Source organism: Manis pentadactyla, chromosome 10 (assembly GCF_030020395.1).
Source record: "Manis pentadactyla isolate mManPen7 chromosome 10, mManPen7.hap1, whole genome shotgun sequence".
Lineage (NCBI taxonomy): Eukaryota > Metazoa > Chordata > Mammalia > Pholidota > Manidae > Manis > Manis pentadactyla.
Window position 1 is genome coordinate 31030164 of NC_080028.1, and position 72089 is coordinate 31102252.

General features: G+C 40.0%; 2 protein-coding genes and 1 pseudogene across 2 annotated transcripts; 1 reads left to right on the top strand and 2 right to left on the bottom strand.

Annotated features, from left to right (window-relative positions):
• The first annotated feature begins 1408 nt into the window (after positions 1-1408).
• On the top strand, positions 1409-2347 carry LOC118934901 (olfactory receptor 8S1-like). Its single transcript, XM_036930840.2, has one exon. It carries the CDS (start codon positions 1409-1411, stop codon positions 2345-2347), a length of 939 nt encoding a protein of 312 aa, XP_036786735.2.
• A 5280-nt stretch (positions 2348-7627) lies between these two features.
• LOC118907730 (olfactory receptor 8S1-like) lies at positions 7628-8565 on the bottom strand (annotated as a pseudogene).
• A 22083-nt stretch (positions 8566-30648) lies between these two features.
• LOC130678968 (olfactory receptor 8S1-like) lies at positions 30649-31431 on the bottom strand. Its single transcript, XM_057486527.1, has one exon. The coding sequence runs from the start codon at positions 31429-31431 to the stop codon at positions 30649-30651; it is 783 nt and encodes a 260-aa protein (XP_057342510.1).
• Positions 31432-72089: the final 40658 nt, after the last annotated feature.

The following is a 72089-nucleotide window of genomic DNA, read 5'->3' on the forward strand; positions in this document are numbered from 1 at the left end:
CGACCTCAACCATGGACTCTGCTGAGGGAGGTTGTGGGGGTACCAGGAAAGTGGGTAAGAGCCACTGTAGGTTTGCGGGGTGGGAAATCGACTGCGAAAATTTGTCTTCCCTACTCTATTAGCATCAGCTTCCTCCTATTTCTCCTCTTTATGGATCCCTGCCCCCATGAACATAGGAATGAACACCGCCCCCATGGAATCCCCCATTCTGGTCAATCTGTCCAATCCTTCCTGGGAGAAGAGATGTTCTCACTTTCCTTAGTCTCCAGACCTCAGTCTGCTATTAATTCACTCACTCAATCACTAATTAACACTTTCTGGGTCACTAGCACTTTTTGAGTTAAGTGGATGAAGTTGCAAACACTTGTTATATTTCCTTTTTCCAAAAAGGAAACCTCACTGCCTGGTGCATTGGGAAACATACACATCTTCTGCACATGGAGGAGTTAGATGTGAACCCAGATTCATGTGCTGTGTCTCCAAGTGTTGTTCCAATTTTTCTGTAGGGCCACACTTATTTTAATAAAACAAACCTCTAGTGACTGAATTTTAGCCATTGCCAATGGCAATTATTCTGGGTGAGCCTCATTTGGGATGGCGGAGAGGCCATTGGGGGAGTGGCGGGAGTTCTGACAGGAGAAAGAAGTTAATCTTAGATGATGGAGGCTCTTAAAAATCAAGCAACAAGTTCAAAATTATTCCATGGGCAGGGACTGTGAGGCATTTTGACATCCATGGGCAGGGACTGAGGGCATAGAGACATCACATAAATGCAAAACCAACTAAGGTGTGAAGTTAGATATCTTTCAGGCACCTCCAATATTCTCACCTGTAAAATAGACAATCTCTTCCATTGCAGTCGAATTCCTGTCCACTTATCCACACATACTATTGCACACACGGGCATCTCAATCTGATTCTGAGAATTAAAACTGGCAATATATATAACTGCCATAATAATTTCAAAAATGATGAACTCTAAGCAAACACAATTTGCTCTTAGCACTAATTAGATATGGAGAGACACTGAATAAATAATTGTATGAGGGATAACAGCAGAGAAGGGGTGAGGGCAGCCACTCTCAGAAGTACACTAGAGTGTGTGAGAGATGATGGAGCTGAGGGCTCCAGGCCCAGTTGAAGAAGGTGGAGAAGATGGGCATAGCTTTTAGAACAGATAATGAGAAGAGCTCAAATACAGGAGGACTGACAATAGGGCTTCATGACCTGTGAGGTGTATGGAGGGATGGTTGGGGGAGAAAAAATACCTGAGGGAGCCAGTGAGGAGTTTAAAATCTTAAAACAAATCATTGTATAGGGAGAGGATGGGCACGTCTTGGGACTTTGGTAGGGGCACTGAAGGCTCTGCACACTTCCTGTTCTTATTCCAATGGAACAAAGGAACTGAATGGCTTTGGGGAACCACAGTGCCATCAGCGCGTTCATCCTCTTGGGGCTGTCTGCAGACCCCCACATCCAGGCCCTGCTCTTTGCGCTGTTCCTAATGATTTACCTCCAGATCCTGCTGGGGATCCTGACGTTGCTGCTGGTGATCAGGGCTGATTCCTGCCTCCACAACCCCATGTACTTCTTCCTGAGTCACCTCTCTTTCCTGGACCTTTGTTTCAATTTGGCTACAGTGCACAAGCTGCTGGAGAACCTCCTGTCTCAGAGGAAAACCATCTCTGTCCAGGGTTGCCTGGCCCAGGTCTTCTTTGTGTTTGACTCAGGGGGCACGGAAGCCTGCCTGCTCTCAGTGATGGCCTATGACCACTATGTTGCCATCTGCCACCCTCTGCTCTATGGCCAGAAGGTAACCAACAAACTCTGTAATGGACAAGTGTGGGGCTCCTGGGGCCTGGCGTTTCTGGATGCATGTATTAACATCCTACCAGCTATGAGTTTGGACTTCTGTAAGGATCAGTCCATCCCCCAATACAGCTGTGAGCTGCCCTCTCTCTTCCCTCTGTCCTGCTCTGATGTCTCCAAAAACTTTACTATTCAGCTCTGCTACAGCCTCCTGCATGGGCTTGTAACCTGTGTCCTAATTGTCTGTTCCTATACTCTTATTGTTTCCACCATGCTGAGTATCAGCTCCTCCTCAGGTAGAAGCAAAGCCTTCTCCACCTGCTCCTCCCACCTCACTGCTGTCCTCCTGTTTTATGGCTCAGCTTTCCTTCGCTATTTCACACCAACCTCAGGTTCACCCCTGGAGTTAGTGTTCTCTGTTCTGTATGGTGTGGTCACTCCCTTAGTGAATCCCCTTATCTACAGCTTGAAGAACAATGAGGTGAAAGCAGCTGTGAGAAGGACCTTTAGAAAATATCACCAATATTTCAGGAGCTGACCATAGTCAGAGGATGGCAGAGAATTAGTTCACTACAGCAAGATGTTCTGGTAACTTGACAGTAAGTGTTCTTCCTAGTTGCTTTAGACATTGGATGCAGAACTGAATCTTAGAAATTCATAGAGCTACTCAGGTATTGATGAGACCAATATGAAGAATGAGAGAGAGGAATGCTTCTTTTCCTTACTGTGTTGTGTTCCATCTTAAGGCTTTTCTATGTTTTGTATATGTACTATCAGGTTGGGAACAGTATCAGGTGATTTACAGTTACCGACTATTACAATTAAAACTGTTACAAACATACATGTGCAGGTTTTTGTGTGAACGTAAGTTTTCACTTCATGAGAGCATACACACAGGAGAGGATTTGCTGTGGCATGTTGTAAATGTTAGTTTAACTTAATAAAAATGTTTTTTCCATTCTGTTTTCCAGAATGTCTGTACCATTTTATATTCCTACCTGAAACGTATGAGGGATTCATTTACTCTGCAACACTGACCATACTGTTATTGTACTTTTCATTAATTTTAGCCATTCCTAGTATTATAGTGGTTGTAGTTAAAAATAAACTAACCTCAAGAGAAGACTACATGTAAAAAGTAGTAAAATCAGAATAAGCTTAATGGTTTTGTGTCACTGTCACTCTCCTAGCTTTAATAACTGTGCTCTGACTGTGTAGAATAGTATAATTTAGGAGAAGTAGGTGACTAGTACACAGGCATTTCTGTACTATTTTGGCAAAATTTTTTGATTTAAAAGTAGTTTTCAGAACATTTTTCCAAAATGTCTAAAAATACGTTAAAAGCTATGGACCCTGGGTGAGTATGAAATGTCATTATAGGTTCATCCTGTAACAAATGTACCATCTGTTGGGGCTGTAGGTAACGCGAGAGGCCATGTCTGTGTGGATGCAGGTATATGTGGGAAATATCTGTCCCTCTTCTCAATGTTGCTGTGAACCTAATATTTTTTTTCTAAAAATGTCTTTACAAAAAAATATGTTATCACATAGAGTAAATAAAGGATGAAAAGAATTAACAATGCAACTCAGTAAAACAAAGTTGTAATGAGTATAAGAGCATTAGAGAAATGTGGTTTTAGAAGAATATATATTATTAGTGATCATCAGGGAGATAGTGTAAGTATAAAGGACTCACTACATCATAAAGACATAAGAATCCTAAACATAGAAAAATCACAAATGAATAGTGCTAATTTTATAAAACCTGCTAAAACATGCCAATAAAAGGAATAGATAAATTGGGTAAAATCTTCTCAAAGAATCAAAACTGGAAAATAGATTTAAAATAAACAAAATGTTGAAGTAAGACTGTACATGTTTATCTTATGTGAAATTCTAAAGTTTGGCAATTATACATATTAAAGTGTTTTGAAAGAAGAATTGATATTGACAAAAGATAACCATGATTATGATTGATAAAAATTGTCCATAATGATGATGACTTTCAGACAAATATCTTGTAGGAGAAAAGTCCGAGTTTTGCAGAAGGTAGCTTGAAGGTAATGGGTAGGCACAGGAAGAGGAACAGAGTGGGGTGGGGATAGGCGCCCAGGGACTCTGCACACCTGGCCCTTGAGATCTGCTCCAGCACCCGGAGTCCACATTACACTGAGTTCTGGTGATGAGCGGGGCTGGACACCAGGGGCAGCCGGAGCCGTCTGGGAGGCTGAGACTCCAGCTGCCTGTGGCAGACAGGCATACTCTGCGGGTCCTGATGACACCCAAAACCCAGGCAGCAGTTTGAAAGACTTGCCAGCAGTGGGAAGGGTGCCAGAAGGGCGAGCGTTGGATGGAGCTCCCTCCTCAGGAGAAAGGGCAGGTGGATGATACCTCCCACGCCCTCCCGTGGCCAAAAGGTCGGGCACCCTCTTGAGGACCCAGGTGCTCCCTCCCACTCACTGGTGGCTCAGCCCCGAGTTGCTTCCCTGGCACTGCTGTCACGGCAGCTTACCCCGCCCAGCAGCGTCAGACTTTGCTTTCTGGTCGGCAGAGGAAGGTTCTCCCAGCCTTCTTAGCCCTGTCTCAACACAACACCGGACACACCTGCAGGAGGCAGCTTGGAGAGCTCCTTCCTCCAGGGGGGTGGCCAAGCCCTGTGCTGCGCACCTTGCTGCCTCTAGTGGGCGCCCATGTGACTTACTGCAGCAGCCTCAGACCACTTTGTGACTTGTGTGTACCTGCTTGTTCTGCAACTGTGCCAAATTCCTTTGCTATTCCTGAATAAACTCGTCTTACTAGTAAAAAAACTGGCCATTTTACTTTGAAGGTGGAGAGTATACTCATTTCTCTTCATATATGCATAGGAATGAAATTCAGAACAAATACGCTATGGCAAAACACAGGCAGGCACGAAGATTTTTTAAAAAAGGAAAATCAGCTCTTTTTAAGTTTTAGAAAGAAATTTAAGGAGGGTTGTCTTGAACAGAAAGTTCTCTTGGAGAAGAGCAAGAGTTTGAGGCCGTGGAGATTTCTCATCATACATTTAGACGTGATTTGGTAGACAGTGCCAAAAATTTTTCAGAAGTGGTTGAACCAATTTACCATCCGAACGCCAATGTGTGTGAGTCCAATTATACTAGTTCCCTATCAAGACTTGAAGACTTTGACTATTTAAACTTTTAAGCATTTAGGATGGTTTCATTTATATAAAATTCAAGAACAACAAAAGAGGTAGTTTCCCATCTTTCGGTTCTGTTTGTGTTGTATAAGACTATGATACCTAGAACTGAGTAAAGCCAGGTTAGAAATGCCTGGGGGTTCTTGGCGGTTGTGGGGAGGCAGGGGCGGGTGGAGTCATGAGCCTCCCCTGACGTCTCTCCTTCCCAAACCAAGGTTAAAGCCGGACCGACCCTTCTGGGGAGCAAGATGCCCTTTAGCAGCAACCATCAGAAAACATTGAAAAAAATAAACTTTTTTATTACTTCCAAGACTAGAAATTACACAGCACCCTGGGGCCACACATCGAGGTTGGGTTAGGGTGTGGTCTGTTTAATTGGGATGGAGGGTGGGGAGCCTATTGTTTCCATGGTTTAATCTTTATTGGTGAATTTAAAACAGAACAGCAGGATTTTAAAGGAGGGAAGAGCTAAAAAATAAGTAAGTCCTAAAAGGTCGGTTACTGAAATCAACCAAGATTTCTAAAACTTGGGAGCCTCAGTGCTGGGCTGAGACCTGGCTCTTTCTGTAGTTGAGTGGCTGGCAAGGTGGGTCTTGGAGATTTTAGTCTTTAAAGTGGATGCCTCTTCATAATGGGCCCCTTGGCAATCAAAGCTTAAGTCAGGCCCTTCATTACAAAATGAAAAAAGAATGCCCCAACTGTCAGGCTTACACTGCAACCAGGCTGAGGAGGAAATCAGTGAATGAGGACTGCAGAGCACACAGACTGAAGGAAGCTGACTCACTGGGGTTTCTCCTGAGCTGCTCAGCCGACTCTGCAAACATCTACCTCCAGCCTATGCTGATTTTTCTTATGTTTTCTGTTAAAGTTTACCACATTTTTTATCACTTGAACATGAATGCACGCTTAATAAGTATATCCTATATTAATTTTTAAGTATCTTTTATGTCATCTACTTCATTTTTGCTGTTTTGTTTATATGGGCTCTAGGTATTCATTATTCATTGTTAGGTTGAATCCTGAGGATTTGACATTGCTCTTGCAAAAGCAGGAAAATACATATTTTTCATTTGTTCAATTAGTGTTTATTCAATTTTTGTTATATAGAAACTACTTATTTTATGAATATTATAAGATTGGATATCATAAAAGTCTCTTGGAATACTAATCATTTTTCAATTCAGATAGAATATTCAGACTTTGCTGTTAGATAATTATATCATTGCCAATATTTGTAGTGTTAAAAAGAAAGACACAGGCCCACCATGATGTCACTCCTGCTAGGCCAGGTCACCAAATTGGGGCTTAATACTGTCGAGAAGGCAGAAAAGAGAAAACTAATTGGATATTTTCAGTTTAATTCTTAGAGAAATGGCAGACCTTGAGAGGAGCTGGAAACCACCTGGACCAGACACTGAGAACATCCGTGGGGCTTGAGTTCTGCTAACCAAGAGATGGAAATTCTTGCACGTGCATCCTGCCCACATCCCTGGAGAAATGCGCTTGGCTAAAGACTGATTACTATAAAACCGCAAAACTTTCTTTTTGTGGCTGTAGTCTCTCTGAATCAACCCTTCACTATTGAAGTCTTCTATTAAATCTTGCTGTCATCAATCTGGACTCCTGAATATCTTTGGCTTTCTTGACCTAACAAATAACCTAATGGCAGTTTCAACCTCCTCCCAGAAATGTAGTCAGTCAGGAATTTTCTGATCAGCACTGATAAAATAATCTGTCATATGTGTCCTCTCCATCCCCAAAGGAAGATGAGCACATCCACCTAATGGGACCTTTATCATTGCATCCTCACACAGATAGCTTTGGAATGGGTGTGGCATGATCTTTTAGGACACTAACTAGGTGTGTCCAAGCCACACTGCTTTATGTATTGATAAATGTAACCTCTTCTCAGCATGTATCCTCCGGTCTAGGAAAGTATTTAAGATTTTCCAAATGAAGGGGCTTTGGAGCATTTCGCCAAAACTCCTCCCAGGTAAGTTCACTGGCCGTAATCCTCAGTAAGACTACGAATAAACTCTATGTTTCTTAAGTATAAGAGTGGTGCAGATTTCAGTCGACAGTAGATTTTTATTTCCACAACAAAAATTTAAATTTCATATCTTACCCTCATCTTACTGTATTGGGGAGAAATTACATAGTTCTGTTAAGTAACTTGGGTTACGGCATTTGTCTGTGGCTATTTACTTTAACTGCAATTCCTCCAATAGGATTTTATCATGAAGCATGTGGGTGAATATTGATTAATGTTAGATATTTTTTATGAAATACAGGGGGACTTTCTGAAGATTTTATTATTAAAGTGGTCAGGTAGACATTTTACTGAATTTTATTCTCTGTTTTTGAGAAATCAGATCATCTGTGTATCTCACCTTTTCACCATAATTTTTTTGTTGTCTCATCAATGTACTTACAGAGGAATGTCTCCACATTCATTTCCAATCAACAGAATGGAGGTCTAAAATAAATACCTTGACATTTATTGAAGCAAGAACAAAGACTGGGGTGCTCATGGAAGCCCGGGATCTTTCATGCACCCTACTTGACACTGTGGAGTAGGAGGGTGAGTGAACATAAGAGGAAATTCAGTCTTTCAATTTTATTGAATAAATGCGTCTTAGTTCACCACCTAAGGTATTGCAAATATTTCTCCAATGATCTTCTCAGAGCTGTCATTACCTCCTTGTTCTTGAGGCTGTAGATGAGGGGATTCAGCATGGGTGTGACCACACTGTACTGCAGAGAAGAGAGCAAATCCAGGGAGGAACCAGAGGGAGGCAGGAGATAGCAGATCAAACCCAAGCTAAAGAACAGGATCACTGCAATGAGGTGGGAGGAGCAGGTGGATAAGGCCTTACTCCTGCCTGTGGTGGAGCTCATGCTCAGGATGTTGCGTATTATACGGGCATAGGAAAAGAAAATTGGGAGGAAGTTTCCAAGACCAAGTAGTACAGTAGAGAAGGACAAGATGCTGACATTCATAGATACAGCAGAGCAAGACAGAGGGAAGAGGGAGGGCAGCTCACAGATGTAGTGGTGGATGGTGAGGGCATCACAGAAGTCGAGGTCAACACCCAAGAGCACTATGACAAGTGCATTGAGAGAGGCCAGGCTCCAGGAGCCCCACACTACCCTCACACAGAGCTGGTTGCTCATCACCTGGCCATAGAGCAGAGGGTGCAGATGGTGGCACAGCGGTCATAGGCCATCACTGAGAGCAGGCAGGCTTCATTTCCTGCACTGAGAAACACAAAGAAGACCAGAGCCAGGCAGCCATCCACTGAGATGGTTTTCTTCTCTGACAGCAGGTCCTTCAGCAGCTTTGGCACAGTGACAGAGGAGAAGCATAGGTCCAGGAATGACAGATTGCTCAGGAAGAAGTTCATTGGTGTGTGGAAGCGGGAATCGGCCCTGATCAGCAGCAGCAGCGTCAGGTTCCCGGTCAGGGTCAGGAGGTAAATCCCCAGGAAGAGCACAAAGAGCAGGGACTGGACGTGGGGGTCATGAGACAGCCCCGTGAGAACAAGCTCGGAGTTGGTGCTGTGGTTCCTCAAGGCCATTCGTGAGGATGCTTCCCTGGAATAAGATAAAAACAGGATGAGATCACCTGTCTCCTTCAGAGCCTCACCCCTCTTCTCACACATCCCCCGCCCTGTCTGGAGGCTGTGCTGAGACACTCAAAGTCACTCTCACTGAATCTGAGGAAGATGTTTTATTATGGTTTGTCAGTTGCTATCTTGGATTACAGTCTTCACACTCTTATGGATTCCCATTCCTTTTCTACAGGAATGTCACAGGGGAAATAAATTCATCTGGCTGATCTATACATTCATGCTAGTTCATTTACATCTGGATTTTACTATAGTTTATTCTTATAGTCATTTGGTTTTAGGAAACATTATAACACATATTTGCAGCACATTCTCTTTCCTTTCCCTGTTTCCCAAGAATTACTCTTTTTGTTTATAATCATCCAATGGCTTCTAACTTTCTAAACAGCACAGCAAATTTTAATAGCACTTGTTTTGTGTTCAGAGTAGTTTTCTATCAGTGTCTATATCTTCTCTCACACTGCTTTTATATACAATTTTGTATGTGATTTCATGGCAGGCAATCTTATATGTGCTTTACTCTTGGGAAATCCAGTATTCAGGGAGATTTTGCAATGCCAGGTAGACAACCAGTAGAAACCCAGGAAATAAATTGTACGGCTTTTTCTAAATCAGTGCCCAGATCCATTGGTGCATAGACCACTTTTCCTACCTGACATCCAGAGTTCTTCCTTGTCTGCACACGACCTACCTTTCAACCAAACTGGCCACTTTCGGTACCAGAAAGGTCTGTTTGTTTCTTTACCTATGCTTACAGGATTCTCCACTCAGAAGTTCTCCACTTTAATCTATGGATCTGAACTTGCACGAGCCCCCTGACCCACCTCAGCTCTGACGTTCTTTGTCCTGACTTCCCCTCCTCTAACCCACAGCCTCTATTCAATCCCTGGGCTTCTGTTCTCAGGTGCCATATGTCATAGTCTGAATTATGGTTTTTTTCCTCATCAATATTAAGTGTGTATTTCTGTTTGCCCCTCCAGACTGTAAGCTCATTGGGAACAGAGACCACATCTTAACAGTAGCAACATCTTAAAAGTAGTTAAAATCACATGTAGTCAGCCACTGTTGTATATGAAGTTTCCTGAGGGGCATGGTTATTTAAGATGACTTAGCAGTGTTCTGTTTTTGTTTCGCAGTTCACAATCTGACCCTATGTGACTTCTGAACTCACAAAAGTTTTAATACTCCTTTATCACAGAATACCTCCTTGTGGCCCTTCAGTCCTGGCCAGCAAAACATGACCCCAGGCTAACTCATCAAGAGAAACTTAAGTTCTGATCCCATTAATAAACTCATCAGCCAAAGCTTAGGCCCATCTTAGACCCCAGTGTAGGTTACCTGTGCGCTGGGGCAAGAAGACAAATGCTCACCTTTGTGGACCTGCAGGGTGTTGGCTAACTTCCAATGACAATGGAGCAGAAACAGCTGGAGAAATTAAGTATGAGGTTCCTGAATAAACAAATTTGTAAATACTTTTGAAAAAAAACATTACATATGGAGTGTACACAAGCAAAGTGACACAATAAATTGGACTTATTCTTACAAAATTCAGATATTTTCATGTATTTAAATTACTTGGATATTTTTTTATATATGTTGCTTCCTCTCTCCAAGTTTACTCGCAAGGAGACCTGGCCACCATTTTCAGGGCAGCGGTGGGTGTCGGGTTAAGTGAGACTATTTCTGGAATCTCATATTTCTGAGTGTAGTTTTTCTAGAGGATCTTTTTTTCTGTGTGGTCCTACATTCACATTTTGGGTGCCCGAGGGAGCAACTTACTGTAATTTACAGAGAAAGGACCCTCCTACCCCACCCTAAACATCACTTTAAACTGAGGGGATAGACTTTTTAGAATGAAAAATGGTAAAGCCTTGTAATTCATTAAGTCACCTTCCCAGGAAAATGAATCTCAGCTCTCATCCCTACTTGCAACGGAAGCCATTGGCTTCATTTCTTCCTGACGTGTGAGAGTCTGATGTCAGATTTTCACATGAGTGAGACCAGGGAATACAAATGAATGAAGTGGTAGTTGATGTAAGCAAAGGACAAAAGATGTGATAAGAGGATTCAGAAGTGCCCTAGAAAAGTCTTGCCCACACTCTTTGTTAAAAGCTATATTTGGAATGAATAAATGAATAAACAAATAAACTGTATCATAGGTCAGCCTTCAAGGTGGCTTGAGGGATCCTGGAACAACATTCAGACCCTGGACTCATTGGGGCAGGATCTGAACTGGTGAGAAGGATACCAGTGCTGGCAAAGGAGCGAACCAGCACAAACCTGATCCAACTGAATTATTATCAAAGCTGTTCCTTCCTGTGCACCCTCCTATAATATTCACTTAGTAGTGGCTATCTGCAGGTGGTTTAAAAAGCATGAAATATTTACTTCAGTTTCCTATTGGAGTTGTGGGCAGGTAGAGGAGTAAGTTGCTTCAACGGCTCAATATTTATCTCTAAAGTCTTCTTTTCATTCCAGCTGTCAGTTTTCTTATATGTTTTGGGATCTTAAAGAATGAGATGATTTAAGATCAGGCGATACGATGTGCTTGTCCTTAGGGTTATACAGGCAGGAAGAGGGGCCATTCTGAGAAAACATCCCAGGCAGCTGGGGTTAACGGAACATTTGGAGGAGCCAATTTCTGGGCCCCATCCAGGCAGGAGATGACATGCAGGGAGTAGGAAGATTTCATCTCCAGATCAGGGGATAGGGAGGATAGAGTCGGAGCCTGAGGCTTGAGAATAAATAGAATGAATGATGAAGTGGCAAAGGTTGGGGAATGGAGAAGATTGTCAGCTGATTAGAACATAAATGCAGATCTTTCTATGAAGAAAAAGAGGGGATAGAAAGGAATCAGGGAAGACATTACCATGTTGTCAATTTTTCTGGAGGGGTCACTTTTGAGTTCTCTTTCCCATCATGGGTTGAAACGTCATGGTAGAGTCTCCCGGTTAAGCGAGCATGTGTCACAGGAGTCTGAAGCTCAGTGTATCAGGAGGCATTTTCTCTTTGTTAGTAGATGTTAGAGTGGTGTCATTGTGCACTGCACATCATTATACGGAAAGACAAGACAATTTCTCTAAAGAAGCTGAAATACAGACAAATACATTAAAATCCTCTCATGTGTTCTCAGGTGCAGCAACGTGCCTTCTCTGCATTTATTTCATCTGTGATTCTGAAGACTCTTCTAAGAGTGTTGCTTAAAGAAAGAATGCTGTACCAGAACCATTCAGGAGGCCGTCTGCTCTTAGATATCAATTAGCTGGGTTGGGTGTCCAGGGAGAGCTGAGCCACTGCCCTGTATCCCTAAAGTCCCAGCCCGAAGTCAAGTTCTGGATTCACTAACCACACAATTTCCAGGTAACCAGAAAGTTAAACTTCCTGGCACAGGGGTTTCTCTCCAGAGTAGCATTTCAAGTTTCTGAATTAAAGAAATGATCTAAAACCTAGCAGAACTCCTATTAAGCTTGTATAGGATAAAAAAAGAATAAGAAAGGGCATTAAGAAATATAATCTGCTGGAAAAGGTACATTTTCCTGATGGCTCCTCGGGGCTAAAAATATCCTTTAGAGGTTCTCAGGGGAGCTGAGGTGTGCCCAATTATTAACTCAAGGTCACTTAAAAAAATTAAAATTAATGATTTTAGTTGAAATATATTTGACATATGACATTGTATAAATTTAAGGTGTTTAATATGTTGTCTTGATACATTATATATATTAGAATATGATTGCAATTAGAGCTATAGTTAGCACTTCTATCATACATAATGATATCTTTTTTTTATAAGAATGGTTAAGATCTGGTCTCTTAGCAAGTTTGATGATTATAATACAATATTGTTATCTATATTCACTATACTGTGCATTAGATCTCCTGGAATTATTTTTCAATTAAGTGCACATTTGTACCTTTTAACAACATCTCTCCTTTTCTCACAAACCCCAGTCCCTGGTTACCACTATTTCACTCTCTGCATTTCTCTGCACTAATAATGAAACATCAGAAAAAGAAATTTTAAAAAACTACCCCTTTCATAACAGCAACAAAAACAACAAAATACCTAGGAACAAATTCAACCAAGGAAACAAAAGATCTGTACAATGAAAACTATAAGATGTTGAAAAAAATCAAAGAAGAGCCAAACAAATTGGAACACTCCTACATTCATGTCTTAGAGGAATTAATATATTAACATGTTCATACTACTCAAAGCCATCTACAGATTCAATGGAACCTCTATGAAATTTCCAAAGTCATTCTTCACAGCAATAGAAAAAATATGCTAAAATTTGTATGGAATCACAGAACACCCCAAATAGCCTAAGCAATCCTGAGGAAGAACAAAGCCAGAGGCATCATCCTTCCTGATTTCAAACCATACTACAAATCTATAATAATTAAACCAGTGTGGAACTGGCATAAAAATAGATAACACAGACCAATGTAACAAAATATAGAGCCCATATTTAATCCCTGCACGTATGGTCAACTGACCTTGGTCCTGGGAGCCAAGAGCCCCCAATGGAGAAAGGATGGTCTCTGCAACAAAACTGGACGAATACATGCAGAACAAAGTGACTGCACCCCCATCTTATACCACTCACAAAAATTAATTTGAAATGGATAAAATACTTAAACTTAAGAAATGATACCACAAAACTCCTAGAAGAAAATGGAGGGAAGAAACTCCTTGACATTGGTTTTGGTAATGATGTTAGGATCTGACAACTCAAGCGCAAACAACAAAAGCAAAAATCAATAAATGGGGCTACATCAAATTTAAAAGCATCTGCATAGCAAAAGAAACAGATGACAAAATGAAAAGGCAATCAACAGAATGGGAGATCGAAACGGGCATATGGGTGAGGAGATTTTTGCCTTGCTCTGAACAAGCAAACAAGATGTCAGGACTCACAGGGGATGTTGGCAGTACAGATTCAGTGGGGATAGGCTCACGTACAGTTGGGGCAAGAGAAAGCTCACCATTGGTAGTCAGGTTACCACAGCCTTTCCACTGTTTCCTTCATTCTGGGGGTTTGATTGATACTTTCTGGGTGTAAGGAGAAGATATCAAGTTTGTAAATTTGGAATATTGATTATTCCAACCACTTGAGGTCTGGGTCTAATCCAATACATCAGAGTTATAGTGGAAAAGCCTGGTTTGTAAAAGCCACTGAACACCGTGCCCACAATCACTGGTATTGTACATAGAAATACACGGACAGAGGTGGGACCGTGATCTCCTGCTCCATTTCCATCCCTTCCCACACTCAGCATTGCCATAAAACTTGGCACCTTTCTCCAAATGCACTCCATTTCCTGTCTGGTCACTCCTGAGGGAGTCAGAGGGTGGCTTGAAGGCTGTAGCCTGCGCATCTCTCATTACCTTCATTCTTTAACACAAAATTTGTTGTTTTCTCATGAAATACCGCAAACTCACCACTTAGCAACCAGTTTGTCACCCCAAAATACCTTCCTTATGGAAATTTTACATTCTCCACCATCAGACAGGATTTTTGGGAGGCCAGGAAAGGAAGCACTTCTAAGGTAATCAGGCCCCAGGACATTGTTGCCTGCGGGCTGGACTTGGGCTTTTATTTTTGCAAAAGGAGAACTAGTGAACAGTGTTTTAACTTGTTGTAAAGGTCTTGCCGTATATGTTAAAGGGTGACTGAAGATGATTGTTGAATTAGAAAGCATTATTCTGTACTTTATGGCCAGAATTTAAGAGTTTGTCCCCAAGTGTTATTGTAAGAAGTGCCAACACTATTAACTTGGTTAATTCATTGCACTGGGCTATAAAAAAGGTCTACTCTCTTGTTGACTCCTAGAATGGCTCTTAATGTCATTTATGTATAATTTCAGGCTTTCTTCAGGTCACAGTGAAGAAAGGGGTTAAGTTTTCATAATCTGAAAAATCCCTCTGTTAACATGCTTCACCTTGGCCCCTCCTCAGGTACGCGGAAATAGGCGTTCCTTCAGGAGGCAGCACAGACTCACCTCAGGCTGCACAAAATGCACGGGCCTCACAGGCAGGTGAGGAGCAGTCACGGAGCAGGGAACGCAGGAGTGCCTGGATACCACCCGCCTGTAAAGAGTATGGTGGATGAAGGAATCTGCATGTAGTCTGCCAGGCCAACTCGGACCTTAGCCCTCCATCCCCTCTTTCAGTAGCAGGAAAGCCTACCAGGTCCTCTTCTGTGCTTTACATTCCTTGGTGTACATGCCAGTTGCCTTATTTTCCTTGTTGATGGAGGAAACCTTTACCATTTTACTATGCTTATTCACTTTCTTAAATACATTTTTTTTTGTGCTCGATATTGGACTGAATGTTCCCTGGGATTTTTATACATTCATCATTCTCACACTTCATTTCATAGTGTAGCAGCTGTTGATGGAACCTATCCAGCAAATGCTCACGGGCCCAGCTTCAAAACGTCAGTCTCTGGACCGCTTTCCTGAGGCCTCTCAGGTACTGCTGCCCACCTTGTTCCCGCATCACAGCTGCACAGCTCTCACCCGCGGTAGATTGGGGTGAGATACGGGCAGAGGGGGACGCACTGGCATATGCGACATCTTTAACAATTGAGAGATGTGGGCACAACGGCAATTAAAAGAAGTGTGCCTCTGGTTTGCCGTTGTGAAATGTAGTTGGTGTGCTAAGGGGCAGAAACAACAGGCTTGGGTCAGAAAATTACTAGCCTAGGGTGTGGTGTGAGAGCCAGAAGGCCTTTATGAGAATTTATGAGAAGACAGTTCTCCTGTAACCAAAAGGTAGACTGGGCTTAAAACAGGGCCTGGGACCTGATTATTAGAGCAGTTGAATTCAAAAGGAGGCTTAACGGAGGCAGAGCCAACATGGAGGCGTGAGTAGGACAGTGGGAATCTCCTCCCAAAAACATATATACTTTTGAAAATACAACAAACACAACTAGCCCTAAAAGAGAGACCAGAAGACGCAGGACAGTGGCCAGACTGCAGCTACACCAGCGAGAACCCAGCGACTGGTGAAAGGGGTGAGATACAAGCCCCGGCCCGGCGGGACCCGAGCGCCCCTCCCCCCAGCTCCCGGCGGGAGAACAATAGGCAGAGCGGGAGGGAGACGGAGCACAGGGCTGCTGAACACCCAGCCCCAGCCATCCGGGCCAGAGCGCAGACACAGTACGTGCCCAGGGGGCCCTGGATACTGGGGGAACAGGGAGTAAGACCTCTGAGCGGGTGCCGAAGCTGATGCCCCTGTGAGAAAGAAAAGCAGGGGCTTTTTGAAAGTCTTAAAGGGACAGGGACTTAACAGCTTGACGGAAACAACCCAGGTCACAGTACAGCAGCTGGAAATTACAGGGAAAACCGGGTGCACTAACCCCCTGGGCAACAGCTCTGAGACCCCTCACGGAGGTAAACAGTCAAGCAGCCCCCCCATCCATTACCCCACCGGGCGCTGCGAAAGCAGAGAAGCAGCCTGAGACGAATTCCGCCCACAGAAAGGGAAATTTCTCCCTTCCGGCCAGGCAAGACACAAAGACCCACTCTACACGCAATTACCCAACACAAGCCACTAGGGGTCACAGTTGTCCCAGTAAAGAAAGGCCAGTAGCAAGTGAAAATTTTGGCCCTCCCAGCTGACAGTCAATAGCACCTGTCAACATGAAAACGCAAAAAAATATGATCCAGACAAGACTAACCCAGACAGCTTCAGCAACTGCTACATCTTCCCCTGAGAAGGAACCTGGGGAGATAGATTTAACCAGTCTTCCTGAAAAAGAATTCAAAACAAAAGTCATAACCATGCTGATGGACTTGCAGAGAAATATGCAAGAACTAAGGAAGGAGAATTCAGAAATAAAACAAGCTCTGGAAGGACTTCAAAACAGAATGGATGAGATGCAAGGGACCATTAATGGAATAGAAAACAGAGAACAGGAACGCAGAGAAGCTGATGCAGAGAGAGATAAAAGGATCTCCAGGAATGAAAGAATTTTAAGAGAGCTGAGTGACCAAACGAAAAGGAACAATATAAGAATTATAGGTATCCCAGAAGAAGTAGAGAGAGAAAAGGGGATAGAAAATGTCTTTGAAGAAATAATTGCTGAAAATTTCCCCAAACTAGGGGAAGAAATGGCCTCTCAGACCACAGAGGTACACAGAACTCCCATGACAAGGGATCCAAGGAGGGCAACACCAAGACACATAATAATTAAAATGGCAAAGATCAAAGACAAGGACAAAGTATTACAGGCAGCCAGAGAGAAAAAAAAAGGTTACCTACAAAGGAAAACCCATCAGGCTATCATCAGACTTCTCAACAGAAACCCTACAGGCCAGAAGAGAATGGCATGATATACTTAATGCAATGAAACAGAAGGGCCTCGAACCAAGACTACTGTATCCAGCACGAATATCATTTAAATATGAAGGAGGGATTAAACAATTCCCAGACAAGCAAAAGTTGAGGGAATTTGCCTCCCACAAACCACCTCTACAGGGCATTTTACAGGGACTGCTCTAGATGGGAGCACTCCTAAAAAGAGCACACAACAAAACACCCAACATATGAAGAATGGAGGAGGAGGAATAAGAAGGGAGAGAAATAAAGAATCATCAGACTGTGTTTATAATAGCTCAACAAGCGAGTAAAGTTAGACAGTAAGACAATAAAGAAGCTAACCCTAAACCTTTGGTAACCACAAACTTAAAGCCTGCAATGGCAATAAATTCATACCTTTCAATAATCACCCTAAATGTAAATGGACTGAATGCACCAATCAAAAGACACAGAGTAATAGAATGGATAAAAAAGCAAGATCCATCCATATGCTGCTTACAAGAGAATCACCTCAAACCCAAAGATGCACACAGACTTAAAGTCAAGGGATGGAAAAAGATATTTCAAGCGAACAACAGAGAGAGAAGAAAGCAGGTGTTGCAATTCTGGTATCAGACAAAACAGAGTTCAAAATAAAGAAAGTAACAAAAGACAAAGAAGGACATTACATAATGATAAAGGGCTCAGTCCATCAAGAGGATATAACCATTATAAATATATATGCACCCAATACAGGAGCACCAACATACCTGAAACAAATATTAATAGAACTAAAGGAGGAAATAGAATGCAATGCATTCATTCTAGGAGACTTCAACACACCACTCACTCCAAAGGACAGATCCACCAAACAGAAAATAAGTAAGGACACAGAGGCACTGAACAACACACTAGAACAGATGGACCTAATAGACATCTACAGAACTCTACATCCAAAAGCAACAGGATACACATTCTTCTCAAGTCCACATGGAACATTCTCCAGAATAGATCACATACTAGGACACAAAAAGAGCCTATCTAAATTCCAATAGATTGAAACCCTACCAACCAACTTTTCAGACCACAAAGGCATTAAAATAGAAATAAACTGTTCAAAGAAAGCAAAAAGGCTCACAAAGACATGGAGGCTAAACAACACGCTCTTAATAATCAATGGATCAATGACCAAATCAAAATGGAGATCCAGCAATATATGGAAACAAATGACAACAACAATACTAAGCCCCAACTTCTGTGGGACACAGCAAAAGCAGTCTTAAGAGGAAAGTATATAGCAATCCAAGCATATTTTAAAAAGGAAGAGCAATCCCAAATGAACGGTCTAATGTCACAACTATCGAAATTGGAAAAAGAAGAACAAATGAGGTGTAAGGTCAACAGAAGGAGGGACATAATAAAGATCAGAGAAGAAATAAATAAAATTGAGAAGAATAAAACAATAGCAAAAATCAATGAAACCAAGAGCTGGTTCTTCGAGAAAATAAACAAAATAGATAAGCTTCTAGCCAGCCTGATTAAGAGGAAAAGAGAGTCAACACAAATCAACAGTATCAGAAACGAGAAAGGACAAATCACAACGGACCCCACAGAAATACAAAGAATGATTAGAGACTACTATGAAAACCTATATGCTAACAAGCTGGGAAACCTAGGAGAAATGGACAACTTCCTAGAAAAATACAACCTTCCAAGACTGACCCAAAAAGAAACAGAAAATCTAAACAGACCAATTACCAGCAACGAAATTGAAGCGGTAATTAAAAAACTACCAAAGAACAAAACCCCCAGGCCAGATGGATTTACCTCGGAATTTTATCAGACATACAGGGAAGACATAATACCCATTCTCCTTAAAGTTTTCCAAGAAATAGAAGAGGAGGGGATACTCCCAAACTCATTCTATGAAGCTAACATCACCCTAATAATAAAACCAGGCAAAGACACCACCAAAAAAGAAAACTACAGACCAATATCCCTGATGAACGTAGATGCAAAAATACTCAACAAAATTTTAGCAAACCGAATTCAAAAATACATCAAAACCATCGTACACCATGACCAAGTGGGATTCATCCCAGGGATGCAAGGATGGCACAACATTCGAAAGTCCATCAATATCATCCACCACATCAACAAAAAGAAGGACAAAAACCACATGATCATCTCCATAGATGCTGAAAAAGCATTTGACAAAGTTCAACATCCATTCATGATAAAAACTCTCAGCAAAATGGGAATAGAGCGCAAGTATCTCAACATAATAAAGGCCATCTATGAAAAACCCACAGCCAACATTATATTGAACAGCGAGAAGCTGAAAGCATTTCCGCTGAGATCGGGAACTAGACAGGGATGCCCACTCTACCCACTGTTATTTAACATAGTACTGGAGGTCCTAGCCATGGCAATTAGACAAAACAAAGAAATACAAGGAATCCAGATTGGCAAAAAAGAAGTTAAACTGTCACTATTTGCAGATGACATGATACTGTACATAAAAAAACCTAAAGACTCCACCCCAGAACTACTAGAACTGATATCAGAATACAGCAAAGTTGCAGGATACAAAATCAACACACAGAAATCTGTGGCTTTCCTATATACCAACAATGAACTAACAGAAAGAGAAATCAGGAAAACAACTCCATTCACAATTGCATCAAAAAAAATAAAATACCTAGGAATAAACCTAACCAAAGAAGTGAAAGACTTATATTCTGAGAACTACAGGTCACTCTTAAAAGAAATTAAAGGGGACACTAACAGATGGAAACTCATCCCATGCTCGTGGCTAGGAAGAATTAATATCGTCAAAATGGCCATCCTGCCCAAAGCAATATACAGATTTGATGCAATCCCTATGAAACTACCAGCAACATTCTTCAATGAACTGGAAGAAATAATTCAAAAATTCATATGGAACCACCAAAGACCCCGAATAGCCAAAGCAATCCTGAGAAAGAACAATAAAGTAGGGGAGATCTCACTCCCCAACTTCAAGCTCTATTATAAAGCCATAGTAATCAAGACAATTTGGTACTGGCACAAGAACAGAGCCACAGACCAATGGAACAGACTAGACGATCCAGACATTAACCCAGACATATATGGTCAATTAATATTTGATAAAGGAGCCATGGACATACAATGGCAAAATGACAGTCTCTTCAACAGATGGTGCTGGCAAAACTGGACAGCTACATGTAGGAGAATGAAAGAAGACCATTGTCTAACCCCATATACAAAAGTAAACTCAAAATGGATCAAAGACCTGAATGTAAGTCACGAAACCATTAAACTCTTGGAAGAAAACATAGGCAAAAACCTCTCAGACATAAACATGAGTGACCTCTTCTTGAACATATCTCCCCGGGCAAGGAAAACAACAGCAAAAATGAACAAGTGGGACTATATTAAACTGAAAAGCTTCGGTACAGCAAAAGACACCATCAATAGAACAAAAAGGAACCCTACAGTAAAGGAGAATATATTTGAAAATGACACATCCGATAAAGGCTTGACGTCCAGAATATATAAAGAGCTCACACACCTCAACAAACAAAAAACAAATAACCCAATTAAAAAATGGGCAAAGGAACTGAACAGACGGTTCTCCAAAAAAGAAATACAGATTGTCAACAGACACATGAAAAGATGCTCCACATCGCTAATTATCAGAGAAATGCAAATTAAAACTACAATGAGGTATCACCTCACACCAGTAAGGATGGCTGCCATCCAAAAGACAAACAACAACAAATGTTGGCGAGGCTGTGGAGAAAGGGGAACCCTCCTACACTGCTGGTGGGAATGTAAACTTGTTCAACCATTGTGGAAAGCAGTATGGAGGTACATCAAAATGCTCAAAACAGACATACCATTTGACCCAGGAATTGCACTCCTAGGAATTTACCCTAAGAATGCAGCAATCAAGTATGAGAAAGACCAATGTACCCCTATGTTTATCGCAGCACTATTTACAATAGCCAAGAATTGGAAGCAACCTAAATGTCCATCAATAGATGAATGGATAAAGAAGATGTGGTACATATACACAATGGAATACTACTCAGCCATAAGAAAAGGGCAAATCCAACCATTTGCAGCAACATGGATAGAGCTGGAGGGTATTATGCCCAGTGAAACAAGCCAAGCAGAGAAAGAGAAATACCAAATGATTTCACTCATCTGTGGAATATAAGAACAAAGGAAAAACTGAAGGAACAAAACAGCAGCAGAATCACAGAACTCAAGAATGGACTAACAGGTACCAAAGGGAAAGGTACTGGGGAGGATGGGTGGGTAGGGAGGGATAAGGGGGGGCAGAAAAAGAGGGGTATTATGATTAGCATCCATAGCGGGGTGGGAGAAAGGGGAGGGCTGTTCAACACAGAGAAGACAAGTAGTGATTCTACAACAGTATGCTACACTGATGGACAGTGACTGTAAAGGAATATATAGGGGGAACCTTGTATAGGGGAGAGCCTAGTAAACAAAGTATTCGTCATGTAAGTGTAGATTAATGATTAAAAAAAAAAAAAGCATTTCCTATGTGGTGACCTCTAATGAGTTCTACACAAGGGTATAAAGGGCATATAAAAGTGTAGGCAAAGGGTCTGTTTGTGTTTATACAGAGGATCAAAGCCTAATTTGGCTACCCCGAAAATGAACTAAGATACGATATGAAAAAGAACTTCCAACATCAGCACTGTCGGGAAGACTCATGACAGAAGATGATCAGCAAAAAAAAACAACTCCAACAAAGATCCACGCACTGCCACAGATGTAGATGCACTCATCCCACCAGTTCCTGGACTTGCCATGGGAATGATGAAGGAGATATCTAAGCTGGCCTGTGCATACAGTAAAACAACAAATTGGACTGGATCTATACTGTTGGAACTAAACTAAGACTTAGGAGAAGTGCAAATTGTAGCACTCCAAAATCTTACAACCACAGACTATTTATTGTTAAAAGAACATATGGGATATGAACAGTCCCCAGGAATGGGGTGTTCTAGTTTATCTGAATTCTCTCAGACTGTTTAAGTTCAGTCAGACAATATCCACCATATCATAGATAAGTTTTCACAAATGCCTAAGGTGCCTAATTGGTTTTCTTGGTTTCACTGGAGATGGCTGGTAATTACAGGTATGCTTTGGTTAGGTAACTATATTCCTATTATGTTAATGTGTGTGCACAATTTAATTAGTAGTTTAAAACCTATCCATGCTGAAGTTACTCTACAAGAAGATATGTCAAAGAAATAATCAATCTTCCCAGGTTTTCTTCTGCCTGCTACTTCTATAGCTTTTAATCTTCCTACCTAATCACAACCTTTAAATAGAACTCGTGCCACATGTCGAATTTACCGAGTAACATAATTCTTCCAAGTGGTAAAGACACCTCAAGACAAATGCTGGGCATAGAAGCCCCAGGGCATAAATATGCAAAGAAGTAAAAAGCTAACCTTTTCAAACAATAAGGCTTCTCTCTCACTTACCAATTTAACATTTCCCTGTATGGCCCCGGAAGATGACTGGTTAGCCAGAGATGGGTAAGATTCCTCAAGGGAGGAATAAACTAAGACAGGCACAGTCGCAGGGGGCCATCTGGTGAGAACATGGGGAGCAGCAGAGGTGAGGCTTAGAACCTCCCCCCTCATGTTCTGAGAGAAATCTTCTGCATACATGGATGTTTATTGCCCTCGTCTAGCTCGGATTAACACATAGTCTACAGGCACACACCTGATCATCTACATTTGCTCTCTTACAACACTAAACTCTGTTTTCTACCTTTATCTCGTATCTACCTACCACTTCAGCTTTTTATTAAAAATCATAAAATTAAAGAGAAAAATGTGGTCTCCACATATAAATCAAGTTTAAAAATCAAATAAATATTCATATTTGAACTGTTTATAGTTCATAATGCATGAACAAAACTGAAAGCTTCTGTGATGACTGCCCTCGCACTGTTAACCATGTAACTTATTCACTATGTAAGAATTTGTACTCCATGTAAGAATTTGTTCGTTATGCATCAGAAGATTGGAGACTGACGAAAATTAGGCTTGGGGTGGATTAATGATTGTGCATTGAGTATTGACCCCCCTATACAGAAATTTATTGTTGTTAACAACTATTTGATCAATAAATATGAGAGATGCCCTCACAAAAAAAAAAAAAAAAAAATATATATATATATATATAAACACACTTCCAATTGTAAAATAAATAAGTAACCGGGTTGTAATGTATAGCATAAGGAATATAGTCAAAATATTGTAACAACTTGTTATGGTGATAGCTGGTACCTAGAATTATCATGTATATAAATGTTGAATCACTGTGTTGTACACCTGAAACTAATGTAATATAATACTGTTGTCAACTACCCTTCAATTAAAAAAAAAAGGAGGCTTAATTCACAGTTCAGCAAATATATGCCATATTTAGGGTCTTAATAGGAAAGGAGTGAGACCATGAGACTTGGGATTTGTACATCTGGGTGGATACGCTTCAGTTCCCGAATCCTTGAATCATCAGGGCCCACAGAATTGGCCCACCAACGCTGGTGAGATTATAGCAGTTTTTCCCTCTTTTCGATGCCGTGCAGAAGCCTCACCAGAGGCAGCTGTCCAGTGAAGTGTCCCTCACCCGCCCTTACCTGCCCCGGTGGTGTCTAGACCAGTAGCTGGGGTCAGTCTCAGCACAGTTGGTCGGGGGAAGTGCTGCCTGCTTTGGGAGGATGGGGATTATTTACCCTGCCAGCTGTACCACATGGAAATCTGTACTCATGGGAACTGGGAAAACGTGCCTGGGAATGGATATTTCAGTTAAGTTTTCCTATTTATTGAAACATAAAATATGCAATTCAAATGTGTAAGGTGCCTTCATCTTAAAGGTAGTGCTCAATGGGTTTTTTCCAATATGTACACATGTGTACACACCACACAGATCAGGATGCAGAAACGTTCATCAGCTTAGAATATTTCCTCATGCTTCTTTCTTGTACACTCATTTCCCATTGGCAGCCACTATCCTCACATCACTCATTAATTTTTTTGTCTTGAACTTTATATAAATGAAATCATATTAAATGTGTCTGGCTTCTTTTATGTGTAGCTTTTTAAAAAAATTTATGTAAAAGTAATTTTTTTGGTATCATTAATATACACTTACATGAACAACAATATTGTGGTTACTAGATTTTCCCATTGTCAAGTCCCTACCACATACCCCTTTGCAGTCACTGTCCATCAGTGTGATAAGATGCTGTAGAGTCACTACTTCACTTCTCTGTGCTACACTGCCTTCCCCTTGCTCCCCCCCTATTTTATGTGTGCTAATCGTAATGCCCCTTTTCTCCCTTATCCCTCTCTTCCCACGCATGCTCCCCAGTCCCTTTCCCTTTGATAACTGTTATTCCATTTGTGGGTTTTGTGAGTCTGCTGCAGTTTTGTGCCTTCAATTTTTCCTTTGTTCTTATGCTCCACAGATGAGTGAAATCATTTTGTACTTGCCTTTCTCTGCCTGGCTTATTTCACTGAGCATAATACCCTCTAGCTCCATCCATGTTGTTGCAAATGGTAGGAATTTTTTTTTCAGAAATCGGCTTTGAAATCTTACTGGAAACCTGCGGAGACCAGCTCCACAAACCAGCTGAACCTGAGAGAAGTGGATGGGGAGATTAAAGAAAACAGAGAAATATATAAGAAAGACATGGAAACCAAAGCTGGGATCAGGAGGTTCACTGACCGCTGATGGTGGACAAGTGACATAGTTTATTTTCTGAGCACCACTTATATACACCAGCTCAGAATGATGTCACTTCTGGATTGATTTCATATCCGGTGTCATCACTGCTGCTTCCTGTGATATCACCTTCTTGTGCCTGGATCCAGTGATGTCTCTTTCAGGGTGACATCACTTCTTAGGTGATATCACTTCTGGCCCTCCATGGAAACCCTGGATGGGAACTCCTGGGTGTCTGCTGCTTTCCCTTCCCTTCTTCTCTTCCCTTTACTTTACTTCCCTTCCCTTTCCTTCTAAGCTCCCCTCCCTTCCTCTCCCTCCCTCCCTCCTTCCCTCCCCCCTCCCTCCCTCCTTCTCTCCCTCCCTTTCTTCCTTCCTTCCTTCCTTTTCAGCTTCATTGAATTATAACTGAAAATTAGATGTTATATATTTAAAATGCACAATGTGATGACTTGACATACATATACTTTGTGAAATGATTACCATGATCAGGTTGATTAACACATCCAACATCTCACACAGTTACAATGTCTCAACAAATTTCCAGTGTACAAGAGAGTATTATTAACTACAGTCACCAGGCTTTATATGAGCCACCCAGAGTTTATTCATCTTATAACTGAAGGCTTTGACAGCATCTCCCCATCTCCCTCACGTCCACGGCCTCTGGTAAGCAACATTCTACACTCTGTTTCTGAGTTTGGCTTTCCACCCCCCCCCAAACAAATTAGTGAGATCATAAAATATTGTCTTTCTCTGGATAATTTCACTAAGCATTATGTCCTCTTGTTTCACTCATGTTTTACCAATGGCAAGGTTTCCTTTTGTCTCATGGCATATATTCCTCTGCATATATATATATATATATACATACCACATCTTCTTTATCCATTAATCCACTGACGGACACTTAGGTTGTTTTCATTTCTGCTATTGTGAGTAATGCTATAATGAACATGGGAGTGTAGATATCTTTTTGAAATATTAATTTCATTTCCTTTGGATATATGCCCAAAGTGGAATTTATGGATCATATGGTAGTTATATTTCTATGTTATTGAGGAACCTCCATATTATTTTCCATGTTTGCTGTACCAATCATATTCCCACCAACACTGAAAAAGGGTTCCCTTTTCTCCACATCCTCACCAACACTTCTTATTTCTTGTCTTTTGGGTAGTGGCCAAAATATCCCTATGTGAGGTGATATTTCACCAAGGTTTGATTTGCATTTCCATAATGATTAGTGATGTTGAGCATCTTCTCATGTACCTGTTGGCCATTTGGAAGTCTTCCATGGAAAAATGTCTGTTTAGGAGATTTGCTCATATACATGGCTTGAAAAGAAATATTTACCCCCACTCTGTAGGTTGCCTTTTCTTCTTTTTTGTTGTTTCTTCTGATGTGCAGAAGACTTCAAGTTTGATAGTCCCATTTATTTATTTCTGCTTTTATTTATTTGGGCTTTAGGTGTCATATTCAAAAAATCATTTGGATCAAAGAGCTTTCTTCCTGTGTTTTCTTCTGTGAGTTTTAAGGTTTCAAGTCTTATGTTTAAGCCATTAATCCATTTTAAGTTAACATTTGTGAGTGGTGTAAGATAGGGTCTAGTTTCACTTTTTGCATGAAGCTTGTCAGTTCCAACACCATTTATCACTACCCTTTCCTACTGTGTGTTCTTGGTGCTTTTGTCAAAAAGCAGTTGAGCCCTCTTTCTTGGTGTGGTAACTGCTTATAGTCATCCTGATCTGTCAGTCAGAACTCTCAACTGGCTCTGAATTCCCCAGCTTTCCCCCAGGGAAATTTCACCAGTTTCAGGTTGTTCTTGCCCAATGATTTCGCTATAACAGATTCCATTCCTACTGGTCGAGCCCATGTATTCATAACTTTGCTTTCTCTTCTTATTTCTTCTTTATGCAAGTTCCCATACTCCCACCCTTAATCAGATCCCATATTTGAGTTACTTCTCTACCTGGTGAGTACTTCAAAGCCCAGTTTGCTGGCCCAAATTGATTCAGATAGTGCAGCAAAGATGACTGACCAGATGGAAAGTCAATTTTCTTGTCTTTGAGTTTGTAAAATCTTGTTGAAATAAACAATTATGTGTATTCTTCAGTAAAAAGTCAATTTAGTCTATTCACTTTAACTGGAAAATTTCTAAAAATTGTAATTTACTATCTGATTTTGGTCACCCATTTGACCTGTATTTGCTCTCTAATTTGTCCACATTCACTAAAAGTGCAGACCTGCCTACATCCCCTTTTAGTTTCCAGTATTCAGCCAAAGGAGACTCCAGCACATCCAAAGGATTTTGTGGAAACGGTGTGTTAGAGATCCAATGCTCGAAAACCTCTCTTCTGTGCTGACAGTCCATACAGCCTGTCAGCAGGGCCGGTGAAAGCCATCCTTGTAAGAGTCTGGGTTTACTCCACTGGTTCCCAAAGTAGATCCTCTGACTGTGACCAACTGAAAATTGGGCTTATTTCAAACTTGCAGTGAAAAATAAGCACTAATTTCAAATTCTCTTCACCTACCTTGAGAGAGGGAACACAGAGGCTTTAGTTCAACTGAAGTTGAATGGCATTCTGAAATTCAGAAAGAGGTGGACAGAGAGAAGTGTGGGTGCTTATATAGAGAAGAGCAGAGGGTAAGAAGAAAGTAGAGGCCAGGGTGAAGCTCTTAACCAAATATGTCATTTCACAATTTGCCTGGGTAGCTCTGTTTTGAGATCTTCTCAGGTAGGTCACCTCTTGGTTTCCTGTATATGTCCGTGTCATGTATCACCTTAAAGAGGGGTACAGCAAGAAATTACATTTTCTGGGTCATTTAAAAAATAATCACAATTAATTATCACCTTCCATCTTACAACTTTTGGCTCAAGTTTATACTGCTATATAATGTGAATTCATTTTACCTAAATTAACATTTGCCCAAACTTAAAATTCAGTGAATTCTGAGAGGCAATGAATATCAGTGTCATTATAAATGATTACCTTGTTTATATCCAATGATCTTATATCATTTCCAAGAAGATATTCTAAGAAAAAAAGTCTCAAAATTTATCTACTCAGTGTAATCACAAAGAAAATTTTAGTTAATTCCATGAACGACTGGATAGATTATTGAGACTAGAGGAGAGATAGATCTAGTGCTGAAAGGCAGATGGTCTGGAAACTATTATTGGGAATATAAGAAACTTAGAAGAGGATAAAGGCCTTTAAGGTCCCTAGGCCACCTGAAAAGGGAAGAAGGATCACAATATTTGTGGTTTGAGTGCATGGAAGGCAATGTTCGCATACCTCAGTATTTCCTTTAAAATCTTCTCTGGATCCTGCTCCTCCTTTTCTCCTTTAACAACTAATATTGTTTATGACCAGAGCTGATGGGGTGCTTAGTAACAGAAAAGTAAACTTTTTACTACAGGTATTTAGGACCTATTTACATATTTAGGGAAGGAGGAGGATCTCAGACCACTTGTCTCTTTATATCTGTTTTGCTTTTTCCCCACTCCTTCCTAGAATGTGAAGCTCTTCGTTTCCGGTGTCAGTTTCCCAGATCAGTGCAGTTTCCACACCCAGTGCACATGCAACACTGAAGAGCATAGAGAGAGTTTATTTAGTAGATGCTGAAAACAACCGAGGACAAGAGCCTTCAGGGACAGAAACAACCATAAACTTCTTAGTGTCTGGAACTCAGTCTACAGCACAAGGAGAAGATGGTGAGAGAACTCAAGGTGAAAGAAAGTGCCTGAGACAGGGAGGCACTGAAGGCTATGTGGGCGGAATTAAGCAGAAATTGGAAGTCTCCATGTGGGAATGAGGGGAACCTTTAGAAAAATCATGGAGGTCTAGATTTTCTTGCAAAAAAGTCATCTTTTGGCTCAATTCTTACCATGATATAAGAATTCATTTTTGTCAGGTGATCATGATGCACAGTAGAACCAATATTTCTATAACCAAATTTCAGAAATCATGTTAAGTTTTTTTCTGTTTACAAGTCTCATGGAGAAATGACAAATAACCATCTGAGACACTTATCATCTGAACTGTGCCTTTGTCCTGCCACTGTCACAAGTAAATCCAGTGGGAAATAGACTGATTCTAGAAAGAGCACAGACAGACTTCTCTCAGATCATCCCCAACCCAACAGAGAGGCTACCTTTCATTTACCTGCTTTTGTGACTCTATATATGGGCAAACAATATCAGTGAAGCAAGTAACTTTCAGATACAATCTTGCTTAAGGGGACCAGGTACGGTAATAAAGTTGGTGTAACTCAGAAGAGCCAGAAAGCTATATTCCCTAAGGTCTGAAGCCAAACTTTAAACTCATTAAGTAGAAGAGTGAAGCTTATGGAAGTCCTACAGGATTCTCAAGATATAGGCTATAGAACTTTAAGGTTGAAGCTTTAGCTGTAAACCCTGGAGTCTTGTGGGTTTTGAAAGTAGGCAAGCTGGGAAGTCTTTTCTATTGCCCACTGACTGGGGAGATACCTTGTTGGGAATTATTAAGGAAGGTGTATAGTGAGACTTGTTTCACCTGACAGCTTATTTTCCCATATCACAGGGATCTGTATCTTTAAACAGAACTGAGATGAACATTTTGATGAATAAATATATTTTAAAAATCAGAAACAGTTACTTATGCAATTATCCAATTTGCATTGGCTGCCCCTGTGAAAGCTCATGCTATACAAGTGTGGCAAAGAGCAGCTTACAGCACAATCACAGGTTCCAGCTTCACATTCTCATGGAAGCATCCTCATCTCTGTGACTGAGTGTTGGACCACAGTGAGAATGTACTCAACTTAAGTGAAACTTTTGCCTTAAAACTTTTTTATTTTTATTTGAAAATTTTAAATTTGTATATAGTTGACATGCATCTTTGTGGAAGTGTATTGAGTACACATTTATAACATGTTGAATTGATACATATTTATATTACAGGATGCCTGCAATTATAGCATTAGCTAACATCTCTATCATGGCACATAATTATGATTTCTTTTTTTGTGGTGGGAAATACCAAGATACAGTCTCAGCAAGTTTGATGTTTGTCTATAATCATTCTACTGTATTTTAGATCTCCAGGAATTATCTATTAAGTGGAATTTTAGAGAAAACTTTCATCCTTCACTGTAGCCCCAAGGAGTCATTGATTTTTGGCCAGATCAGATACACACTAAACTTAAGTTAACCAGTAATTTGCATTTCCCAGCTGGTCTGGATTTCTCACTGTGTTCTCCTCCTCTCTGACTCATGTTTTTCACCAATCTTCCCCTTTTCCTCTTCAAACTATGTATTCTGCTCTAGTTTTTAGCGTCTAGCTCAGATAGAAAAATTCTTTTCTACTAAATTGTCTGCCTTATGAAGTAGTCTCGATATTTCCTTGTGTCACTTTCTAGTAGAGTTTAGAAACTTATATCTGGTGAACCCATGGTGGATCCTCCTATACTTGGGCTGACTTATTTCCCTTTGGATGCTCCCACCTTTCTTAGGCCTGGGTCTCTCCAAGCCCAAATACTGTGCATCCTTTCCCCCAGATGTTTAATCTTCCCCAGATTGAAGATGCAACAGGTTTGTTTTATGCTCCCTTCTGTGATGGTTAGGTGACTTTATTCCATGTAGTTCAATGAACTGCATAGCAAAGGGAAATAGGGTAGGATCAAGCCCCATCAAAGATGCAAAAAGACTATTCAAGGAACATGACTGGATTAATACAATCATTTGCTGTTTTGTTTGCTCCTAAACCAGAGTAAATTTGTTCCACCTTTCTCAACATGATCCCCAAACAGCTATGTGAATTGCTATGAAATTTCTCCTATGTCCAACATCATGACATTAAGAAACTGCTCTTAGTCTTGGCTAACAATGCATCATGTTGTAGTAAAAACCCACTATCTTCTGTGTCTGGTCACCTCTATTGGAGATATTTTCTAAAGTTTCTTCACACAGCTGCTTTCACCTTATTGTTCCTCAAGCTGTAGATGAGGGGATTCACTAAGGGAGTGACCACACTGTATTGTACGGACACGATCAACTCCAGGGGTAAACCTGAGGTTGGCATGAGATAGTGAAGGAAACCTGAGCAGTAAAACAGGAGGATTGCAGTGAGGTGAGAGGAGCAGGTGGAGAAGGCTTTGCCTCTACCTGAGGAGGAGCTGATACTCAGGATGGTGGAGGCAATAAGGGCATAGGAGAACACGATCAACAAACAAGTTCCAAACCTATGCACAAGACTGGAGCACAGTAAAACAGTAAAACTGGTGGAGATATCAGAGCAGGACAGAGGGAAGAGAGAGGGCAGCTCACAGCTGTAGTGGGGGATGGACTGATCTTCACAGAAGTCCAAACTCATAGCCTGTAGGATGTTGATGAATGAGTCCGGAAAGCTCAGGCCCCAGGATCCACACACCAGACTATTACAGGTCCGGTTGGTCATGATCTGTCCGTAGTGCAGAGAGTGGCAGATGGCAACATAGTGGTCATAGGACATTACTGAGAGCAGGCAGCCTTCAGTGCCCCCAGTGACAAACAGAAAGAAGACCTGAGCCAGACAGCCCCCCACAGAGATGGTTTTCTTCTGAGACAGCAGGTTTTCCAGCAGCTTGGTCACAGTGACTGAAGAGTAGCAAAGATCCAGGAAAGAGAGGTGACTCAGGAAGAAGTACATGGGTGTGTGGAGGTGAGAATCAGTCCTGATCACCAGCAGCATCATGAGGTTTCCCATCACACTCAGGAGGTAAATCACTAGGAACAGCACAAAGAGCAGGGCCTGGACATGGGGTCTGCAGACAGCCCCAGAAGGATGAACTCAGTGATGGTGTTGTGGTTCCCCAAGGCCATTTGGAGAGACTGTAGAGTAGAAATATATAGGGGAACAGAGAATGACTTCAGCAAAGTGATGGAGTGTGGAGCTCCAAGCTCCTGTTCCTTTATAGAAACATCAAAATACAAGTAGACAGTCAAGCACCAACTTTGTAGGTTTTCTGGGAAACAGTCAAAGATTTATAGTAACCAAGTGAACACTCAATAAAGAAAAGTTCAATTTAAAAATAGTAGCAAAGCAGGAGCCAAGATGGTGGTGTGAGTAGAGCAGCAGAAATCTCCTCCCAAAACCACATATATCTATGAAAATATAACAAAGACAACTCTTCCTAGAATAAAGACCAGAGGACACAGGACAACATACAGACCGCATCTAGACCACATCCACACCTGCGAGAACCCAGTGCCTCGTAAAGGGGGTAAGATACAAGCCCTGGTCGGGCGGGACCCGAGCGCCCCTCCCCCCAGCTCCTGGCGGGAGAAGAATAGGCAGAGCTGGAGGGAGACAGAGCCCAGTACTCTTGAACACCCAGCCCCAGCCATCCGGACTAGAGAGCAGACACAGTGCATGCATGGGGCCCTGGATACTAGGGAAACAGGGCAGCAAGACTGCTGAGCGGTACCGGAGGTCTGGTGCAGGAGAACATAAGAAAATTGAGCGGTCATATTTTTTTTTTTCTGTTTTGTTTTGGAGAGCGCTTTTTGGAAGTCTGAAAGGGATAGGGACCCCAATACTAGGGAAACAGGGCAGCCTGGGGCTGGCGCTGGAGAATAAAGAGAAACGAGCATCAATTTTTTACTTATTTATTTATTTTTTTAATTAAAAAAAATTTTTTGTTGTTGTTGTCATTTTGCTTTAGTGGGTGCTTTTTGGAAGCCTTAAAGGGGCAGGGCGGTACACTTAATCCAGAGGTAGGGAATCCGGGGATCTCTGGGCACCCTAATCACCTAGGCTGCAGGGAGCACAGAGGCTCCTTATGGAGACAAATAGCCTCCCAGCCACTCCCCCTCCAACACGAATCCACAACTTTGGAGCAGCAGCCCGAGCCAGGCCACGCCCACAGCAACAGCGGAGATTAACTCCATAGAAGCCGGGCAGGAAGCAGGAGCCCTGTCTGCGCACAGCTACCCAGCACAAGCCACTAGAGGTCGCTGTTCTCCCAGGAGAGGAGGGCCAAAAACCAACAAGAAGGGAAGTCCTTCCAGCCCTCTCTACTCCCAGCTCTGCAAACTATTCCTATCACCATGAAAAGGCAAAACTACAGGCAGACAAAGATCACAGAGACAACACCAGAAGAGACAGACTTAACCAGTCTTCTTGACAAATAATTCAAAATAAAAATCATAAACATACTGACAGAGATGCAGAGAAATATGCAAGAGATATTGGATGAAGTCCGGAGGGAGATGACAGATGCCATAAAGGAGATTACAGAAATGAAACAAACTCTGGAAGGGTTTATAAGCCGAATGGATAGGAGGCAAGAGGCCATTGATGAAATTGAAACCAGAGAACAGGAACACATAGAAGCTGACATAGAGAGAAATAAAAGGATCTACAGGAATGAAACAATATTAAGAAAACTGTGTGACCAATCCAAAAGGAACAATATCTGTACTATAGGGGTACCAGAAGAAGAAGAGAGAGGAAAAGGGATGGAAACTATCTTGGAAGAAATAACTGCTGAAAACTTCCCCAAACTGGGGGAGGAAATAATTGAACAGACCATGGAAATACTCAGAACCCCCAATAGAAAGGTTCCAAGGAAGACAACACCAAGACACATAATTAAAATGGCAAAGATCAAGGACTAAGAAAGAGATTTAAAGGCAGCTAGGGAAAAAAAGTTCACCTATAAAGGAAAACCCATCAGGCTAACATCAGACTTCTCGACAGAAACACTAAAGGCCAGAAGAGAATGGCATGATATATTTAATGCAATGGAACAGAAGGGCCTTGAACCAAGAATACTGTATCCAGCACGACTATCATTTAAATATGATGGTGGGATTAAACAATTCCCAGACAAACAAAAGCTAAGGGAATTTGCTTCCCACAAACCACCTCTACAGGACATCTTACAGGGACTGCTCTAGATGTGAGAACTCCTAGAAAGAGCACAGCACAAAACACCCAACATATGAAGAATGGAGGAGGAGGAATGAGAAGGGAGAGAATAAAAGAATCTCCAGATAGTGTATATAACAGCTCAATAAGTGAGCTAAGTTAGGCAGTAAGATACTAAAGAGGCTAACCTTGAACCTTTGGTAACCACGAATTTAAAGCCTGCAATGGCAATAAGTACATATCTTTCAATAGTCACCCTAAATTTTAATGGACTGAATGCACCAATCAAAAGACACACAGTAATAGAATGGATAAAAAAGCAAGACCCATCCACATGCTGCTTACAAGAAACTCACCTCAAACCCAAAGACATGTACAGACTAAAAGTCAAGGGATGGAAAAACATATTTCAGGAAAACAACAGCGAGAATAAAGCACGGGTTGCAGTACTAATAACAGACAAAATAGACTTCAAAACAAAGAAAGTAACAAGAGATAAAGAAGGACACTTCATAACGATAAACGGCTCAGTCCAACAAGAGGATATAACCATTCTAAATATATATGCACCCAACACAGGAGCACCAGCATACGTGAAACAAATAATAACAGAACTAAAGGGGGAAATAGACTGCAATGGATTCATTCTAGGAGACTTCAACACAGCACTCAACCCAAAGGATAGATCCACTAGGCAGAAAATAAGTAAGGACACGGAAGCACTGAACAACACAGTAGAGCAGATGGACCTAGTAGACATCTACAGAACTCTACATCCAAAAGCAACAGGATACACATTTTTCTCAAGTGCACATGGAACATTCTCCAGAATAGATCACATACTAGGTCACAAAAAGAGCATCAGTAAATTCCAAAAGATTGAAATTCTACCAACCAACTTTTCAGACCACAAAGGCATAAAACTAGAAATAAACTGTTCAAAGAAAGCAAAAAGGCTCACAAAGACATGGAGGCTAAACAACACGCTCCTAAATAATCAATGGATCAATGACCAAATCAAAATGGAGATCCAGCAATATATGGAAACAAATGACAACAACAACACTAAGCCCCAACTTCTGTGGGACACAGCAAAAGCAGTCTTAAGAGGAAAGTATATAGCAATCCAAGCATATTTTAAAAAGAAGAGCAATCCCAAATGAACGGTCTAATGTCACAACTATCGAAATTGGAAAAAGAAGAACAAATGAGGTGTAAGGTCAGCAGAAGGAGGGACATAATAAAGATCAGAGAAGAAATAAATAAAATTGAGAAGAATAAAACAATAGCAAAAATCAATGAAACCAAGAGCTGGTTCTTCGAGAAAATAAACAAAATAGATAAGCCTCTAGCCAGACTTATTAAGACGAAAAGAGAGTCAACACAAATCAACAGTATCAGAAACGAGAAAGGACAAATCACGATGGACCCCACAAAAATACAAAGAATTATTAGAGACTACTATGAAAACCTATATGCTAGCAAGTTGGGAAACCTAGGAGAAATGGACAACTTCCTAGAAAAATACAACATTCCAAGACTGACCCAGAAAGAAACAGAAAATCTAAACAGACCAATTACCAGCAAAGAAATTGAAGCGGTAATCAAAAACCTACCAAAGAACAAAACCCACGGGACAGATGGATTTACCTCGGAATTTTATTAGACATACTGGGAAGACATAATACCCATTCTCCTTAAAGTTTTCCAAAAAATAGAGGAGGAGGGGCACTCCCAAACTCATTCTCTGAAGCTAACATCACCCTAATACCAAAACCAGGCAAAGATACCACCAAAAAAGAAAACTACAGACCAATATCCCTGATGAACATACATGTAAAAATACTCAACAAAATATTAACAAACCGAATTCAAAAATACATCAAGACGATAATACACCACGACCAAGTGGGATTCATCCCAGGGATGCAAGGATGGTACAACATTCGAAAGTCCATCCACATCATCCATCACATCAACAAAAAGAAAGACAAAAACCACACGATCATCTCCATAGATGCTGAAAAAGCATTTGACAAAGTTCAACATCCATTCATGATAAAATCTCTCAGCAAAATTGGAATAGAGGGCAAGTACCTCAACATAATAAAGACCATCTATGATAAACCCACAGCCAACATTATATTGAATAGCGGGAAGCTGAAAACATTTCCTCTGAGATTGGGAACCAGACAGGGATGCTCACTCGCCCCACTGTTATTTAACATAGTACTTGAGGTCCTAGCCACAGCAAGTAGAGGAAACAAAAAAAATACAAGGAATCCAGATTGGTAAAGAAGAAGTTAAACTGTCAATATTTGCAGATGACATGATACTGTACATAAAAAACCCTAAAGACTCCTCCCCAAAACTACAAGATCTGATATTGGAATACAGCAAAGTTGCAGAATACAAAATCAACACACAGAAATCTGTGGCTTTCCTATACAATAACAATGAACCAACAGAAAGAGAAATCAGGAAACAACTAAATTCACAATTGCATCAAAAAAAATAAAATGCCTAGGAACAAACCTAACCAAAGATGTAAAAGACTTATACTCTGAAAACTACAAGTCACTCTTAAGAGAAATTAAAGGGGCACTAACAGATGGAAACTCATCCCTTGCTCGTGGCTAGGAAGAATTAATATCGTCAAAATGGCCATCCTGCCCAAAGCAATATACAGATTTGATGCAATCCCTATGAAACTACCAGCAACATTCTTCAATGAACTGGAACAAATAATTCAAAAATTCATATGGAAACACCAAAGACCCCGAATAGCCAAAGCAATCCTGAGAAAGAAGAATAAAGTAGGGGGGATCTCACTCCCCAACTTCAAGCTCTACTATAAAGCCATAGTAATCAAGACAATTTGGTACTGGCATAAGAACAGAGCCACAGACCAATGGAACAGACTAGAGAATTAAGACATTAAACCAGACATATATTTTCAATTAATATTTGATAAAGGAGACATGGACTTGCAATGGCAAAATGACAGTCTCTTCAACAGATGGAGCAGGCAAAACTGGACAGCTACATGTAGGAGAATGAAAGAAGACCATTGTCTAACCCCATATACAAAAGTAAACTCAAAATGGATCAAAGACCTGAATGTAAGTCATGAAACCATTAAACTCTAGGAAAAAAACATAGGCAATAACCTCTTAGACATAAACATGAGTGACCGCTTCTTGAACATATCTCCCTGGGCAAGGAAAACAACAGGAAAAATGAACAAGTGGGACTATATTAAGCTGAAAAGCTTCTTTACAGGAAAATACACCATCAATAGAACAAAAAGGAAACCTACAGTATGGGAGAATATATTTGAAAATGACAGATCCGATAAAGGCTTGACGTCCAAAATATGTAAAGAGCTCACATGCCTCAACAAAATAAAAATAAATAACCCAATTAAAACATGGGCAGAGGAACTGAACAGACGGTTCTCCAAAAAAGAAATACAGATGGCCAACAGACACATGAAAAGATGCTCCACATCGCTAATTATCAGAGAAATGCAAATTAAAACTACAATGAGGTATCACCTCACACCAGTAAGGATGGCTGCCATCCAAAAGACAAACAACAACAAATGTTGGTGAGGCTGTGGAGAAAGGGGAGCCCTCCTATACTGCTGGTGGGAATGTAAACTATTTCAACCATTGTGGAAAGCAGTATGGAGGTACATCAAAATGCTCAAAACAGACTTACCATTTCAGGTAAGTGCAGGAACTTCACTCCTAGGAATTTACCCTAAGAATGCAGCAATCAAGAATGAGAAAGACCAATGCACCCCTATGTTTATCGCAGCACTATTTACAATAGCCAAGAATTGGAAGCAACCTAAATGTCCATCGACAGATGAATGGATAAAGAAGATGTGGTACATATACACAATGGAATATGACTCAGCCATAAGAAAAGGGCAAATCCTACCAATTGCAGCAAAATGGAAGGAGCTAGAGGGTGTTATGCTCAGTGAAACAAGAAAAGCGGAGAAAGAGAAATACCAAATGATTTCACTCATCTGTGGAATATAAGTACAAAGGAAAAACTGAAGGAACAAAACAGCAGCAGAATCACAGAGCTCAAGAATGGACTAAAAGTTACTAAAGTGAAAGGGACTGGGGAGGATGGGTGGGTAGGGAGGGATAAGGGGGGGGATGAAGAAGGGGATATTAAGATTAGCATACGTGGGGTGGGTGGGACAAAGGGGAGGGCTGTACAACCCAAAGAAGGCAAGTAGTGATTCTACAATATTTTGCTATGCTGATGTACAGTGACTGTAAAGGGGTTTATAGGGGGGACCTGGTATAGGGCCTAGTAAACATAATATTCGTCATATATGTGTAGATTAAAGATACCAAAAAAAAAGAAGCAATTCCTGTGTGGTGACCTCCAATGAGGGCTACACAAGGGTATAAAGGGCATATAAAAGTGTAGGCAATGGGCCTGTTTGTGTTTATACAGAGGATCAAAGCCTAATTTGGCAACCCCGAAATCAACTAAGACACGATATGAAAAAGAACTTCCAACATCAGCACTCTCTGGAAGACTCATGCCAGAAGATGATCATCAAAAATCCCCAACAAAGATCCACGCACTGCTACAGGTGTTGATGCACTCATCCCACCAGTTTCTGGACTTGCCATGGGAATGAAGAAGGAGATATCTAAGCTGGCCTGTGCATACAGTAAAACAACAAATTGGACTGGATCTATACTGTTGGAACTCAACCAAGAATTAGGAGAAGTGCAAATTGTAGCACTCCAAAATCTTACAACTACAGACTATTTACTGTTAAAAGAACATAAGGGATGTGAACATTCCCCAGGAATGGGTTGTTTTAATTTGTCTGATTTCTCTCAGACTGTTGAAGTTCAGTTGGACAATATCCACCATATCATAGATAAGTTTTCACAAATGCCTAAGGTGCCTAACTGGTTTTCTTGGTTTCACTGGATATGGCTGGTAATTACAGGTATGCTTTGGTTATGTAACTATACTCCTATTATGTTAATGTGTGTTTGCAATTTAATTAGTAGTTTAAAACCTATATATGCTGAAGATACTCTACAAAAACATATGTCAAAGAAATAATCAATCTTCCCATGTTTTCTTCTGCCTGCTACTTCTATAGCTTTTCTTCTTCCTTCCTAATTACAACCCTTAAATAGAATTTGTGCCTCATATCAAATTTACCGAGTATCATAATTCTTCCAAGTGGTAAAGACACCTCAAGACAAATGCTGGGCATAGAAGTCACAGGGCATAAATCTGCAAAGAAGTAAAAAGCTAACCTTTTCAAACAATAAGGCTTCTCTCTCACTTACCAACTTTACATTTCCCTGTATGGCCCCGGAAGATGACTGGTTAGCCAGAGACGGGTAAGATTCCTCAAGGGAGGAGCAACCTAAGACAGGCACAGTCTCAGGGGGGCCATCAGGTGAGAAATTGGGGCTCAACAGAGGTGAGGTTTAGAACCTCATCCCCTCTGTTCTGAGAGAAATCTACTGCATCCTTGGATGTTTTATTGCCCTTGTCTAGCTTGGATTAACACATAGTCTACAGCCACACACCTGATCATCTACATTTGATCTCTTACAACACTAAACTATGTTTTCTACCTTTATCTTTTATCTACCTACTACTTCAGCATTTTATTAAAAATAATAATAATAAAGAGAGAAATGTGGTATCCACATATAAATCAAGTATAAAAATTAAATGAGTATTCATATTTGAACTGACTGTTTATAGTTCATAATGCATGAGCAAAACGGGAAGTTTCTGTGATGACTGCCCTTGTACTGTTTACCATGTAACTTATTCACTATGTAAGAATTTGTGCTCCATGTAAGAACTTGTTCGTTATGCTTCAGAAGATTGGAGACTGATGAAAATTAGGCTTGGGGTGGATTAATGATTGTGCATTGAGCATTAACTCCCCTATACAGAATTTTATTGTTTTTAACAACCATTTGATCAATAAATATGAGATATGCCCTCACAAAAAAAAAAAAGTACAGACTTCCATTTGTAAAATAAATAAGTAACTGGGATGTAATGTATAGCATAAGGAATATAGTCAAAATATTGTAACAGCTTTGTATGATGATAGCTGGTAGCTAGAATTATCATGTATATAAATGTTGAATCACTGTGTTGTACACCTGAAACTAATGTAATACTGTGTGTCAACTACCCTTCAATAAAAAATAATAACATACACACAAAAAAAAGAAATAGTAGCAAAGCTTTGTGTAATTTTTATTTTTCCTTGCCTACCCTCTTCCACTCTCTCTGGCCATACTGAAGATGACAGCTCAAGTTCCTAGTGCAGAACCCTGGTCCCAGATCTCGAGGGAGCAGAGCGGACCTTATTCACAAATTATTCTGTTTGCTGTTCTGATTTGTCTGGGGACTCCTGAAGGACTTATGCAAGATACTTTGTTTCATTTTCACATAACAAGAAAATCACTCAGTGATCAAATGTGGCACACATTGTTTGAAAACATCATAAGGCTAAAAAAAACCTATAGCTGCCTTGGGCAAAAGATTATGGCTGAACCATATAATAGACCACCTACAGCCTGGAAGGCAAAACTAGGGAGAGAGTTTCTTTGGGAAATTAGAGTGCCCAACAGTGCCTGTGTATACTAGGGAATTTAGAAAGCTACACAGTAGCCCAGTTACTCTCTTGCTCAAAGAAGACTCAAGAAGATCTTCCATTTTCACTTCTGGCTGATTTTTAGTTTCAGTGCAAGCAGGAAGTGAAGTTGAAGGAAGAACTGTAAACACTCTGGGAAAATGTTAAGTTGAGTACCTCAGCACAGATCCAGTTTGTGAAGACCTGGAGGGTTGTTTCAAAATTTTTAAATTTTTTAGCTCAGGAAATCAAGGAAATCTCTGGCCAAACACTGGTTCAATTCAAGCTCAATGAAAAGAGACTTCAGTAAGCACATAGCATCATATATAATCTTTGCAAAAATAGTTTTGAGAAATAACTAAATAAGAGGACTACAGCTTTCAAATATAAAAACAGAAAAGGAGGAGAATCTAATTTCCAGAGTCACCACATCACCATGTACAAATGTGTAGTGTTCAACAAAATATTACAAGAGATATAAACAAGAAAGTATGGCCCATTCAAAGGACAAAAGTAAGTTGACAAAACTGTCTATAAGGTAGCCTAGACATTGTTCTTACTAGACAAGACACCCTCCTCCAGCTTTATTGAGATGTATATTGATGTCACCATGACCTTAATATAAAAAAGGTAAAGACATCACAAGATAAGAAAATTACAATTATTCTTTATGAATATGGATGTAAAAAGCTCCAAAGAGTACTGGCAAAGCAAGTCCAACAGTATATTGGAAGATTTTTACTCCATAAACAGGTATTATTTAATCCAGAAATAGAAGTGTGATTCAATCTAAGAAAATCAATAAATGTAATACACAATATAAATGCAACAAAGAAAAAAATAGCTCATCATCTCGGTTGCCAAGACAAGGCATTCAGAAATCTTTTTATGTTATGAAACACTTAGAAAACTAGGAAAAAAGGGAAACTGCTCAACATGGCAAAGAGCATTTAGAAAAAGAAAAATGCAGTTTGCATAGTAGTCTTCATAATGGGCAATACTTCCTAATAGTGAAAGAGTGAAAGCTTAACCCATAAGAATTGGAACAAGACAATGATGTCTACTCATTGTACTGTAAGTACCTGTTAGAGAAATAAGACAAGAAAAAGATAAAAAGGCATTCAAATTGGAAAGAAAAAGAAACTGCTATTAACAAATGACATGATTTTATAAATAGAAAATCCCAATGAACAAACACAAAATTGCTAGAGCTAACAAAAAATTCAGCAACATGGCAGGAAAGTTCAGCAAAGAGTAAAGAGCAAATATAAGAATCAGTTGTATTTTCATAAATAATCAATGAACAATTTGGAAAGTGAATCAAAAACCCAATTTAAAAAATAGTATACAGTAAAGTAAAACATTTATGAAAAACTTCAGGAAATGGAAGATTTGAACTCTGAAAATTATAAAATATTGCTGAAAAAATGAAAGATCGACATAAATGGAAAGATATTCCATATTCGTGGATTGAAAGGCAATATGGATAAGATGTTCATACTACCTAATCAATATACAAATATTCAATGTTTTTTTTTTGCATGAATGAAAAATCTGACCCTCAAATTCATATAGCATTAGAAGGGACCATGAATAGCCAAAACAATCATGAAGGAGAATAACTCAGTTGAAGGTCTTGCACTTCCAGATGTCAAAACTTACTACAAAGATATGTTAATAGAAAACAGTGTAGTACTGACATAAGGATAAACATATAGACCAAAGAATAAAGCTGAAAGTCCAGAAATAAACATATACAAGTTTAGGATAAACATACAGACCAAAGAATAAAGCTGAAAGTCCTGAAATAAACCCATACAACTATGGCTAATCACTGGTACTTAGACCATTCAAGAAAGGAAGAAGTGTCTCTACAAAAAATGGAGCTGAGGCAAGTGGAAGTCCATGTGCAAAAGAGTGATTTTGACCCCCAATCTCATACCATATTGACAATTTACTCCAAAAAATCAACAACCTAAATATGGAAGCTAAACCCATGAAACTCTTAGAAGAAACATAGTCTTTCACATTCTTGGATTTGGCAATGGTTTCTTTGATATGTCACCAAGAACATGAAGGACAAAAGAAAAGTAGATAACATTGAGATCATCAAAATTAAAAACTTTTGTGCATCAAAGAACACTATCAAAATGAAAAGACAATCTATAGAATATTTGCAATTTGTGTGTCTGATAAGCATCTGCTATCCAGAAATAACTCTGACAGTTCAACAAGAAAATGCAAAGTATCCAATTATGAAAAGGGCAAAAGTCACAGACATTTTCCAAAGAAGATATACAAGGTTGCCAAAAAGAACATTAAAAGATAATATCCAGAGTCATTTGGAAAACGTAAATCAAAAACCATAATGAGGTACTGCTTTACATCCACTGAGGTGGCTTTAAGAGTAATTAACCAAAACCCAATAAGTAACAAGTTTTGACATGAATGTGGAGAAATTGGAATCCTTGAACATTGCTGTTAGAAATGCAAAATGGTACAGCCATTGTTGAATACAGTTCGATGATCTTCAAAAAGTTAAACAGAATTACCATAGAGCTGCAGTCCACTCCTGGGTATATAATGAAAGTATTGAAAGCAGGTACTTAAAGAAGTATATATACAGCCATGCTCAAAGCAGTGTTATTCAAAACAACATTAAGGTGGATATAGCCCAAAAGCACATCAACAGATAAATGGATTAACGAATTGTTGTATTACACACAGTGGAATATTATTCAGTCATAAAATGGAATGAAGTATTGATACATGCTTCAATGAGGATGAAACTCCAAAACATTAGGCTAAGTGAAAGAAGACAGGCAGGGAAGTCACGAATTGTATGATTCCACTTATTTGAAGTATCCAGAATAGATAATACAGATAAAATCCATAGAGACAAACAGAGATTGGTGGATACCAGGGTCAGGGGTACTTGGAGTGAAAATGCTCAGTGGTCTCAGGTGTTACTTTGAAGTGATGGTAATGTTTTGAAACTGACAGAAATGGTTATTGAACAACATTAGTAATAAAAGCTATCCAATTAAAAATAGTAACTTTTGCCTCATGTAAATTTTGTTTCAGTAAAATACTTACTGAAAACAGCAACAAAAGTGAAAACTCTATGGACCAACTCAATTACCAGAATGCAGGATCCCAACTAATTTAGCCTTCATATGTGCCTTCACTCATTCTTTAGAATCCTTTCTTCCTGTGGTAATGATCTACTGCAACCCTTAACCTTGGGTCAACATCAGTGTGATAACTCTTTGGTGGATATTCTATCTCTGAGATTTCTGGGGAAATTAACATATATTTCCAAATTGGACGATGACCTAATTCAGTCTCTTTCTCTTAGCTGAAAGAGTGCTCAACTATTTTCAGTATACATTGTATATTGTGGTGGACTGCCTAGACTGAATGTTCCAGATTTGACTTCTTTTCTGCATCCTTCAGAATTTTACCCGTATTCAAGACCCACGCAAGTGCATAACTGCTTAATGGTATTACTTTTGCCTTTCTTTAGCTTTTTCACATGGTAATTTCACACACATTACCTATTTTATCTTTGGAACAAGATTAAAAGTTGTCGACATGGTCATGTGTTCAAGAACCAGTACGTGAGTGTGTCTGTATGTGTTTATTTCTTTGTCTCTGCATGTGACGAGGTGGTAGAAGAAATGAGAGAGGAACTTGCTGAATAGATTTTACAGAAGAGAAAATTGAGTATCAGATGTTATGCAACTTGTCTGAATTGCTAGTTTGAAAAGTCAGTATTTGAGTTCATTATGTAGGGGCCCAAAGCAAGAGGTCTTTCTGCAAAGCACTATCTTTCAGTGAAGGCTTAGCAATGAATATCCTCAATCATGGGGCATTTCTGGAACTTTAAGGTTATCCACATTTTTAAAAAGACTCCCTGCTATGGGCAGACTAGTGTACTTACCTCTGAGCACCCCATGGACATCCTTTTTTCCTGCCTTTGCTCAAACATCTCTGGATGCTCTGCTTTTCAATCCAAATCCCATTCCTATTTTAACTGTCATCTTAAACTCTTTTTTAGATCTTCCTTGGTAATTTCCTTCTCCAAACTTACCATAGTATGTAATAGGCCAAATATTGTTTAGTGAGAACGTGATGAATTCTAGGCTTTGTTTTTTAATTCTTAGAAAAAAACTGGGCAAATCATTATGTCCAGACTGTTAAAATAAGGAAAGTATTTGGATATTTTCCCAAAAATCATCAGCATGAGTACAATTCTGATATCTATTTTTAAAAAGCAAGTTTTCTGTCCTATCCCTTCCTTCTGAAGAATTTTTTGGATTTCTTCCTAAGTATGACATAACTTCTCCCCACAGTATGATACAATTCATCAGCTCACATTATGTAACTCTTCCCTAAATGCCATCTCATGAATCACTCTCTTGATCTGGTAGTTAGTGTTAATACATAACTCATGTATTTCTTTCTTTTCCCCTCCAGTGACATCAGAATGTCTTCAGAACAGTGGCTGTGCCATTTAATATTTTGTACCCAGAACATCTTGCACAGTGATGGCAAATGCACATGAGTGTTTATTCATCTTGCACAATGAAGAAAGCAAATAATGGTGTGCATTGTACAGACTGTGTAGTTAATTTTCTTTGGAGAAGAGCTCAAGCCCATAAAGCTTGATAAATATTTAGGACTAAGGTAAAGTGCAAGGGAAATGGGGAAAAGAGGTGTGTGTGTGTGTCTACCTGACCCATGCATCTGAGGAGGTACTCCACACCCAAATTTTGACAATACTAGAAAAACTGTTAACCCATGACACTTAAAAATGGTTAAAATGGTAAGTTTTCTGTCACCTATATTTACAACAATACTAGAAACCATGACATTCAACCTATAATCTCCCTATCACCCACCCATTCACCCATCCATCCATCCTCCACTTATCCTTGTCCATTGCCTAGTCATCCATTCCTTTGTAATTCAAAGATTCAATTTCACAATCCCTCTTTCCATTTCTATAGAAGATATCTTCTATGATTTCTCCATAAACCCATTTTTTCAGATGCCAAATTTTCACATAACTGCCTGTATATGCCAGGCTATGCTAGATATAGAGAGGACACAACCTCTCTGTTCCTCTGTTCAACTGTCATATGAATAATCTTTTTTTCTTTTAGATTTTTGCCACTCATGCCCTGCATTCAGGGATTTATTCTCTCAGCCTTTCCAGTGCCCAGTTTCACACCTGGTATGTGTCTATACACGTAGGCTTTGCCTATTCATGAAAAATATTACCTGGATTGGTAACATCACACAGTCTTCTGACTGGTCCCTTTATAGCTCTAATCTGCCCAGGCTTTGCTGTGATACCACAGAGGGTGACTTTGGTTTTGCCTGAAAAACTCACGACAAGTTAAATGCTATAGAGCTGCCACGTTCCTACTCCTTGTTCTTTCTGGTCATTCAAACTTTTGAATATTGAGTATTCAAAATATTCCTAGATTATGGAACCTTGTTAGGTTTGGTTTACATCTCAGGTCTTCCTATGAGGATAATAATGCAGCATAAGTGGTTCAAATCAACTCAAGTTCAGCACTGAAGGGGAAGAGTATGCTGGACAAAATAAATTTTGAGAAGCCTCCTTATCTCCTTATTTGTCAAATCCTGTTGAAAGCAAACATCTTTGCTGGCACTTATACCAGCAAAAACAAAATGAAGCAATAAAGGAAATTGAGGACACTATAACAAGGATAGGAACATTTTTATATTTGGAATTTCTGTGGGCATTTGGCAGATAATTGCTTTCATTCTTCCACATTTACTCCTTCAGCCCCTGGTGCTCACTTACCCTGCAGAGAGAGATCACATTGTTTTCAATTCATACTGAAGATTGGGTGACTGAGCCTGGATCCAAAGAGGCAGAAGGGATGTACTTCATCTTTACAAAGAGGAAAGCAAGGGCAACATAGAAGTTAGTGCCGCTCCTAATGGGAAGCTGGGTTTAGAAATCTGTATAAGTTGCAGTATGAGAACACATCTGTCCAAAAACACTCTACAGATCAACAGGATGTTGAATTTTGGGGTTGATTTGGCAGGTCATTCCATCCCACTATTTTCTCCACTAGAATGAGTATAGATTTAAATACAGGTTAGCACTTCAAGCTCAGCTCAGTTTTAACACCTTTGTACCTAATGAGTAATGGTGGTGATGGTGCTGATGATGTGAAGATGATGCTGGACACCCTGCAAGCACCTTACTTGTATTAACCTACTTATTTCTCAAGTAAGTCTTACCTGATGGAGGTCATTGTCTTCCTTTATTCTTTTACTTTTTTAAAAACAGGTGAGGAGGCATAGAAGCCACAGGGCATAAATCTGCAAAGAAGTAAAATGCTAATCTTTTCAAAGAATATTGCTTCTCTCTCACTTACCAACTTTACATTTCCCTGTATGTCCCCGGAAGATGACTGGTTAGCCAGAGACAGGAAAGATTCCTCAAGGGAGGAACAACCTAAGACAGGCACAGTCACAGGGGGGCCATCAGGTGATAAATTGGGGATCAACAGAGGTGAGGTTTAGAACCTCACACCCCCTGTTTTGAGAGAAATCTTCTTCATCTGTGGATGTTTTGTTGCTCTTGTCTAGCTTGGATTAATAGTTAGTCTACAGGCACTGACCTAAACATCTACATTTGCCCTCTTACAGCACTAAATTATGTTTCCTACCTTTATCTTGCATCTACCTACCACTACAGCATTTTATTAAAAATAATAATTATAATAAGGGAGAAATGTGGGATTCACATATAAATCAAGTACAAAACTCAAACGAATAATCATATCTGACTTGATTGTTTATAGTTCATGATGCACGATGAAAACTGAAAGTTTCTGTGATATGACTGCCCTTGCACTGTTCACCATGTAAGAACTTGTTCACCATGTAAGAACTTGTTCGTTATACTTCAGAAGATTGGAGACTGTTGAGAATTAGGCTTGGGTTGATTAATGATTGTGCATTGAGTCCCTTATACAGAATTTTATTGTTGTTAACAACCATTTGATCAATAAATATGAGATATGCCCTCTCAAATAAAAACAAACAAAAATAAAACAGGTGAGGAACTGAGGAAAGGCAGTTAGGCAACTTGCCCAAGGTCACAAAGGCTCCAAGTGTTGGAGAAGAATTTGAGCTCCGGGGTTTGACATGTGCTGACCACACCCTTTCCAAGGGAACAGGTGGATGGGAAATATGCCTGGAGAGTGAAACCTAGAGCAAGAGATTCCTAACAGTTTGCTGGGCTCCAATCTATTTAAAGTAAAACTGTTAGTTAATTTCACATGCTCCCATCACACTGGGGCTGAAGGGTTAATGAGAGGGGACCAGAGAGGTTCAGAGTTTCCTCTATTCACTGATCACGGGAGAGGGCGCTGCATGACCCGAGAGGGGATAAGTGGGTGGTCAGAGGCAGGATTAATCCCACGGTGTCGGGGAGGCTCTGGAACTACAGTGGACAAGTATGTAATAATAACAGCACTACGTTTAGTTGTTTTCTTTAATTTTCTTTGGCTTCTGCCTGTCTCCTGTGTGCTACAGCACCTACATCAGTTTGGTCAGTTTTGAAGGAGACAGTTGGTGATAGCAGAGAAGGGAACTTTCTATATATATGTGAAAGGGCCGTAAACAGGAGAAAATATCCATCTATTCTCACGTCCTCTCACCATCCCTCCTATGAATGTCAGCCTAGCTGATGTAGCCTGATTTCATTGTATTCCTAGGACTAATGCAGAGTTTCAACCCAGAATGCATGAAACCTCCACGCCCACTGCAGTAACTGACGTTGGACAGGATTTCCCATGTAGCTGCTTAGAGAGGTGAGCACACAGACCCACTGCATGGAGTGTGTGGAAGTCTGCCCCAAATTGGGGCTCAGTCTCCAGCACCTAGAAGGTCTATGGAAAGACCCAGGTGGTCTCAGAGACCCAGAAAGAGGTCAAATGAGGAGAGGGAAGGAAGAGAGAGAGGGAAACCAGAGAATCTGGACATTACCAAGCTCTGGCGTTTTGTGGCTCAGAAGACTTCCTGCTGTTCTGATCTTGAACCTGAGGCTGAGAGGTGTCTGTGTTCATGAGGACCAGTAGTTTGATAACTAAATTACAGGACTTCAGATGATTGATTTCTCTTGCTAGGCCCCATGAGAGCGCTGCAAACTATTCCCCAAGAAGCTTCAGGACTCTCATCCTATGAGCTCTGGCTTGGTGCTGCTTTTCTGTCCCTCTGGCCACCAGGATTCTCAAACCCTCCCCAAAAGGTGTGGGGAGCTTCTCTCTGACAGCCTTTCAACCAGCCACCTGGGCATCCTTTGTTTTAGTTTCCGGTCTGATTATAAATACTATGCTAGGAGAATCTGTAGGTGAGTGGTTCCCAGATATAACTCTTCAGAAGGGCAGGTACAGACTGGGAAACCCGTGACTGGCTGGCTGAGCCTGGCAGGTCAGGAGATGGAGGAGCCTCTGTCCTTAATTCTCTGGAGTCATAAGTAGAAGCCTAATTTTAGACTCATACACAAACACATTTTTAAAAACTCAAGGGATTCTACTTAGTGTGTCCTTTGCAACTTTTGTGTTGAAGCTTTGACTTTGATGAAACTCTCAGGTGTCCTGTGAGTTTTTATAGGAGACAGGTGGGTGGTGGTGTCCTTGTGTGCTTACTGTCAGGATATCACACTTGGGGAAGCAAAGGAAAGCTGTCCATTGACCTTTAACTGACCTTCAGGTTATTTTCCTTTACCCACATGGTTTGAATTCATACACATCTCTCAGATGAATATTTTAGTGATCACTGTGTCAACAGAAAGGTTTTCAGGGAAAGCGCTGAATGTGGGTCATGAAAGCCAAGGTGAGTGATGGTGTTAAACTGAGCCATCAGCAGCGACACCCACAGCAGTTTGATTCTGAAGGTTTAGAAATGCAAAGTACCTGTTGTTTTAGACTTACACTGTATTGTCTATAGGGAACAGCAAGCATTAGTCAGACTGAAGATGAACTAGATGTGCATTAATGCTAAAAACTGGTGTTTACAAAATTTTGGAAGAGAATGAGACCAGAGCAACAGTAAAGTAATAGTGAATACTTATTAATTTCTTAACAAATTCCAGGCACTGTTCTCGATGTTTTACACCTGAAAATTCCCCACAACAATGTTAGGAGCTGGAAAATTTTATTACTCTCAGTTTACAGGAAAGGAGACTGACGTGCAGTGGAATAGTTAGTCTAGTTTACAAAGTTATTCAATGGTGGAGTCAGCGTTCAAATTTATATCATAAGATTTCAAAGTTTTCTGCTTGTAACCAAGCTAAACAGCCTCATAGAAGGAAATTGAGTTTAAAGTTTATGATATACATGTTTACAAGTACAAAAGGAGCTGCACATTAAAGAAAGAAGGGGAGACTGACACAGCAAAGTCAAGCGCTATGATAGAAGGCTGGGCTCCTGCTGTGGGTCTGTCTGTTTGTTCCAATAACAACACTGACTTTTTTTTATTTGATAGACTGTAAAAGAGTAATATGAATTAATAGTAAATAGATACTTAAGAACAATACCAAGACACACAGGAAGGAAAGACCCAGTTTCAAGAAAAGTCTGCCCGTTATGAACCAGCAGAGAGGATGTCATCAGTCCCAGAAGTTGGATAATCATTCGTCGAAGCACAGATTTTACAAGTGATTGTCTTAGGGATCTTTGCTGATTTCATACCTGACCTTTTGGGCCAAGTGTCTTTTCTCTTCCTTTAGTTTTAAATTCCTGCTCTCCTGTTCCAAGATCAGCAATAAGGTTTGAGCCTCAAAACCCTAGGCCCCCGTCTTCAACCCTCATAACAGCAGAAACCCAGCGCATGTTCTCCTTCTCCCCTTGAACTCGCTGAGTGGCCCCAGGAGTGCTGTGTTATTTCCAGGTATTTTAATTAATAAACTTCTATTTTTCCAAAATAAGTGTGTGTTGCTGAAGGGTCTCTTGCAATCTGAAGAACCACAAGGGCTGGTCCTTCCACAATATTGGTTATTGATAAGCTGAGACCAGCACAAAACAGTAGTATATATGCACCGATGGGAAGCACATTATCAACAAGGAATTAAGAATAATTCAATCTATCCTCCTGAAATCCTAAATCAGGTAAATGGAAAAAGGTGTGAAAGAAAGAAAGCAGAAACAGATGGAAAAGGGGAGGGTATGGAGGGGAAAACTCTTTGGAACAACTGCTAGATAACTGAGTGAATGGAATAGGGAAACATTGGTGATATTCAATAGAAGGGAAATTGTTAAATAAATGATGACTGCTGTTCTTTGTTCTGGATAAAATACATTAGAGACCAAATATTTTTAAAAATAGGAGTGGTTGTTTATGATAAACAAAAGTGCTTATGAATTATAATCATAGCTATCTATAAGCAGGTAGCCTAGAGACATTTCTTATAGTAAAATTGGACTGATATAAACCTAAATGTTAACAGTGGTTTTTACTGTGCAGTAGAACATTTCCCTGTTTTTTTAAAATTCATTTTATTATCATTAATGTACAATTACATGAAGAACATTATGGTTTCTTGACTTACCCCTTCACTAAGTCCCCCCCCACAAACACCATTACCGTCACTGTCCATCAGAGTAGTAAGATGCTGTAGACTCACTACTTGTCTTCTCTGTGTTGCACATCCCTCCCTATGTCCCCCCCCACATTATACATGCTAATCGTAAGTCCCCCTTTCTTTTTCCCTGCCCTTATCCCTCCCTTCTCACCCCTTCTAACCAATCCCTTTCCCTTTGGTAACCATTAGTCCATTCTTGCGTTCTGTGGTTCTGCTGCTGTTTTGTTCCTTCAGTTTTTCTTTGTTCTTATACTCCACATATGAGTGAAATCATTTGCTACTTGTCTCTCTCCACCTGGCTTATTTCACTGAGCATAATGCCCTCTAGCTCCATCCATGTTGTTGCAAATGGTAGGATTTGATTTCTTCTTATGGCTGAATAATATTCCATTGTGTATATGTACCACATCTTCTTTATCCATTCATCTACTGATGGACACTTAGGTTGCTTCCATTCTTGGCTATTCTGAATAGTGCTGTGATAAACAAAGGGGTGCTTCTGTGTTTTTCCAACTGGGCTGCTGCATTCTTAGGGTAAATTCCTAGAAATTGATTTCTTGGTCAAATGGTATTTCTATTTTGAGCTTTTTGAGGAACCTCCATACTGCTTTCCACAATGGTTGAACTAATTTGCATTCCCACCAGCAGTGTATGAGGGTTCACCTTTGTTGTTGTTTGTCTTTTGCATGGTGGCAATCCTAACTGGTGTGAGGTGATACCTCATTGTGGTTTTTATTTGCATTTCTCTGATGACAAGTAATGTGTCTGTTCACCATCTGAATTTCTTATTTGGAGAACTGTCTGTTCAGCTCCTCTGCTCATTTTTAATTGGATTATTTTCTTTTTCTTTGTTGAGGTACATGAGCTCTTTATATATTTTGGATGTCAACCCTTTATTGTATCTGTCATTTATGAATATATTCTCCCATTCTGTAGGGTACCTTTTTGTTTTATTGATGGTATCCTTTACTGTACAGAAGCTTTTCAGCTTGATATAGTCCCACCTGTTCATTTTTGCTTTTGTTTCCCTTTCCCAGGGAGATATGTTCATGAAGAAGTCACTAATGTTTATGTCCATGAGATTTTTGCCTATGTTTTTTTCTAAAAGTTTTATGGTTTTATGACTTACATTCAGGTCTTTGATCCATTTTGAATTTATTTTTGTGTATGGGGTTAGACAGTGATCCAGTTTCATTCTCCTGCATATAGCTGTCCAGTTTTGCCAGCACCATCTGTTGAAGAGACTGTCATTTCCCCATTGTATGTCCATGGCCCCTTTATCATATTTTAATTGGCCAAATATATTTGGGTTAATGTCTGGAGTCTCTATTCTGTTCCACTGGTTTGTGGCTCTGTTCTTGTGCCAGTACCAAATTGTCTTGATTGCTTTGGCTTTGTAGTGGAGCTTGAAGTTGGGGAGCGAGATCCCCCCAACTTTATTCTTCCTTCTCAGGATTGCGTTGGCTGTTCAGGGTCTCTGGTGTTTCCATATGAATTTTTGTACTATTTGTTCTAGTTTGTTGAAGAATGTTGTTGGTAATTTCATAGGGATTGCATCAAATCTATATATTGCTTTGGGCAGGCTGGCCATTTTGATGATATTAATTCTTCCTAGCCAGGAGCACGGGATGAATTTCCATTTGTTAGTGTCCTCTTTAATTTCTCTTAAGAGTGTCTTATAATTTTCAGGGTATAGGTCTTTCACTTCCATGGTTAGGTTTATTCCTAGGTATTTTATTCTTTTTCATGCAATTGTGAATGGAATTGTTTTCCTGATTTCTGTTTCTAGTAGTTCATTGTTACTGTATAGGAAAGCCACAGATTTAGCTGTGTGTTAATTTTGTATCCTGCAACTTTGCTGAATTCTGATATTAGTTCTAGTAGTTTTGGAGTAGAGTCTTTCGGTTTTTTTATGTACAATATCATGTCATCTGCAAATAGTGACAGTTCAACTTCTTCATTACCAATCTGGATTCCTTGTATTTCTTTGTCTTGTCTAATTGCCTTGGCTAGGACTTATGTTGAATAACAGTAGGGAGAGTGGGCATCCCTGTCTTGTTCCCAATTTGAGGAAAAGCTTTCAGCTTTTCACTGTTCAGTATGATGTTGGATGTGGGTTTATCATGTATGGCCTTTATTATGTGGAGGTATCTGCCCTCTGTACCCATTTTGTTGAGAGTTTTTATCATGAATAGGTGTTGAATTTTATCGAATGCTTTTTCAGCATCTATGGAGATGATCATTTGGTTTTTGAACTTTTTGTTGATGTGGTGGATGATATTGATGGATTTTCAAATGTTCTACCATCCTTGCATCCCTGGGATGAATCCCACTTGGTCATGGTGTATGATCCTTTTGAAGTATTTTTGAATTCGGTTTGCTAATATTTTATTATTTTTTCATCTACGTTCATCAGGGATATTGGTCTGTAATTTTCTTATTTGGTGGGGTCTTTGCCTGGTTTTGGTATTAGGGTGATGTTGGCTTCATGGAATGAGTTTGGGAGTATTCCCCCCTCTTCTATTTTTTGAAAAACTTTAAAGAGAGTGGGTATTATATCTTCTCAGTATGTCTGATAAAATTCCAAGGTAGATCCATCTGGCCAGGGGTTTTTTTTTCTTGGTTAGTTTTTTGATTACCGTTTCCATTTCTTTGCTGGTAATTGGTTTGTTTAGATTTTGTGTTTCTTCCTTGGTCAGTCTTGGATGGTTGTATTTTTCTAGGAAGTTGTCCATTTCTTCTAGGTTTTCCAGTCTCTTAGCATGTAGGTTTTCATAGTATTCTCTCATAATTCTTTGTATTTCTGTTGGTTCTCTTATGATGTTTCCTTTCTCATTTCTGATTCTGTTGATGTGTGTTGATTCTCTTCTTCTCTATAAGTCTGGCTACAGGCTATTTTGTTTATTTTCTCAAAGAACCAGCTCTTGGTTTCACTGATTTTTCTCTATTTTTTTTCCTCTCAATTTTATTTATTTCCTCTCTGATCTTTATTATGCCCCTCTTTCTGCTGACTTTAGGCTTCATTTGTTCTTCTTTTTCCAATTTTGATAATTGTGGCATTAGACTATTCATTTGGGTTTATTCTTCTTTCTTTCAATACGCTTGGATTGCTATATAGTCTCCTGTTAAGACTGCTTTCGCTGCATCCCACAGAAGTTGGAGCTTTGTGTTGTTGTTGTCATTTATTTCCATATATTGCTGGATCTCCATTTTAATTTGGTCATTGATCCATTGACTATTTAGGAGCATGTTGTTAAGCCTCCATGTGTTTGTGAGCCTTTTTGCTTTCTTTGTACAATTTATTTCTAGTTTTACACCTTTGTGGTTTGAAAAGTTGTTTGGTAGAATTTCAGTCTTTTTTAATTTACTGAGGCTCTTTTTGTGAGCTAGTATGTGGTCTATTCTGGAGAATGTTCCATGTGCACTTGAGAATAATGTGTATCCTGTTGCTTCAGGATGTAGAGTTCTGTAGATGTCTATTAGGTCCATGTGTTCTAGTGTGTTATTCAGTGACTCTGTGTCCTTACTTATTTTCTGTCCAGTGGATCTGTCCTTTGGAGTGAATGGTGTATTGAAGTCTCCTAAAATGAATGCATTGCATTCTATTTCCTCCTTTAGTTCTGTTAGTATTTGTTTCACATATGCTGGTGCTCCTGTGTTGGGTGCATATATATTTATAATGGTTATATACTCTTGTTTGACTGAGCCCTTTATCATTATGCAATGTCTTTCTTTATCTCTTGTTACTTTCTTAGTTTTGAAGTCTGTTTTGTCTGATACTAGTACTGCAACTCCTGCTTTTTTCTCACTATTGTTTGAATGAAATATCTTTTTCCATCCCTTGATTTTTAGTCTGTGCATGTCTTTGGGTTTAAGGTGCATCTCTCATAAGCAGCATATAGTTGGGTCTTGTTTTTTTATCCATTCAGTGACTCTATGTCTTTTGATTGGTGCATTCAGTCCATTTACATTTAGGGTGATTATCAACAGGTATGTACTTATTGCCTTTTCTGGCTTTAGATTCGTGGTTACCAAATATTCCAGGTTACTTTCATTACTATCTAAGAGTCTAACTTAACTCACTTAGTATGCTGTTACAAACATACTCTAAAGGTTCTTTTCTATTTCTCCTCCTTTTTCTTTCTCTTTCATTCTTTTATATATTACTATCAGATTCTGTGCTTATTGTCTATCCCTTGATTGACTTCAAGAATATTTAATTTAATTTTTTTTGCTTCATAATTAGCTGTTTTACTTTCCTTAATGTGGTTTTATTACCTCTAGTGACAGCTATTCAACCTTAGGAACACTTCCATCTATAGCAGTCCCTACAAAATAGACTGTAGAGATGGTTTGTGGAAGGTAAACTCTCTCAGCTTTTGCTTATCTGGAAATTGTTTAATCCACCCTACAAATTTAAATGATAATGTTGCTGGATAAAGTAATCTTGGTTCCAGGCCCTTCTGCTTCATGGCATTTAATACATCATGCCACTCCCTTCTGGCCTATTAGATTTCTGCTGAGAAGTCTGATGTTAGTCTGATGGGCTTTCCTTTGTATGTGATCTTATTTCTTCCTCTGGCTGCTTTTAACAGTCTGTCCTTATCCTTGATCTTTCCCATTTTAATTACTATGTGTCTTGCTGTTGTCTTCCTTGGGTCCCTTGTGTTGGGGGATCTGTGGATCTCCATGGCCTGACAGACTAAGTCCTTCCCTAGATTGGGGAAGTTTTCAGCAACTACCTCCTCAAAGACACTTTCTATCCCTTTTTCTCTGTCTTCTTCTGGTGTCCCTATAATGCGAATATTGTTCTGCTTGGATTGGTCACACAGTTCTCTCAATATTCTTTCATTCTTAGAGATCCTTTTTGCTCTCTGTGCCTCAGCTTCTTTGTATTCCTCTTCTGTAGTTTCTATTTCATTTATTGTCTCCTCCACCGTATCCAACCTGCTTTTAATACCCTCCATCATGCTCTTCAACGATTGGATCTCCAATCTGTATTCATTCCTGAGTTCTTGGATGTCTTTCCGTACCTCCATTAGAATGTTGATGATTTTGAACTCCCTTTCAGGAAGAGTCCCGAGGTCCATATCATTTAAAGCTTTCTTGGGAGTTGTATTAGTAATTTTACTCTGGACAAGGTTCCTTTGCTGTTTCATGTCTGTATATGGCGCCCTCTAGTGTCCAGAAGTTGTAGTATCTGGAGCTGCTCAGCCCCTGAGGCAATGTCGGGGGTCTCAGGGAAGCGGTACTGGTACCTGGGGGGAGGAAAGAGATTTTCCCCAACTCCTGGTTGCTGTGCCTGTCTCTACTGCCTGAGCCAGTGGGCCAAGCATACAGTAAAAGTTTTGTCCCAGAACAGCCAGATATGGATCCCTGCTTTCCACAAGCGGCCGGAATCCCAATCTCCCCAGGAACTCTGACTTTATTAACTTACCAACCTGATAGTCATGCGAGTCTCATGAAAGCACCATGAAATGTAGGTTTGTGTTCCCAGAGCAGTTCTCCAGAGCTAGGTATTCAGCAGTCCCAGTCCTTTCACTCCTTCCCTGCTCTGTTTCTCTTCCTCCTGCCAGTGAGCTGGGGTGCGGGAGGGGCTCGGATCTCATGGAGCCACAGCTCTGGTAAGTTATGCCTTTGCTGGGGTCTGCTCTTTTCTCCAAGTGTGTGCAGTCTGACGCCATCCTATTTCCTGTTGCTCTCTCAGGATTAGTTGTGCCAACTATATTTTCTAATTGTATCCAGTTTTAGGAGGAAGCCTTGTCTCTCTTTTCAAGGGGCCATCTTCAATCCGGTCCCAGGTTTCTTATATCTTTATGATGCATTAAGTCCTTTATACCTGCCATATCTCCCTGTTGATCACTGATAACATATCTTCTTCTGAAGCTGAATTTGTCTAATATTAATATGAGCATTCCAACATTTTTAGTTTGAGTTTGCAATGTTAATTCTTTTACACCCTTTACTTTTCATCGATGTGATAGCATATTTTTAAAATTAAGACTTTAAATAGAAAAGGTTTAGATTCACAACAAAATTGAGATGAAGGTACAGAGATTTCCCCTATACACCTTGCCCTCCACACAGATGCAGCCTCCCCCATTATCCATAACCCTCCAAGAGACATGTACATTTGATACATGATGAATCTACAAGGACACATTGTGTTCACCCAGAGTCCATATTTCTTAACATATTTTTAAAATCTTTTGTTATGAAAATATTTTTAAATAAAAAATCTAAAAAACAGGACAGATAGTCCTTGTGCACTGTTCACTTAGATTTCCTAAATGATATTATTCTACACAGTCAGAGCACAGTTGTTAAATACAGGAGAGTGACAGTGGTGCAAAAATTTTTAGGTTATTATGATTTCACCATTTTTCACATGTACTGTATTTTTGGGGTATAGCTGATTTCTAACTACAACCACTATGCCCTTATTAAGAATGGCTAAAATTAATAAAAAATACAACACTAGTATGGACAACTTGCAGAGTTGCTGAATCGCACTTACTTTTCTGATGGAAATATAAATGGTAGAGCCATTCTGAAAAACAGCTCAGAAATGTTTTTATTAAGTTAAACCTACATTTACCATATGCCACAGCAAATCCCCTTCTGGGTATGGATGCTCACAAAGTGAAAACTTATGTTCACACAAAAACTTGTACATGAATGTTCTGAGCTATTGTAATTATAATGGCCAGTAACTAAATAACAAAATGTTCTTGGCCTGCTAATAGATAAATGGACCATGGAAGAGCCTTATGATGAAATACTACACAGCAAAGAAAAGTAACAGTCCCCTCTCATTCTTGTTATTGCTCTCATCGTCATCTGCCAACATTATAAATTTCTAAGATTCCTTTTTGCATTCAGTATTGTTACTGTCCTCCTGTCAAGTTGTCATACATTCTTCCTGTAGTAAACAAATTCTCTGCCATCCTCTGACTGTGGTAAGTGACCATAATATTGGAGATATTTTCCAAAGGTCCATCTCACAGCTTCTTTCACCTCATTGTTCTTCAAGCTGTAGATGAGGGGATTCACTAAGGGAGTGACCACACCATACAGAACAGAGAACATCAATTCCAGGGGTGAACCTGTGGTTGGCATGATGTAACGAAGGAAAACTGAGCCATAATACAGGAGGACAGCAGTGAGGTGGGAGGAGCAGGTGGAGAAGGCCTTGCTTCTACCTGAGGAGGAGCTGATGCTCAGGATGGTGTAAACAATAAGAGTATAGGAACAGACAATTAGGACACATGTTACAAGCCCATGCGGGAGGCTGGAGCAGAACAGATTAGTAAAGTTGGTGAAGACATCAGAGCAGGACAGAGGGAAGAGAGAGGGTAGCTCACAGCTGTAGTGGGGGATGGACTGATCCTTACAGAAGTCTGAGCTCGTCTCTGGAAATGAATGTGTCCAGAAATCCCAGGCCCCAGGAGCCCCATACTGGCCCATTACAGAGCTTGTTGGTTATCTTCTGGCCATAGAGCAGAGGGTGGCAGATGGCAACGTAGTGGTCATGGGCCATCACTGAGAGCAGGCAGGCTTCAGTGCCCCCCGAGACAAACACAAAAAAGACTTGAGCCCGGCAGCCCTGGACAGAGATGGTTTTTCTCTGAGACAGGAGGTTCTCCAGCAGCTTGGGCACTGTAGCCGAAGAGAAACAATGATCAAGAAAAGAGAGGTTACTCAGGAAGAAGTACATTGGGGTGTGGAGGTGGGAATCAGCCCTGATCACCAGCAGCAGTGTCAGGTTCCCCAGCAGTGTCTGGAGGTAAATTATTAGGAACAGTGCAAAGAACAGGGCCTGGATGTGGGGGTCTGCATACAGCCCCAGGAGGATGAACTCGGTGACGGTGCTGTGGTTCCTTAGGGCCATTCAGTTCCTTTGTTCCTTTGGAATAAGAACAGGAAGTGGACAGAGCCTTCAGTGCCCCTGCCAAAGTCCTAAGACGTCCCCATCCTCTCCTTATACAATGTTTCATTTCATCAAGATTTTAAAGCTCCTACCTGGTTTCCTCCAGGCATATTTCTCCCCCATCCCACCCACCATCCACCTCTCATTTCCTAAACCTCTACAATCCTTGTACTAAATTTGACTTCTTGTCCCTATTCTGCTCTAAAAGCCATGTCAGTCTTCTCCACCTTCTTCAACTGGGCCTGCTGCCCTCAGCTCCAGCATCTCTCATGCACTCCAGTGTGCTTCTGAGAGTGGCTGCCCCTCTCCCCTTCTCTGCTCCCATTATTCCTCATTCTTCAGTTGCTTATTCAACACTGCTCCATAATTCATTAATGCTTACTAAGAGCTAATTGTGTTTGCTTAGATTCTATCCTTTACTTGGCAGTTATAGATACTGCCTATTTACCTTCTAGGAATCAGATTGAGTGGCCAGGATGTGCTAATTATGTGTGTGGAGAGGTGGACAGGAATTCAGTAACAATGAAAGAGAATGTCTGTTTTACAGGTGAGAATATTGGAGGTCTATGAAAAAAATCCAATTTCCCACGTTAGTTTGGTTTGTATTTGTGAGATGTCTCAATGCTCTGAGTCCCTGCCCAAGGAATAAATTGAAATGTTCTGCTGGATATTCGAGAGGCCCCATCATCTAAGATTAACTTTTCTTCCTGTCATATTGCCCACTCCTCTCTCAATGGCCTCACCACCATCCCAAATGGGGTTCATCCAGAATAACTGCCGTTGGCAATAGCTAAAATTCAGCCACTAGAGGTTCGTCTTATTACTGTAAGTGTGTAGGTACAGAAAAGTGGGAACAACTCTGGGAGACACAGCACATGAATCTAGGTTCACAGGTAACTGCTTCATGCGCAGAAGACGTATACCTTCCCAAGACGTCAGGCTGGTTATGTTTCATTTTTGGAAAATAAGAAATATGACAAGTGATTGCTCCTTGGTCCACCCCGCTCAGAAAGTGCTAATGAGGGCTTAAGTGAGTGAAATGATAGCTGATGAAAGTCTGGAGGCTAAGGAGGGTGAGAACACCACAGCTTCCAGGAAGGACTGGACAGATTGACCAGAATGGGGGCTTCCAGAGAGATGGTGTGCATATCTCTGTGCATAGGGGCAGGAATCCATAAAGAGGAGAAATAAGAGGGATCTGGTGCTAATACAGCAGGGAAGACAAAGTTTCATGCAGTATATTTCCCACCTCCCAAAACTGCTGTGGCTCTTACCCACTCTCCTGGGCCCTCACCACCTCCCTCAGTAGAGTCCATGGTTGAAGTTGGCAGTGGTGGTTTTCAATAACATTAAATTGTGGGTCTTACCAAAGAGTATAAGCATGTGCCACCAAGAATCCATTATCTGCTCGGGCATGTTCACCCCTCTTCTACTAAGAACGGAAGTTGAGGTGAGGGATTTCACTCTCCCTAATCCTCCAGTGCCCCAGACCAGGCAGCTTTTGTGCACAGAAAGCAAAGAGCCTCTTTTGCCAATGGTCAGTGTCACTCAAGAAGACCCTCTCCAGTGCAGACTCATCCCCAGCTCTCTATTCAACCCTAAATCTGAAGTTTATGTCTCCTTTTTATCAGTGGACGTCGATTTTTTATTTATAGCATAGCTTCCCTTTTAAATATTAGATGAAGATAAGAATTGAGGTTCTCTGGAGCCATCATGGCGGCGTGAGTAGGATAGTGGAAATCTCCTCCCAAAAACATATATATTTTTGAAAATACAACAAATACAACTAATTCTAAGAGACCAGAAAACACAGGACAACAGCCTGACTACATTCACATGTGCGAGAGCCCAGCGCCAGGTGAAAGGGGTAAGATACAGGCCCTGGCCTGGCAGGACATGAAAACACCACCCCCCAGCTCCCAGCTTGAGGGATAGGGAGCCCAGGACTGCTAAACACCCAGCCCCAGCCACCCGCACCAGAGCGCAGACACAGTGCATGCGTTGAGGGCTGGAAACTAGGGAAATAGGACAGCAAGACCTCTGAGCGGGTGCCGAAAATGATGCCCCTGTGACAAAGAAAAGCGAGTGCTTTTTGAAAGTCTTAAAGGCACAGGGACGTAACAGCTGGGAAAAGACAACACAGGTCACAGCCCAGTGGCTGAAAATTACAGGGAATACCGGGCACACTAACCCCCTGGGCAACAACTCTGAAACCCATCACAGAGGTAAACAGCCAAACAGCCCCCCCCGTACATTACCCCTCTGGGCGCTGCGAAAGCAGAGAAACAGCCTAAGGCAAACCCTGCCTACAGAAAGGGAGATCCATCCATATTGGCCGGGCAAGACACAAAGACCCAGCCTACATGCAATTACACAACACAAGCCACTAGGAGTCGCAGTTGTCCCAGTAAAGAAAGGCCAGTAGCAAGTGAAAAGTTTGGCCCTCCAAGCTGACAGTCAATAGCACCTGTCAACATGAAAAAGCAAAAAAATATGATCCAGACAAGACTAACCCAGACAGCTTCGGCATCTGCTACATCTTCCCCTGAGAAGGAACCTGGGGAGATAGATCTAACCAGTCTTCCTGAAAAAGAATTCAAAACAAAAGTCATAACCATCCTGATGGACTTGCAGAGAAATATCCAAGAACTAAGGAAGGAGAACACAGAAATAAAACAAGCTCTGGAAGGACTTCAGAACAGAATGGACGAGATGCAAGAGACCATTAATGGAATAGAAAACAGAGAACCGGAACGCAGAGAAGCTGAAGCAGAGAAAGATAAAAGGATCTCCAGGAATGAAAGAATTCTAAGATAGCTGAGTGACCCACGAAATGGAACAATATACGCATTATAGGGGTACCAGAAGAAGAGAAAGAGAGAAAAAGGGATAGAAAGTGTCTTTGAAGAAATAATTGCCGAAAACATCCCCAAACTAGGGGAAGAAATGGCCTCTCAGACCACAGAGGTACACAGAACTCCCATGACAAGGGATCCAAGGAGGGCAACACCAAGACACATAATAATTAAAATGGCAAAGATCAAAGACAAGGACAAAGTATTAAAGGCAGCCAGAGAGAAAAAAAAAAGGTCACCTACAAAGGAAAACCCATCAGGCTATCATCAGACTTCTCAACAGAAACCCTACAGGCCAGAAGAGAATGGCATGACATACTTAATGCAATGAAACAGAAGGGGCTCGAATCAAGACTACTGTATCCAGCACGAATATCATTTAAATATGAAGAAGGGATTAAACAATTCCCAGACAAGCAAAAGTTGAGGGAATTTGCATCCCTCAAACCACCTCTACAGGGTATTTTAGAGGGACTGCTCTAGATGGGAGCACTCCTAAAAAGAGCACAGAGCAAAACATCCAACATATGAAGAAGGGAGGAGGAGGAATAAGAAGGCAGAGAAAAAAAGAATCAACAGACAGACTGCATTTATAATAGCTCAACAACTGAGTTAAGTTAGACAGTAAGATACCAAAGAAGCTAACCCTGAACCTTTGGTAACCACAAACTTAAAGCCTGCAATGGCAATAAGTTCATACCTTTCAATAATCACCCTAAATGTAAATGGACTGAATGCACCAATCAAAAGACACAGAGAATTAGAATGGATAAAAAATTAAGATCCATCCATATGCTGCTTACAAGAGACTCACCTCAAACCCAAAGACATGCACTGACTTAAAGTCAAGGGATGGAAAAAGATATCTCATGCAAACAACAGAGAGAAGAAAGCAGGTGTTGCAGTTCTGGTATCACACAAAACAGACTTCAACATAAAGAAAGTAACAAAAGACAAAGAAGGACATTACATAATGATAAAGGGCTCAGTCCAACAAGAGGATATAACCATTATAAATATATATGCACCCAATACAGGAGCACCAACATACCTGAAACAAATACTAACAGAATTAAGGAGGAAATAGAATGCAATACATTCATTCTAGGAGACTTCAACACACCACTCACTCCAAACGACAGATCTACCAGACAGAAAATAAGTAAGGACACAAAGGCACTGAACAACACACTAGAACAGATGGACCTAATAGACATCTACAGAACTCAACATCCAAAAGCAACAGGAGACACATTCTTCTCAAGTGCACATGGAACATTCTCCAGAATAGACCACATACTAGGACACAAAAAGAGCCTCAGTAAATTCCAGAAGATTGAAATCCTACCAACCAACTTTTCAGACCACAAAGGCATAAAACTAGAAATAAACTGTACAAAGTAAGCAAAAAGGCTCACAAACAGATCGAGGCTAAATAATCAATGGATCCATGAACAAATCAAAATGGACATCCAGCAATTTATGGAAACAAACGACAACAACAACACTAAGCCCCAACTACTTTGGAACGCAGTGAAAGCACTTTTAAGAGGAAAGTATATAGCAATCCAGGCATATTTTAAAAAGGAAGAACAATCCCAAATGAATGGTCTAATGTCACAACTATCGAAATTGAAAAATAAAAACAAATGAGGCGTAAGGTCAGCAGAAAGAGGGACATAATAAAGATCAGAGTAGAAATAAATGAAATTGAGAAGAATAAAACAATAGCAAAAATCAATGAAACCAAGAGCTGTTTCTTCGAGAAAATTAACAAAATAGATAAGCCTCTAGCCAGCCTTATTAAGAGGAAAAGAGAGTCAACACAAATCAACAGAATCAGAAACGAGAAAGGAAAAATCACGACGGACCCCATGAAATACAAAGAATTATTAGTGAGAACTATGAAAACCTTTATGATAACAAGCTGGGAAACCTAGGAGAAATGGACAACTTCCTAGAAAAATACAGCCTTCCAAGACTGAACCAGAAACACAAAATCTAAACAGACCAATTACCAGCAACGAAATTGAAGCGGTAATCAAAAAACTACCAAAGAACAAAACCCCCAGGCCAGATGGATTCACCTCAGAATTTTATCAGACACACAGGGAAGACATAATACACATTCTCCTTAAAGTTTTCCAAAAAATAGAGGAGGAGGGGATACTCCCAAACTCATTCTATGAAGCTAACATCACCCTAATACCAAAACCAGGCAAAGACCCCACCAAAAAAGAAAACTACAGACCAATATCCCTGATGAACGTAGATGCAAAAATACTCAACAAAATATTAGCAAACCGAATTTAAAAATACATCAAAATGATCGTACACTGTCACCAAGTGGGATTCATCCCAGTGATGCAAGGATGGTACAGCATTCGAAAAACCATCAACATCATCCACCACATCAACAAAAAGAAAGACAAAAAACACATGATCATCTCCATAGATGCTGAAAAAGCATTTGACAAAGTTCAACATCCATTCATGAAAAAACTCTCAGCAAAATGGTGATAGAGGGCAAGTACCTCAACATAATAAAGACCATCTATGATAAACCCACAGCCAACATTATATTGAACAGCGAGAAGCTGAAAGCTTTTCCTCTGAGATCGGGAACTAGATAGGGATGTTCAATCTCCCCACTGTTATTTAATATAGTACTGGAGGTCCTAGCCACGGCAATCAGACAAAACAAAGAAATACAAGGAATCCAGATTGGTAAAGAAGAAGTTAAACTGTCACTATTTGCAGATGACATGATACTGTACATAAAAAACTCTAAAGACTCCACCCCAAAACTACTAGAACTGATATCGGAATACAGCAAAACTGCAGGATACAAAATCAACACACAGAAATCTGTAGCATTCCTATACACTAACAATGAACCAACAGAAAGAGAAATCAGGAAAACAACTCCATTCACAATTGCATCAAAAAAAAATAAAATACGTAGGAATAAACCTAAAAAAAGAATTGAAAGACTTATACTCTGAAAACTACAAGTCACTCTTAAGAGAAATTAAAGGGGACACTAACAATGGAAACTCATCCCATGCTCGTGGCTAGGAAGAATTAATATCGTCAAAATGGCCATCCTGCCCAAAGCAATATACAGATTTGTTGCAATCCCTATGAAACTACCAACAACATTCTTCAATAAACTGTAACAAATAATTCAAAAATACATGTGGAAACACCAAAGACCCCGAATAGCCAAAGTAATCCTGAGATAGAAGAATAAAGTAGGGGGGATCTCACTCCCCAACTTCAAGCTCTACTATAAAGCAATAGTAATCAAGACAATTTGTTACTGGCACAAGAGCAGAGCCACAGACCAATGAAACAGACTAGAGAATCCAGACATTAACCCAGACATATATGGTCAATTAATATTTGTTAAAGGAGCCATGGACATACAATGGCAAAATGACAGTCTATTCAACAAATGGTGCTGGCAAAACTGGACAGCTACATGTAGGAGAATGAAACTGGACCATTGTCTAACCCCATATACAAAAGTAAACTCAAAATGGATCAAAGACCTGAATGTAAATCATGAAATCATTAAACTCTTGGAAAATAATATAGGCAAAACCCTCTTAGACATAAACATGAGTGACCTCTTCTTGAACATATCTCCCTGAGCAAGGAAAACAACAGCACAAATGAACAAGTGGGACTATATAAAGCTGAAAAGCTTCTGTACAGCAAAAGACACCATCAATAGAACAAAAAGGAACCCTACAGTATGGGACAATATATTTGAAAATGACGCATCCGATAAAGGCTTGACGTCCAGAATATGAAATAGATCACACGCCTCAACAAACAAAAAACAAATAACCCAATTAAAATATGGGCAGAGGAACTGAACAGACAGTTCTCCAAAAAAGAAATACAGATGGCCAACAGACTCATGAAAAGATGCTCCACATCGCTAATTATCAAAGAAATGCAAATTAAAACTACAATTAGGTATCATCTCACTCCAGTAAGGATGGCTGCCATCCAAAACACAAACAACAACAAATGTTGGCGAGGCTGTGGAGAAAGGGGAACCCTCCTACACTGCTGGTGGGAATGTAAATTAGTTCAACCATTGTGGAAAGCAGTATGGAGGTACATCAAAATGCTCAAAACAGGCTTACCATTTGACCCAGGAATTCCACTCCTAGGAATTTATCCTAAGAATGCAGCAATCAAGTTTGAGAATGACAGATGCACCCCTATGTTAATCGCAGCACTATTTACAATAGCCAAGAATTGGAAGCAACCTAAATGTCCATCGATAGGTGAATGGATAAAGAAGATGTGGTACATATACACAATGGAATACTACTCAGCCATAAGAAAAAGGCAAATCCTACCATTTGCAGCAACATGAATGGAGCTGGAGGGTATCATACTCAGTGAAATAAGCCAAGCAGAGAAAGAGAAATTCCAAATGACTTCACTCATTGTGGAGTATAAGAACAAAGGAAAAACTGAAGGAACAAAACAGCAGCCGAATCACAGAACTCAAAAATAGACTAACAGATACCAAAGGGTAAGGGACTGGGGAAGATGGGTGGGTAGGGAGGGATAAGGAGGGGGGAAGAGTCTGGGGTATTAAGATTAGCATGCATGGGGTGGGTGGGAGGAAGGGGTGGGCTGTACAACACAGAAAAGACAAGTAGTGATTCTACAACATTTTGCTATGCTGATGGACAGTGACTGTAAAGGGGTTTATAGGGGGGACCTGGTATAGGGGAGAGCCTAGTAACATAATATTCATCATGTAAGTGAAGATTAATGATAACAAAAAAAAAAAAAAAGAAGTTCCTCTGTGGTGACCTCCAATGACTACTACACAATAGTATAAAGGGCATATAAAAGTGTAGGCAAAGGGTCTGTTTGTGTTTATACAGAGGATCAAAGCCTAATTTAGCTACCCTGAAAATGAACTAAGATATGATATGAAAAGAACTTCCAACATCAGCACTCTCTGGAAGACTCATACCAGAAGATAATCATCAAAAAACCCCAACAAAGACGCACACACTGCTACAGCTGTAGATGCACTCATCCCCCCAGTTCCTGGACTTGCCATGGGAATGAAGAAGGAGATATCTAAGCTAGCCTATGCATACAGGAAAACAACAAATTTGACTGGATCTATACTGTTGGAACTCAACCAAGAATTAGGAGAAGTGCAAATTGTAGCACTCCAAAATCTGACAAATGCAGACTATTTACTGTTAAAAGAACATAAGGGATGTGAACAGTCCCCAGGAATGGGTTGTTTTAATTTGATTTCTGTCATACTGTTGAAGTGCAGTTGGACAATATCCACCATACCATAGATAAGTTTTCACAAATGCCTAAGGTGCCTAACTGGTTTTCTTGGTTTCACTGGAGATGGCTGGTAATTACAGGTCTGCTTTGGTTATGTAACTGTACTCTTATTATGTTAATGTGTGTGTGCAATTTAATTAGTAGTTTAAATCTTATACATGCTAAAGTTACTCTATAAGAAGGTATGTCAAAGACATAATCAATCTTCCCAAGTTTTCTTCCACCTGCTACTTGTATAGCTTTTCTTCTTCCTTCCTAATTACAACCCTTAAATAGAATTCGTGCCTCATATAGAATTTACCGAGTATCATAATTCTTCCAAGTGGTAAAGATACCTCAAGACAAATGCTGGGCATAGAAGCCACAGGGCATAAATATGCAAAGAAGTAAAAAGTTAACCTTTTCAATCAATAAGGCTTCTCTCTCACTTACCAACTTTACATTTCCCTGTATGGCCCCGGAAGATGACTGGTTAGCCAGAGACGGGTAAGATTCCACAAGGGAGGAACAACCTAAGACAGGCACAGTCGCAGGGATGGTGAGGCTTAGAACCTCACCCCCCCTGTTCTGAGAGAAATCTTCTGCATACGTGAATGTTTTATTGCCCTTGTCTAGCTCGGATTAACACATAGTCTGCAGGCACACACCTGATCATCTACATTTGCTCTCTTACAACACTAAACTATGTTTCCTACCTTTATCTTGCATCTACCTACCACTTCAGCATTTTATTAAAAATAATAATAATAATAAAGAGAGAAATGTGGTATCCACATATAAATCAAGTATAAAAATCAAACGAATATTCATATTTGAACTGATTGTTTATAGTTCATAATGCATGAGCAAAACCGAAAGTTTCTGTGATGACTGCCCTTGTACTGTTCACCATGTAACTTATTCACTATGTAAGAATTTGTTTTCCATGTAAGAACTTGTTCGTTATGCCTCAGAAGATTGAAGACTAATGAAAATTAGGCTTGATGTGGATTAATGATTGTGCATTGAGCATTGACTCCCCTATACAGAATTTTATTGTTGTTAACAAACATTTGATCAATAAATATGAGAGATGCCCTCTCATAATAACAAAAATAAAATACACACTTTCAATTGTAAAATAAATAAGTAACCAGGATGTAATGTATAGCATAAGGAATATAGTCAAAATATTGTAACAACTTTGTATGGTGATAGCTGGTACCTAGAATTATCATGTATATAAATGTTGAATTACTGTGTTTTACACCTGAAACTAATGTAATACTGTGTGTCAAATACCCTTCAATAAAAAATTATTATCTACAAAAAACATAAATAAATAAAAATAAAAATAAAAATAAAGCAGTTCCTCTTTGATGGTCTCCAATACGTTCTTCACAATGGTATAAAGGTCATATAAAAGTGTGGGCAAAGGGTTTGTTTGTGTTTGTACAGAGGATCAAAGCCTAATTTGGCTACCCAGAAAATGAATTAAGGTACGATATGAAGAAGAACTTCCAACATCAACATCCTCTGGAAGAGTCACTCCAGAAGATGATGGTCAAAAATCTTCAACAAAGATCCTGGCACTGTTGCAGTTGTAGCTGCATTCATCCCACCGGTTCCTGGACTTGCCATTGGAATGAAGGAGATATCTAAGCTGGCCTGTGCATACAGTAAAACAACAAATTTGAATGGATCTCTATTGTCAGAACTCAACCAAGAATTAGGAGAAGTGCAAGTTGCAGTGCTCCAAAATCATTCAACTATAGACTATCTACTGTTAAAAGAACGTATGGGTTGTGAACAGATCCCAGGAATGTTTCATTTTAATTTGTCTGATTTCTCTCAAACTATTCAAATTCAGTTAGACAATATCCATCATATCATTGATAAGTTTTCACAAATGCCTAGGGTACCTAACTGGTTTTCTTGGTTTCACTGAATATGGCTGGTAATTGTAGGTCTGTTTTTGTTATGTAGCTGTATTCATATTATGTTAATGTATGTGTGCAATTTAATTAGTAGTTTAAAACCTATGCATTCTTATGTTATGCTACAAGAAGATATGTCAAAGAAATAATCAAACTTCCCATGTTTTCTTCCATCTGCTACTCATAGCTTTTCTTCTTCCTTCCTAATTACAACCCTTTAGTAGCATTCGTGCCTCATATCGAAAATTACCAAGTATCATAATTCTTCCAAGTGGTAAAGATACCTCAAGACAAATGCTGGGTATAGAAGCCACAGGGCATAAACCTGCAAAGAAGTAAAAAGCTAACCTTTTCAAACAATATTGCTTCTCTCTCACTTACCAACTTTACATTTCCCTTTATAGCCCCGGAAGATGACTGGTTAGCCAGAGACGGGTAAGATTCCTCAAGGGAGGAACAACCTAAGACAGGCACAGTCGCAGAGGGGCCATCAGGAGAGAAATTGGGGACTAAGAGAGGTGACGCTAAGAACCTCACCCCCTCTGTTTTGAGAGAAATCTTCTGCATCCGTGGATGTTTTATTGCCCTTGTCTAGCTTGGATTAATACTTAGTCTATAGGCACACACCTGATCATCTACATTTGCCCTCTTACAGCACTAAATTGTGTTTTCTACCTTTATCTTCCATCTACCTACCATTTCAGCACTTTATTTTAAAAATAATAATAATAATAATAATAAGGGAGAAATGTGGTATTCACATATAAATCAAGTATAAAAATCAAACGACTAATCATATCTGACTTGATTGTTTATAGTTCATGATGCGTGATCAAAACCGAAAGTTTCTGTGATATGACTGCCCTTGCGCTGTTCACCATGTAAGAACTTACTCACTTTGTAAGACCTTGTTCACCATGTAAGAACTTGTTTGTTATGCTTCAGAAGATTGGAGACTGTTGAGATATAGTCTCGGGGTTGATTAATGACTGGGCATTGTGCCCTCTATACAGAATTTTATTGTTGTTAACAACCATTTGATCAATAAATATGAGAGATACCTTCTCAAAAAAACATAAACAGTGCAAATCCTGAAATTCATTTCCTGACATTTTTCCAAAATAATTATTCTTAGTTTTCTTTGCCATGACTGTGCTTCTACAAAAGAAAAACTAACTAAAATGATCTGTTAAACATTATGCATGTTAAATAAGTACCTAATTGTAAAAAGAAACAAAAACCTTCAGGATACGATTTCTAAACTGAAAAACATTGTTCTTTTAGTCCCCAGTGTATGGTCATTCTTTCTGATGCCTTTTTTTTAAGGTATCACTGAATCATTAATATACAATCGTATGACGGTTTTTACAACATTCACCATAGGTTCAAGGCCCCAGCACACCCCATTGTGGTCACTTTCCAACAGCATAGAAAGATGCTGCAGAGTCACTACTTGTATTCTCCGTGCTATACTACCTTCCCCCATGAGCCACCTACATTATGTGTGCTAATCATAAGGCCCTTTATTCCCCTTCTCCCTCCCCCCAACCCACCCTCCCCAAACCCTTCCTTTGGTAACCGCTAGCCCCTTCTTGGAATCTGTGAGTCTGCTGCTGTTGTGTTCCTTCAATTTTGCTTTGTTGTTATACTTCACAATGAGTAAAATCATTTGGTACTTGTCTTTCTCCACCTGGCTTCTTTCACTGAGCATTACATAGCACCCTGCTTGTATCCTCTTCTAGGCTTTACTGCTGGCTCAGAAGAGTAAGTCTGGGAGAACTTGTTCTAGGGAAAGTCATGAGGTTTAAAAAAGTGCATGGACTAGGGAGGAGACTAAGCAGGAATTTCCTGAGGAAAAAAAGTGTGCTCACAGACCAATGAGAAGAGAAGCACAAATCCATCTCCCCAAGCATCCTAGACATCTACATAAAACCACATCCTGGAGCATTCGAGAAATCTTAGAAATCCAATTTAGAGCCACACAGATACAGTAATTTACTCCAAATATCTAAAATGGGGATGGATTTAATACTAAATTGTTGGAATGACTGGATAGCCAAAATGGAAATGGATGGAGAGGGTCCTGGAGAAGCAAGAAAGAAAGAAGTTACTCCAACTCTAGCCTGAGGCTGATGGCTCCACACTGGCTGCCATTCCTTTGGCAACACCAGGGCCACAACCACCTAAGAGAGGCATCGCAGAACACGCTGGGACTGCCGACAAGGTGCTGGGTGCCGCATGCTGGGATCAGATGCGCTGCAGTGTCTCCCTCTCCTCCTCCTCCTCCATTCTTCTTCAATCCTCCTTTTCCTCATATGCTTTTCTCCTTCTTTTATTTTTAATTATTATTCAAAGAGACCACTGTTCTCTGATTGGCTCAATGTAACCAAAAACGTATGAGCAAGAAAAGTTGGGAAATATTCTGTGCAGGCTTCCAGCCCAGGCCACGTAAAGTCAAGAATATAAAGGTGAATGTAGGGCTTGTAAATGATTAGAAAGGAGACACCTGGGAGGCCAAACACTGGGAGCCTAAGTCTGTACCTGCCCTGCAGAGCAAATGGCTGCTCAGCATAAGGATGGATCTGAAGAATTCCCTGCCCCAGTGATTGCACAGAAACATAGGCAAAGGACTGATGTAATTTCCATAACTCTAAGTTAAAATATTGCAATTTGAGGCTCTGAGGTGCCTCTGGCATTTTGTCCAAACTGTGGAAACTTTGGAAATTACCAGGCAGCTTTCAGAGTGAAGCTGGTTAAGGGCCCCTCTTTGCTTTCTGTGTCCCTCTCACTTTATGGAGTCCCTTTTCCCCCAGGCAACTGCCCTGTGCAGACTTCTCCTGGCTCTTTCATTGATCCAGCAAATTCACCTAAGGTTTTGTTCTCTGTTCTTTAAAAAGTGTTTACAAAAGGAAATTTAACTAATGCAGTTTTTCCTTATAATCACCTTCACTAACAAAACATTTACTTATTATCTGATTTCCAAATTTCGTATAATGGACCAGTTTCAGTTCTTTCCAATCTTTTGCCCTATTTTAGACTTGTGTTCTACTTTGGAAATTTCTGAAGTTTTGCATTGTTTATTTAGTGGCATTATAAAAGGAGTATTCATCAAATATTCAATTCTTAGTATATAATTCATTAAAGTTGT

Excerpts from the sequence above, each read along its gene's own strand:
- LOC118934901 (XM_036930840.2), top strand. The coding sequence starts at position 1,409 with ATGGCTTTGGGGAACCACAGTGCCATCAGCGCGTTCATCCTCTTGGGG.
- LOC130678968 (XM_057486527.1), bottom strand. The coding sequence starts at position 31,431 with ATGGGAAACCTCATGATGCTGCTGGTGATCAGGACTGATTCTCACCTC.